This window comes from Petromyzon marinus, chromosome 23, assembly GCF_048934315.1.
Source record: "Petromyzon marinus isolate PM22_M1 ecotype Great Lakes invasive population chromosome 23, UKy_Petmar_22M1.pri1.0, whole genome shotgun sequence".
NCBI lineage: Eukaryota > Metazoa > Chordata > Hyperoartia > Petromyzontiformes > Petromyzontidae > Petromyzon > Petromyzon marinus.
The window spans coordinates 2,335,888-2,407,976 of record NC_133689.1 but is presented as its reverse complement, the minus strand read 5'-3'; the positions used below and the strand labels follow the sequence as shown (position 1 = coordinate 2,407,976).

The window sequence follows — 72,089 nt, the reverse complement described above, 5'->3', positions numbered from 1 at the left end:
GGCTCGCGAATTCATTGCACACGGAGCCGTGGCCACGTACGGCCGTTACCGCTATGAAACAACCCACGGACGGTATTCAGTGCGTGTCGCTGCAAGCATCGTGGCCACACTTATCGGGTGCTAGCGGGGGCGATATATTTTCCATCTCCGAACGACGCGTGTCTAATTTTAGCGGCCTCGCTTAGTCGCTCCCGTGGCCGCGGCGTGCGTGTGAACGCGTGGGCTACCCCGCCAAAGGTGTTTTTGAGTTCCTCCTCCAATGGACCCTCGGCAAGGGAAAGCTTTCTCTCGCCCTCGTACGCATTCTTGCGTGTGGCTGAAAAATAGGTCCGGTTCTGCCGTGCATTGTGTGCAGCATGGGAACGGACGGAGCGGGGTTTTTTTTGCCTAAAGAGGTGTCGATTGCAAGCGCTCCACGCGCGTGAAACAAAATAAAAACACGATTCGGATCCTTTTCTCCGAGTTCGGGCGGGTGCAACGGGTTCTGGCATTGCGCTGTGCGTGGCGTGTGCCTCGTGTGTGTGTGTGTCTCTGTGTGTGTCTCTGTGTGTCTCTGTGTGTGTCTCTGTGTGTGTGTCTGTGTGTGTGTGTGTCTCTGTGTGTGTCTCTGTGTGTGTCTCTGTGTGTGTCTGTCTCTGTGTGTCTGTCTCTGTGTGTGTGGGGAGCGGTAGTGTAGTGGTTAGCGCGCTGCGCTACGAACCTGGCGACCCGGGTTCGATTCCCGCTCACGGCCAACACCAGTGACGATTATCTAAACTGGTCCTGGGCCTCCCCTAGGTAGACTCGGCCTCAAATGAGTACCTGGTGCGGTGTGTTAACATCGCCACTGGGGAGACAAAGGCGGTCGGGCGTGGTGCTGGCCACCCACCCCTCGTGTACCGTTCCGGCCTTCATAGGTGCTCGCGAAGAGCACTTGCCTCACTCGGCTGTCGCAGGACACACGGGGGACCGTTGTTTTCGTGGTCTCCGTTGTTCCTGGCGCTCGTTGTCCGAATGTCTCCCGGCCCTCTGGTCGCTGCTCCGTCTCATCCCAGGACGCCTTTTTACCCGAGCCTCGAGCTCCGTCTTGTGGCGGCTCGTAACGAGATTTCCCAACGGAGTTCAGTGTATGTTTATAGGGGTTTCCCCTTTCCCGGCAACAAAACAGTTGTGTTAAGATGTTAAAACACCGAACTGAAACCTTGGCAAGGAATCACGTCTGCATTAACCACATATACTTGCGGTGAACATGCAAAAAACATACATGTTCTGACAGAATGTGCATTGTCTTTTTGTTTGTTTGCATGTTCACCACATGTATAAGTGGTTAATGCAGACATGATTCCTTGCAAAGGTTTCAGTTTGGTGTTTTAACATTTTAACACAACTGTTTTATTGCCCTAAAGGGGAAACCCCTATTATCATAATTTAATACTGGCAAAGGAGGTCTCAATCATCATGATTCACTCACACTGAATCATGATGATTTAGTGTGAGTGTGGGAGGGGTGGTGTAGCGGTTAGCGCGCTGCGCTACGAACCTGGCGACCCCAGTTCGATTCCCACCCACGGCCAACAACAGTGACGCTTATCTGAACCGGGCCTCCCCTAGGTCAACTCAGCCTCAAATTAGTACTGGTTGCGATGTGTAAACATCCCCATTGTGAAGACAAAGGCGGACAAGCGTGGTGCTGGTCACCCACCCCCTCGTGTACCGTTCCGGCCTTCATAGGTGCTCGCTAACAGCACTTGCCCCTACAGTCTGTTAAGGCTACACGGGGGATCTTTGTCTTTGTGTAAGCGATATTGTGGCAGTTAGCGCACTGCGCCATGAACCCTACGACCCGAGTTCGATTCCCGTGACAATGATTCCCGGTGACAATGATGTGAACCGGACCTGGGCCTCCCCTTAGATGAGTTCCTGATTTGCTGGTGTGCAATTAGCCGGCACCTCCGATTGGCACGGGTAGCTACGTACTGTGCGAAAGAAGTTCAACATTCATTATGTGCTGTCGTTGAGTGTTATCGGCACACATCTGAATTACAATCCTTAATGGGTGCTCGCAAACAGCACTCGACCGTAAGCGCAACACATTCTGCAATAACACTCCCTGAAAATGAGATATATACGAACTTACATATTAAATATATACGGTAATGAGTCGCTCCTAGCTTCGTGCGTTTTCGCTGAACGCGGGACTTTTCAGGAACGCATCTGCCGCAGTAAACGAGGAACTACTGTACTGTTACAGTATATACAGTGGGCGACGTTTCGGGCAATGACCCTTCTTTCATCGCGTATGTTTGTCAATGGCTCTACGGAGGTGGCGGGCGGGGAGAGGCGGGGAGGAGGGAGATATTTGTCTTATATTTGATATTTGGGAATGTAGGGGCATCTGTAGAAAAAGAGCTTCATAGCTCATCGAATTCCTCCTACGGCCTAATTAAAGATTCCTGATGCTGACAAATAAATACTGGGGTTACGAGAGCGGTAGATGCGACTACTATGCAAAGTGGTCCCCAGGGTACGGCGAATGTGGGCGACTGCCCCGGGCCCGGCGCTTGGGGGGGGGGGGGCACAGCTGTGTGATTTGCTCCGGGACCCCTATGGACGGCACTGCTACGAGGCGAGGTGCGACAGGCAGGGGCGACGCCCCTCCTCGCCACCACCGTTCGCCAGGCATGTGGGCAGACCAGTTGTAATCCCCACGCTACGACTCGCCACAGCCACCAGGAGCGGCAGACGAGCATATCGTACAGCACGCACCCTGCCTCCCGCCACCCGTCAAGCCGTCAGCGGCGGATCCGAGTAGGGTGGGAGCGAGGCTGGAGGGAGGTGGCGATGGGGGCGACAGCTGCCTGCATACTTCACACTTGAGAACCATAAAAAATGAGCTTTTATATTGAGCAGAAAACGAGCAACGCGCACGTCCATTGGACGTGACCGTCTGTCACCACCCACTCCCCCTTACCTCCCTCCGCACGTGACGTCTAGCCAGCCAGCCAAAACTTTTATAAAGTACAATATTAAACTACATGTGTATATCTTTTTTTGCGATTAAGGTAGTGCTCCGTTAACAAAACAAATATTGACATTCGAATCTATTGTGCGTGACGATTTAGATTATTTGGAACGATTCAATCATTATTATCTGCCGTGAATTGATTATTCGTGATGATTCCATTGTTGCCTGGTCCCTATTGTTGTCCTCACGACCAGACCGCATTGAACGCGTCCGGTGTTTGTAAATCTCTCAAGCCAAGCGAGGTGGGGGGGCCTGCTAACCGTTTTCAGAACCGGTTACCGATACTTGGATGTGTGCCAGGCGGTGTGTAGTAAACATCGCCCACTGGGGAAACAAAGGCGGCCGGGCGTGGTGTTGGCCACCCACCCCCCTCGTGTTACGTGGCGGGGTGCATAGGTGTGCCCGTTAACAGCGCTTGCTCCGACATTCCGTCTGTCGATACAGGAGCTCTTCTTCCGTGTGTGTGACGGCTTTGTCACTCTGTGGGGTGTGTCTGTGGCTGGGAATTTTGAGCGACAATAACCAGCCAACGCCACCTCGCCTGCCAAGATGATCTCACTGATGGGACCCTGTCCAGATCTTGCAAGGATCTACGCGAACCTCTCGCTCACCTTTATAGCCGGCGGTGGCTGCTGTTGTTGCTGTTGTTCTTCTTCTTGTCTGTGTGTGTGTGTGCAGTTGTGTCAGTGTGTGTGTGTCTTTGTAGCGGAGCGGCGGCGCAGTGGTTAGCGGCGCGAGGTCTATTCTCGCTCACAGCCAACATCAGTGACAAATATCTGAACCGGCAATGAGCCTTCCTTTGATCCACCCAGCCTTAAATTAGTTCCACCTGGTGTTGTGTGTAAACATTAGCATTGGAGGAGACAAAGGCGGCCGGGTGTGGTGCCGGTCACCCACCCCCTCGTGTGCCATGCCGGCTTTCTTAGGTGCTGCTACTCGCTCACAGCACTTGCCCCAGCAGTCTGTTGAGGCCATGGGGGGGATCTTTAATCTTCGTGAAGCATTTCTGGGGCCTCCCCTAGGTTGACAGCCTCAAACGAGTACCTGGTGCGACGTGTAAGTATCGCCCACTGGGGAGACAAAGGCGGCCGGGTGTGGTGCTTGCCACCCACCCCGTCGTGTGTGGCGTTCCGGCACCCATTTGGGTGCTCGCTAACAGCACTTGCCCCCCACCCGCCCGTCTGTTGAAGGCTATACGGGGGTACTTTGTCTGTGTGCTGCGTCAAGTTCACCTCTTTGCCCGCGATTCCGCTGTCTTTGTGACGCTGGGTGGGGTTGGTGGCGATGAGAGAGCGGTCGTAGCGGATTCCTTGACGGAGAGGCGCGGTCGCAAACAGCACCGCGTTGTGCGCCAACTCCATGTGCCACCACCACCATCATCAGCCACGGTCCACTCCACTGCTGGATGAAGGCCTCCGCCAAGCCGCCGCTACCTCTCACGTTGCGGCAATGTGGGAACCCACCGAGAACCAACGCATGAATTGATTGCATCGCTCCGTCTCCTCCTCGGTGGCGGTGGTGGTGGGGGGGTCCTCTCGGAAGCGTTTTACACTCCCTGCCTGCTGCCGCTCCGCTGTTCTGAACCGTCGGACATGAGTCCCGTGGAGCCGTGACGCGACCCGCCCATACCAACTTTTCCGAATACAGTTAGATATACACACAGAATATATACATGTATACACAGAATATATACAGTATGTATACACAGAATACATACAGTATGTATACACAGACTACATACGGTATGTATACACACAGAATACATACGGTATGTATACACACAGACTACATACGGTATGTATACACACAGACCACATACAGTATGTATACACACAGAATACATATAGTATGTATACACAGAATACATACGGTATGTATACACAAAATACATACGGTATGTATACACAGAATACATACGGTATGTATACACACAGAATACATACGGTATGTATACACACAGAATACATACGGTATGTATACACAGAATACATACGGTATGTATACACACAGAATACATACAGTATGTATACACACAATACATACAGTATGTATACACACAGAATACATACGGTATGTATACACACAGAATACATACGGTATGTATACACACAGAATACATACGGTATGTATACACACAGAATACATACAGGTATGTATACACACAGAATACGTACAGGTATGTATACACAGAATACATACAGTATGTATACACAGAATACATACAGTATGTATACACACAGAATACATACAGTATGTATACACACAGAATACATACAGTATGTATACACAGAATACATACAGTATGTATACACACAGAATACATACAGTATGTATAAACAGAATACATACAGTATGTATACACACAGAATACATACAGTATGTATACACAGAATACATACAGTATGTACACACAATACATACAGTATGTATACACACAGAATACATACAGTATGTATACACACAGAATACATACAGGTATGTATACACACAGAATACGTACAGTATGTATACACACAGAATACATACAGTATGTATACACACAGAATACATACAGGTATGTATACACACATAATACGTACAGTATGTATACACAGAATACATACAGTATGTATACACAATACATACGGTATGTATACACACAGAATACATACGGTATGTATACACACAGAATACATACAGGTATGTATACACACATAATACATACGGTATGTATACACATAATACATACGGTATGTATACACACAGAATACATACAGTATGTATACATACAGACTACATACAGTACGTATACATACAGACTACATACGGTATGTATACACACAGAATACATACGGTATGTATACACACAGAATACATACAGTATGTATACTACACACAGAATACATACAGTATGTATACACACAGAAAACATACAGTATGTATACACACAGAATACATACAGTATGTATACACACAGAATACATACGGTATGTATACACACAGAATACATATAGTATGTATAACACAGAATACATACGGTATGTATACACAGAATACATAAGGTATGTATACACACAGAATACATACGGTATGTATACACACAGAATACATACGGTATGTATACACACAGAATACATACAGTATGTATACACACAGAATACATACAGTATGTATACACACAGAATACATACGGTATGTATACACAGAATACATATAGTATGTATAACACAGAATACATACGGTATGTATACACACAGAATACATACAGTATGTATACACACAATACATACAGTATGTATACACACAGAATACATACGGTATGTATACACACAGAATACATACGGTATGTATACACACAGAATACATATAGTATGTACAACACAGAATACATATAGTATGTATACACACAGAATACATACGGTATGTATACACACAGAATACATACGGTATGTATACACACAGAATACATACAGTATGTATACACACAGAATACATACAGTATGTATACACACAGAATACATACGGTATGTATACACACATAATACATACGGTATGTATAACACAGAATACATATAGTATGTATAACACAGAATACATACAGTATGTATACACACATAATACATACGGTATGTATACACACAGAATACATATAGTATGTATAACATAGAATACATACAGTATGTATACACACAGAATACATACGGTATGTATACACACAGAATACATATAGTATGTATAACACAGAATACATATAGTATGTATACACACAGAATACGTTCAGCTCTATGTGACCTGGCGCTCTGTATGCGGCCAACCGACCTCGACCCAAAAAGTCGCTCCAGGAATTAATTATCTAGAAACGTAATTTGTTTAATGTGAGGATTATTTAAACAGAAATTAATATGCAAAGAAAAAAGCGTAGTGCTCAATTAATTGGGGGTCACAAGACATCTGGACCACCCTGTACATGCCGCTATACGGTCAAGTCAGGACGTGGGACAACATTGTGTATGTACTGTGTGTGTGTACTGTGTGTGTACTGTGTGTGTGTGTACTGTGTGTGTGTGTGTGTACTGTGTGTGTACTGTGCTGCGTGTACTGTGTGTAGTGTGTGTGTGTACTGTGTGTACTGTGTGTGTACTGTGTGTGTGTGTACTATGTGTGTGTACTGTGCTGTGTGTGTACTGTGTGTGTACTGTACTGTGAGTGTACTGTGTGTGTACTGTGTGTGTGTACTGTGCTGTGTGTACTGTGCTGTGTGTGTACTGTGCTTGTACTGTGTGTACTGTGTACTGTGTGTGTACTGTGTGTGTACTGTGTGTGTGTACTTTGCTGTGTGCACTGTACTTTGTGTACTGTGTGTGTATTGTGTGTGCACTATGTATACTGTGTGCAGTGTACCGTGTGTGTACTGTGTGTGAGTGTACTGTATGTGTGTGTACTGTGTGTGTACTGTGTGTCTGTACTGTGTCTGTACTGTGTGTCTGTACTGTGTTTGTACTGTGTGTGTACTGTGTGCAGTGTACCGTGTGTGTGTACTGTGTGTGAGTCTACTGTATGTGTGTGTACTGTATGTGTACTGTGTGTCTGTACTGTGTCTGTACTGTGTATCTGTACTGTCTGTACTGTGTGTGTACTGTGTGTCTGTACTGTGTGTGAGTGTACTGTATGTGTGTGTACTGTATGTGTACTGTGTGTCTGTACTGTGTGTGTACTGTGTGTATACTGTGCTGTGTGTAGTGTGTGTGTACTGTGTGTGTACTGTGTGTGCACTGTGCTGTGTGTACTGTGTGTCTACTGTGTGTATGTACTGTGCTGTGTGTACTGTGCTGTGTGTACTGTGTATGCACTGTGCTGTGTGTACTGTGCTGTGTGTACTGTGTATGTGTGTACTGTGTATGTGTGTACTGTGTGTGTACTGTGTGTGTGTACTGTGTATGTACTGTGCTGTGTGTACTGTGCTGTGTGTACTGTGATGTGTGTACTGTGATGTGTGTACTGTGCTGTGTGTGTACTGTGTGTGTACTGTGCTGTGTGTACTGTGATGTGTGTACTGTGATGTGTGTAATGTGCTGTGTGTGTACTGTGTGTGTACTGTGATGTGTGTACTGTGATGTGTGTACTGTGATGTGTGTACAGTGCTGTGTGTGTACTGTGCTGTGTGTACTGTGTGTGTGTACTGTGCTGTGTGTACTGTGCTGTGTGTACTGTGTGTGTACTGTGATGTGTGTACTGTGATGTGTGTACTGTGCTGTGTGTGTACTGTGTGTGCACTGTGCTGTATGTACTGTGTCTGGTAAAACAACCCTCTACCTCCTCGTGGTGCCGTGGGGGAAGGGCCAATTCCGATTGGCCTTTCACCTCAGGGCGTCTGTGACCACCACAGCGGCTAAATGGGGGCTCTGGATGGGTGCGAGGGGCTGGTAACCCCTCCACCTTCAATAAATTACCACTAAACCACGACTGAAATATCTAACTAATAAGCTTGTGCCGGAGGCTCCGGGGGGACAGGCGTCTATGACGTCTCATGGCCAAACCCCATTTGGCGGAGTCAGGAGATTGAATCTTTACCCTCGGGGCTTCTTCAGAAACAACGATAAGCCACTAAAGGCTGCCACTCCTCTGTCGGGAGCTGGATCGGTACCGCCAGGATCTCTGTGGCATTCAGGAGGTCCGGTGGACCGGCTCTGGCTCCTGCCACCATGAGGGGTGGACAGTCCTCTACTCAGGGCAGGAGACTGCCAAACAAGAGGGTGTTGCTCTGCTTCTGAAAAAAAGAATGAAGGGGCATGGGAGCGTGGCGGTGAGGTGTGGGAAGCTGTAAGCCCCAGGCTACTTTGGGCTCGCCTTCCCATCAACCGGAGGTGAGGGGTGGTGGTCGTGGTTACTTATGCTCCCACCAAAGACGAACATCCGTGGAGGGATGCAGGCAAGGCCGATGAGTCAGATGCCTTCTATGACCTGTCACAGGTGCTGGCTAAAGTGGCCCCTTGGGATAGAGTCATCTTGTTGGGTCACTTCAATGCCCGAGTTGGTCATGATGCTGGCACCTGGTCTGGAGTGATTGGAGGGCATGGGCCAGATCAGTTCAATAACAACGGTAGGAGGCTGCTAGATTTTTGTGCAGCCCATGGGCTTGTAATTACCAACACGTTGTTCCGGCATCGGCACATCCACACAACATCATGGATGCTTGCCGGGTCCACGCAAGAACATCTGCTGGACTACATAGTGACGGACCAGTGGATGCGAGCCCATGTCCTTGACACCAGGACCTACCGTGGAGCTGATCTGCCCTCTGACCATCGACTAGTCATCTGTAAGATGCGCCTGCCATTCTTCCACTCCGGTGGTAGGTGTACACCCAGGACCCCATTCCAACCTAAAGTGGTCTGGTCTCAGTTATCTGACGAAAGTTGCAAGCGAGAATTTCATCATCGCTTGCGGCTGGGGTTGGCATCATCCCCCACTCCTCCGGATGTCGAGGGGAAATGGGCGAGGTTTAGGACTGTGACTCATGCAGCTGCAATGGCTGCTTTGGGTACGCGGTCCAGACCTCGCCAGAGACCCTGACTGACACAGGAGGTGTTCAGGATGGTTGAGAAAAAGCGACAGGCCCACTGTAATCGTCTACAGCATCCCACGTTAGAGAATGAGGAGGCTTACCGCAGCCTTCACTCAGAGGTTCGGAGAGCCGTGAGGCGTTGCAGGTGGTCGCAGGTTGCTGAGGAGATAGAGTCTGCCTCGGTGGCCTGCGATCACAATCCCTATTTAAATCCATCAAAATAGTAAGCGGCAGTGCCACACCTATTTCCATCATTAGGCGAAAAATGGTGATCCAATTTCTGACCCCCAGGAACAGGTTTGCAGATTTGCTGAGCATTTCTGTGAGATCCTGGGAGAGGGGAAATCTCTCAGCCAGGAAAACAACGTGGCACAAAGTGGGGATGACCCTGCTGTGACTGCAGTGCCTCAAATATTGGAAGAAGTCACCCCCTGTGAGTGGCTGGCTGAGGTGCCATCTTTTGAGGAAGTACTCAAGGCGATCCCGAGTCTGAGACCAGGAAAGGCACCGGGCAGAGATGATCTCCCAAGCGAAATGCTGAGGGAGGGTGGCGTTTGTGCACAGACTGCCCTACATGACATCATAACAACAGTCTGGACCACTGGACAGGTTCCGCAGGGTTGGAAAGAAGGGGGACCGCACAGACTCTAACAACTACAGGGGCATCTCACTCCTCAGTGTGCCGGGAAAGGTTCTGGCAAGGATTATTCAACATCGCCTTCCTAGGCATGCTGAGGAGAGGCTTGCAGAGCCCCAATGCGGTTTCAGGAACGGGCGGTCCTGCATAGATACCATATTTTCTGTCCGTCTGCTACAGCAGATGTTTATGGAATTCCAACAAGACCTACATCTCTGCTTTATCGACCTGGTCAAGGCCTATGATACCATCAGTAGGCCTGGGCTTTGGATTGTTCTTCATGCTTTCGGAGTCCCTGACCCTCTGCTCATGATTATTAAGGACCTTCATGATGGTGAGCGGGCCCGGGTAAAACTATGTGGCCGGGAGTCAGAGCCAATCCCTGTACACCTTGGGGTGCGACAGGGATGTACTCTGGCTCCCACATTATTTAACATCTATTTTGACCACATAGTTCGTGAAGCCTTCAATAGCTGTACCGGAGGAATTTCCATTTGGTACAGATATAATGGGAGGCTGATCGATGCCCGGGTGTGGTCAAGGAATGGCTCCCTATTGGGAAACCACGTTATGTATGCCGATGATTTGGTAATTACTGCTCATTCAGAGGAGGAGTTGGAGACGCTGCTGCTGAGACTGGAGCGTGCCACTAAGAGATGTGGCCTTATCATCAGCCCCACCAAAACTAAGCACCTGCCTGGGTATTTTGTACCATTGGAAACTCCACCCCCACAACTCCAAATTGGTGATAGGGCAGTTCTGGAGAGAGTGGAGAGTTTCCCATACCTTGGCAGTGTGCTCATGACCGGCTCCGGTTTAACAGCAGAGGTCTCACTCCGAATCAGTCGATCGGCATTATCATTTTATCGGTTGCGTCACGCTGTGTTGAAGCTATCTGGTCTATCACTCCGCACGAAGCTTCAGGTCTTCTCGGCCACGGTCATTCCCTCCCTTCTCTACGCTTGCGAAACTTGGACACATCTAATGGTACATCTTCGCCGGTTAGAAACATTTAGGCTGGCCTGCCCACGATCCATCCTGGGTTTAACCAGGCTGGATTGTGTGAGGAGCTCACAAATCCTTGAAAGATCTGGGCAAAGTCCCATCGGTGAGCTCCTCCGGCAGGCAAGGCTGCGTTGGCTGGGTCATGTAGCCCACATGCCCAGCCACCGCATGCCGAAACAGCTTTTGTTCGGCCGGATCGAGGGGGCTAAACGGGCGTGGCACGGGCTAGAAAAGAGATTTAGTAATGTGGTACAGGAGGACGTGGAGCTGAGTGGACTTGCCGATGACTGGTACCAGCGGTGTCACGATCGGCCTCTGTGGAGGAGGCTCGTGAAGGACGCTACTGGGCAGTTGGAGGCAGTCGCCCTCCAACAACAACGGAGGGTGGAGGAGCGACGCTCACAACAACGAGCGGAGCGCCGGGTGGCTAAAGCACAGCAAGTTGGCACAGTAGGGGGTACAGGTGGTGCATCAGCCAGTCGTCTCAGTCAGTCGACCTGTGGCATTTGGGTCTGTCCCGTGACCTCCTGCCAGCGGGCGTTCGACACTTCACGTGGCCTCAAGGTGCACATAGCCTGGCACAGCGTCGTGGTGACGTCACCGCCACTTAGTGGCGAATGGCGGTTGTTGTTGTGTACTGTTTGTGTACTGTGCTGTGTGTACTGTGTGCGTACCGTGTGTGTGCTCATTCTCACTATGGAGTATTGAATGACAAGTCTTTCTCAAAGCACATTTGTATCGGAAGTGAGTGAGCGAATGGATGAGTTGCAGAGCGAATGAATTTTCCGCGTATAAAAAGCACGTGTGTCTTCAAGTCTTTGTTGCCAATACAACCGCATTACGCGATCAGCTGCTGTGTGTTTTCACAACAAAGGCCTTGCCCGGTTCTGCAGCAATGGAGAACCGGTTCTTTCTCATTGCGTTGCAAACATTTAGCCTCTCGAATTTGCAAAGTCCCTTTGGCAAGGGTCTATAAATACCCCCCCCCCCCCCCGCCTCAGGCCCACCCGCTGGTTACCAAATGAAGGCAGAGGCGAGGCGTGAATTTCAGCATTTTCGCTGTGGAGGGGTTCGATGCGGGACTGGTAGCCCCGTGAACAAGCGGTGCAAATTCCACAATCGCGTGGCGGGAACCAGTCTGACCGCAGGGCGATCTGCTGGTGGGGTTTCCACGCTACAGAGGAACAGGTCTTCTCGACCTTGTGGTATTGACCTGACCCGCCCCTACTGGACATCTGTAGAAAAATAAAGAGCTTCATAGCTCATCGGATTCCTCCAGGATAAGGAAATATTCTGATATGATTCTGATTTTTGATGAAGGGGGAGGGGGGCGAAAGAATCAAGAGGAAGAAGCAAGGGTTATTGCCTGAAACGTCGCCTATTATATATTTATATATATATTTTAAGGTCACACAATATGGTTTTAAGAACGTGTCGAGCTGTCTGTAAATTGTGATCAATGTAGCGAACGAGTGGGAGGTGTAGGGAGCGTTCGTGGGCCGCAAGTCCTGAGAGAGGGGGGGGGGGGGTCGTCGTCACTTCGGGTCGCGGTTCTGCCGTGGGAGGTCACGCGCGGGTCACTCGGCCAGCAGTGAACTCACTCCACGCCTTCGCCAATAACACCGCGGCCTGACAAGGGGACGTGCTATGGAGAAGGGTCGCTGCCTGAAACGTCGCCTGTTTTATTTATATATCCAATTAAGCCGGGAGGGGGGTTAAAGCCCCCCCCCCCCTGTAAAATGAGGTGGTGAGGTTGGGGCACTCACAGACACACCACAACGAGGAGCCCATTGAAGTATTGGATGTTCTTATAGCTACACTATATTTATTCATCCTAACAATAATAATGATGTTCAGTTTTATATAATCGCGTAGTCGTCCGTGCACATCGCATCTTAACAATCGTCGAGGAACCACGCCGGTGGTGAGCCACGTGCTACCAACAGTTGCCCAAGCTCCGCCGTCCTTTATGTGTGTTAAGATGTTTACCAGACAATTAATGAGTGTTCATCACACGCTGCGCGGGAGGAAACCGCGAGCACAGAGCAAACCCACGCGTGCGAGCGAGGGCACAACACTCGATCCCACACAGAAGGTGGACACACGGACGTGAGTCGACACTTTTCTGTATGTAGGGTTGAACTTATTTCGCGCCATACGTAGCCAACCGTGCTGATCGGAGGTGCGATTTGCTGGACTTGCAATCTGCTGACGGGCAAGGGCACGGTGTGGCTCCTACTCGAAGCCCACAGAGGATTCGGCACCGCTCGTGTGATCCACCGACCCTCGCCGCCTCCCCGGTGGAGGATCACAGGCCGCATGCGTAGTCTGTCGAACCACGTGGCCATCCCCACGGGCCCAGCCGCCTTTGTTTACCCGCTGCCAACAGTTTGCACACCGCACTGGGTACCAGTATATATATATTTTAATGCCGAGTCGACCGAGGGTTGGCTCAGAACAGATTCAGATATTTGCCACCGATACCAATCGATGTTGGCCCTGAACGGGTATTGAACCCAAGATTCTGGCTTCGTCGCCCAGTGCGCTAACCATTTTGCCACCACTCCCCTATACACAAAGATCCCTTTCTGGCAATAAAACAGTTAAATTTAGATTTTAAGCTTTCGTGGCTGCAGTAATTCATATTCTTAGCTCTTTCGGTAAAGTCACGTTGAAGGGAAACAATAAAATAATAAAATAAATATAAAAAATAAAAATACTCACGACGTTTCGACCAACGTTGGTTTTCAAACCTGATGATGACCGTTTGTGTTATGGTCGAAACGTCGTGAGACTTTTTATTGTTTTATATATTTTATTATTTTATTGTTTCCCTTTAACGTGACTTTACCGAAAGAGCTAAGATTATAATAAAACAGTTGTGTTAAGATGTTAAAACACCAAACCGATTTTTTTTTTCAAAGAATCATGTCCGGAGTAACCACATATACTTGTGGTGAACATGCAAAAAAAACATGCTGTGGTCGTGTATGATGAAACATTGTCTTTGAAACTGATTGGTCCACACTAGAGACGGCTTTCTTTAAAGCCTAGCCTCAAACGGTATCAGACCAGAGGACGCCAAAAGGCGAACAGCACAAAGACAATGCCACTATCAGGACATTGAGGTCTCGGTGGTTGAGCAGCTACATCACGGGACCTCCCTTGCCCGTATCGAAATATAAGAATTGGTTTTACCCTTTCTGGCAATCAAACAGTTGTGTTAAGATGCCAAAACAATGCTTATACTAGCAGAGCGTGTTTTGTCCTTGCATGTTCACCACGAGTATACGTGCTTAATGGGGGCAAGATTCCTCGCAGAAGGTTTAAGTTTGGTGTTTGAACATCTTAACGCAACCGTTTAATTGTCAGAAAGGGTAAAACCTTATATACTTATATTGTGATACTGGCAAGGGAGGTCCCATAAGCCACCATCATTATCATTGTCAACAATTGATGTCGCGCGCAAGCCTCTTTTGTTGTTGCAGTGTCACTCCACTGCTGGTTGACGGCGCTCTCGAAGTGTCACGCAGGTCGCGGGCGGTTGTTTGGCCACGCTGGTCCAGTGCGGGTTGAAACGAACGGACGCGGGAGCATAGATGTGCAATACAACAAATGGATATTCGTTACACTTGCCCTCTGCTAGTTCAGCACGTAGCCCAGTAGCGAGTGCGCACCCTCCCATTGTGTAATACGTGCACGGCGATCCATTTATAGATATCCCACGAGAGTGATATGGAGATTATAAGAGAACTCTCAGCATAACTTCAAAGCCTCTCTCACTCCGTGTCTGCACGACGCCCCAATGACATCGCTTAATAACTCTCTGCGCTGTAAGAGATGGAGCCAACGCTTTCACCGCAACGTTGAGTCAGCTGTTGGGAATACAGATATTGGTGACGGTTCTTTAGAAATCAGCGGGGCGTCTTTAAACGGATCGCCCAGTACTTTTGTAATGCGACGATGGCGTGTGTTATGCCGTCCGAAAATTACGTGTTTTTGTTCTCTGTCTCTCACTGCTAAGGTTTATTGTTAGCTTAGTTCGGGGGGTTGAACCCCCCCACCTCCCATATCCCTGCACCACCGATTACGACAACAAAGGACGCACACCTGTTACCTTGCGTGGTGACCCAGAGCGGCGAGACCGGTCCGACCAGAGCCACCGGTTCTGTGCGCCGGTTACGCAGCCGACCCGGTGCCGGTTGAGTTGTTCGCTGTGCAGTTGGTGGACTTCTTATTGGTGGTGGACTTCTTGTTGGTGGACTTCTTGTTGGTGGACTTCTTGGTGGTGGACTTCTTGTTGGTGGGCTTCTTGGTGGTCGAATTCTTGTTGGTGGACTTCTTGGTGGTGGACTTCTTGTTGGTGGACTTCTTGGTGGTCGAATTCTTGTTGGTGGACTTCTTGTTGGTGGACATCTTGTTGATGGGCTCTTTGGTGGTCGACTTCTTGTTGGTGGACTTCTTGTTGGTGGACTTCTTGTTGATGGACTTCTTGTTGGTGGACTTCTTGGTGGTGGACTTCTTGGTGGTCGAATTCTTGTTGGTGGACTTCTTGTTGGTGGACTTCTTGTTGGTGGACTTCTTGTTGGTGGACATCTTGATGGTGGACTTCTTATTGGTGGACTTCTTGTTGGTGGACTTCTTGGTGGTCGAATTCTTGTTGGTGGACTTCTTGTTGAAGCAATCCACCGCTGGGTGAGGGTCTACCCAGGTAGTTTTGACCATACTTCACCATGTTGGTTGCTAAGTGCGGGTTGGTGAAGCGTGGGGTGCACCCGGGACTCGTTCCGGATGTCACTCGCCACGGGCGCAAGCCGCGGCAGGGAGTCAAACCCAGGCCGTTGAAATTCGTCACCATTTGCGCCGCTCCATCTCTTGCCTCGGTACATGGAGTTCCAACTCATGATGATGATCATCATCATGATGATGATGATAATTGTGGTATACTAATCGTGCCATTTTATAATTATCTACGAAAGCCGCTCCGAGTCTCCAGACTCGTTGTCAGGACGGTCCAGCTGCATCGGGATGTTTGGCGGATTTCCATTCGTGAAGAGTTTGGCTTCATGTTCGGAAGAATCCCGAGGCAACCCACCTCGCACACGAAAGGGGTTAACACTCAAAAGCCCCACACAGATAGATTCAAGAACCCATCGCTGTACTACCACCTCGCAGATCTGTAGTCATAGGACACGTGGTATTCTCATGTAGTCTCCCAGTACTAAGCAGGCTTAATATTGCTGAGCTTCCCACATGTGACGCGGGGGGTGGTGGGGTTACGGGCAAAGCCGTCCCTAGGGACACGGAGAATCGGGGCGACTGCCCCGGGCCCCGTGGTTGGGGGGGGGGCGCTTCGACGTCACGGTGTCAGATGTAATACTTCAGGGGGCCCACACGGCGTGAATTTCCCCAGACCCCCCACCCCACTCCCCCGATGGCTGGCCCTGGGTACAGGGGGGATCGGCGGATTCACGCATCGCGCCCTCTCGCCGCAGCCCCGCACGGAGAAGGGAACCCGACGGCTCAAGGGCAGAGAGAGGTGACGAAAGACCCCGGGGGAGCCGAGCACGCGGCGGGTGGCGATGGAGAGGAGGAGACGGCAGACAACCACGCGCTGGGCGGGGGCAGAGGAACAGCAGCCAGACAAACGTAGCCCAACCCAGGGCCATCGATATCGCAAGCGGTCTTCATAGCAAGGCCCGCGGGTCACTGGGGGCCCCTGGTGGCCTTTAGTGTGGCCTTTAGTGCGGCCCCTGACGTACGCCTCCGCCCCCCCCCCCCGACATTACACAAAATAATATGATCACCCCCCCCCCCCCCATCATCATAATCGTCGTGCTGATGACAAACCCCCAAGTGTTTCAAATCTGTTGCGGCCCTCACAACTGATGATGCCTTATCGGCGAAAGTGGCCCCTCTATATATAAAAACATTCGTAAAGAACGCGGCTCTATAGCCAAGTAGCCACGAGGTCTAGGAATGAAAATGAGCGGAGGCGCGCGACGACCCTGGCGAACCCGAGTTCGATTCTCACTCACGACCAATGAGAGCTGGCGAATATCTGAACCGGTCCCGGGCCTCGCCTAGGTCGGCTCAGCCTTATACAAGTACCTGGTGCGGTTTGTAAAATCGTCAGCACTGGGGAGATAAGGGTGATCGGGCGTGGTGTTGCCCCAACAGTCGATACGGGAGGTCTTTGTGTTGTGTATACATTAAAGTGGTTGAGAAAATCGAACAAGGTCTCAATGGTAGTGGCAATAAAGAGATCGTGTTAACAATGAAAGCCGAACCTGTCTGTGCAGTTTCTCGTTCGCCCTGAACTCAGGGCTCCCCCAGAGAACCGGTCGGACCAGAATATCGGCCTCTTCAAAGTCCAGGGGGAGCCGGCCGGGGGGAGTTGAGTGGATTGTGGTGGTGGTGGTGCTGGTCCAGAGGTTGCTTACACTGAACCAACGATACTTCTGGTATTGTGAACTCCCGTGGGGTCTGCTCATCGACGGGAAGCATAAATAAACGCGAAGCAGATTCATGAACGAGACATTTGTTTCCTGATTTATTTTCAGGCGAATGATTGTTTTTGTGGGTGGGCGGTGGATCGGTTTTGAGTTTTCTGGGTCTCATCAGCAGGATCCAGGCCCAGTTCATCAAACGCTACTGGCTTGGCAGACGTTCCTGACAAGAGCGCTCTGCCTTCACGAGGGTGCCCTGTTCGGTGCAGAATGGAAGGCTCGATATGAAAAAAAACACTCAGGGAGTGAACTCAATAACATTGACGACAGCAAGAGACAGACGCTGTTCCTGCTGCTGATGGCACTGCTACTGCTGCTGATGTTACTACTGCTGCTGCTGCTGCTGCTAATGCTGCTGGTGTTACTACTGCTGCTGCCACTGCTGCTAATGCTGCTGGTGTTACTACTGCTGCTGCTACTGCTGCTGATGTTACTCTTGCTGCTGCCACTGCTGCTGCTGTCCCTGCTGTTACTGCTGTTACTGCTGCTAATGCTGTTATTATGACTGGTATTACTAGTGCTGCTACTCCTGTTGCTGCTGTTCCTGCTGCTACCGTTCCCGCTACTGCTGCGACTGCTTCTGCTGTTCCTGCAGTTGCTGTTTTACTGCTGCTGCTACTGCTGATGTTACTACTGCTGCTGTTACTGCTGCTGCTGTGTCTGAGATGTCAGCCCTTTTCCGAAAGACGGCGCTGTTCGTGCGGGTGCACAGGATTGCTCGTGTTGCTGCGATATGGCCGATACTGCATCTACAATGTGCGATAATCGTGTCGCCAGGATTGCTAAATATCGCTCGCTTCTCTCTTGGGGTTTGCAAGCACCGCATCTCTCTACCGTACACACATAGTTCTGAAAGATTAAAGGCAATAGTTCAAGTTAAAACTAGTTCGCTAAGTACTCGCAAAACAACGCCGGTTTTCCTGCCCCGTCGGATCGTAAAGTAGAACGACTGGAGCCGTAACTGAGGGTTCGTGCTTTATAAGTCGGAGCGCTGCAGATTGTAGCGTTGCGGTGGCGAGAAAAACTCGCGCCCGGCTCATCGTGTTGAACCAACTGCAAGTGAATGACTTTATTTTCAGTTAATCTTTAATCCGTACCGCAAGTTACGGCCACGCACGACAGCAAATGCCAGCGACAGACAACGTCGAGTGCGATTACAGAGTTACGGGACTCCGATGTCGCGATCGTCGTCAGCTGTCGTTGACAGCTGATGTCGCGGAAAACCAAAACAAACGAATACTGCAGACGAAGCAAAACGAGCTGATTGGGACCGAGGGACGGGAGAGAAGGGGCGTGAAATGTAGTTCTACGAACTCTTCTTCCGCGGCAAAGTCTGTGACTAACAAAAAAAACAGATTCAACACGGTCGTCAATAGCACTGTCTTGAATGAAAAACAAACATTTATAATGGGCGACGTTTCGGTCAATGGCCCTTATTCATAGCACATGTATTTGTTGTCATGTCAATGCCTCAATGTTATGGACGAGATTGTTGATTTATGTTCCTTATCGGTGCTTTTGACGCCACTTTCAATGCCGTCGCAGCAGCAGCAGCAGCATCGTCAATCTGAGCTGTTTAACTCTCTGACACGAGGTGGCGACCTCGGCCAATCGATACCTCTTAGACCCCGAAGATGGAATTTGTAAACTTCGTGAGAAACCACATTTAAGTTGATCGGTGTGGGGTTTCTTTTTTTACTTTCATGCAGTCACTGGTGACCAGGCTGAGACCACCACCATCATCACCTCGCGACGCCTGAGAGCGCGGTTTAACCACAACTCAGACGATGTCGCCCTGTGGGTCTCCGCGTGATTCCATGATCGCTATGCAAGTCTGAAAGCACGGCGAAGCTGCAGCCCTGCAATTTCTCGCTCACGCCACTGCTGACAGAAGGGGTCCGTCCACAAATGACGTCACGCACCTAGGGGTGGGGGGGGGGTCAGACATTTGTGACGTGTGACGAGGGGGGGGAGGTTGAGAAATGTGACGTCACATAAAAATGCGCAACTTTAAATAAATATAGACAACACGTTCTACTTAATTAAATATACTTTTTAATAAATGTTTTCTCCTACAACATCAGAGTGCAGCGGCACATTAAATACGCACTACAATGACAATAGTTTAAAGCGATTTGAAGCATGTTTGATATATTTTTTTTGGGGTGGGGGCAGAGCTTTGTGACATTATATTTGAGGGGCGGTCTGACTTTTGTGACGCCGTGTGACGATTGGGGGGGGAGGTCAAAAATCGTCCAAAATCGCGTGACGTCATTTATGGACGGCCCATAAGGGGCCTTCAGTTTAACACGTAGGCTTTCGCGACCAATATTATTCATAATGAAGGTTTTTGGGTTAGATCGCGTTATTTATAAATGTGTTGTAGCCCTCCACTACCCGACACGGCCAATCAGCAAAAAAGTGTCACGTTGACAAAAGACAAATATTCTTAGTTTTTTCGGTAAAGTCACGTTGAAGAGAAACAACAAAATAACAAAATATATATAAAACAATAAAAATTCTCACGACGTTTCGACCATAACTCAAACGGTGAGAATTTTTATTGTTTTATATATATTTTGTTATTTTGTTGTTTCTCTTCAACGTGACTTTACCGAAAAAACTAAGAATATGAATTACTGCAGTCACGAAAGCTTTAAATCAAAAGACAAATAGTTCACTACTTTAGCCCACCGGTGTGTTGAAGAGTGAATCCACAACATTTACAGTTTGAGTACGACGTTTCGCTAGTAATTACATCCAGCATAATTGGGGAATTTGTCATAATGGTAAAGCCCTCACTTGCTCCCGGTCTTAAATAGAGCAGCAGGGTGACGTCATCATTTAACTCATTTCAGGTGCAGTGATTTGAGGCGGAGGGGGGGTATTGTAATTATATAATTGATTGGTAATCAGTCAATGGTTATGATTAGTAATGAGTTGTAGATTAGTAATTAGTTGTAATGTGTGTTATTGTCATTATATGCTACGTTAGTAATCCGTTAATTAGTATGTGTTTCCCCTATAAGGAATTGTAATATGTATTATTTAATAATACGCTTCCAAGCCGCACTAAGCCTGTAGCTGTCAGAGCGATTAAAGTTATTTCTATTCCTCTCAATTTCAATGGATTATCTAATTAGTCTTTGCCAGTAATAATTAGTTTTACACAACACTTCAACGTTATCAAAATCAATTGAGTGTCCTTGTTGACAAGCATGTTCTGCCACTGCCGACAGTTGTGTTTGAGATAATTTAATATTTCTTTGATGTTAATTTAGTCTTATGCTGATGTTACGTCCCGTCTGTCCAATATAGCATCTGCCACATAAACAATTAATCCGATATACACCTTCTGTTGATAATTTAGGTAATGCGTCTTTAGTGCAAGATGCTAGTTTTTGAATTTTGTGTACTGTACCAAATCTTACTGTAATGTTATGCTTTTGCAAAACACGGGCTAATTTGTCAGTTACTTCTGAGATACATGGAATTTTTTTATTGTTTTAACAATCGTATCGCTTTTAGCAGTATTGCTTTGCGATCGTGATTTGGCATTCAGTGCTCTGTTAATTTGAGCATTATTGTAGCCATTCTGTCGTAGTGCTTCTTTAACGTGTTTGATCTCTCTCACTAGACTTCACCATCTGACACTGTTTTAGCCCGATGTATGAGCGTCTTGATAAGAGATGATTTCTGAGCTGGATGATGATGCGAATCTGCATTCAGATAGTCATCAGTGTGCGTTTGCTTTCTGTAAACGCTGTGTGCATTCAGATAGGCATCAGTGTGCGTTTGCTTTCTGTAAACGCTGTGTGTTATTTTACCGTTTAGGCCATGTCCAAGCAAAATATCTAGGAACAGGAGTGTGTTATTCACCTCCATTTCCTTCGCTCGTGGTGGGGGGGGGGGGACTCTTGACAGCCCCTGCCGAGGATGCGTTGGTCTACTCTTCCACAATGGCCAGACGATGTGGGAGTACCCACGCGTTACCCCGCCACACGTGACCAACTGCGACGAACCCATTGACTTCACAGGCTGGCTAGGTACGGTGCGAAATAAGTTCAACATAAATACATGGGGAGGGGGTTAAGAAGATTGCTCCACTGTTGCAACAGCCGCGCTCGGAGATTGAACCGGCGGCCTGGGGGACTTGTAAAGTCTTCGTGAATCTAAACAGCTGTGGGGGCGTATATGTCAGACATTAGCCATTGGGCTGAGCTTCCAAACTTAACCGCGGGCAGGCTGAAAACCCGGATTCGAACCCAGGTTCGAACCCAGGTTCGCACGGGTGCCCGGCAGAGCGGCCTCTCCGACTTCTGGAGCAACTCGGCCTCAGCAAAAAATCTGAGAATGTCCGTGGAATCCAATCGCAATTCGCCCCGTGGGTGGCGATGACGCGCGGAGTCCCACCGTTGCGTTAATTCGTCCGCTGGTATTTGACTCAAACTGTTACGTAAAGTCAGTGGGGGCTGGGCAGGACGCGCCGTGGGCTCGCGAGGGGCGGTCGGCGATGGTGAGGAATGAGAACGGAATGACAGCTAAAGAATGGAACGCGTCCTTAGAGTGGAGGGAACGATGCACAGGAGCTTGTTGGATTTTCACAACGCCGAGGGATCGTGAGAAATTGCGATAGGGTCGGCTCGTGAATTGCCTTCGTCCAGCAGTAGATTAATCGCGGCTGATGATTACGGAATCTTAAATTGTAATGTTTTATTCTTCAAAGGGGCGTTGATTTGTTACGATGCGAGTTCCCCGTTCCTGCTGCCGTTTTCTCTGCCCCCGCAGTCACTCCACCAAACCACCAATCACGCCTTCTTGTAATCCAAGATTGATTGAATCGCACGGTTTAGGGCTGGGCTAATTAGGGGCGTACATCATCGTCTGGTCGGTTCAATGAGCGGGGCCCTCCCTCCCACCCCCCCCCCCCGTTATAGCTCCGTCGCGGTGGCGAAATTCCAAACGCAGCGCGTGCCACCCGCCCTCCACTACCGGACGAGACTGCCCTGTTACATTCTCATCGCTCGCGGATTGCCGAGACTCACAAACGAACAGCAGCAGCACAAGCGGCGTAGATTTGGCGGCTTAGCGGCGAACAACGGGCGCCATAAATAGCCGCGTGCCTTGTTTAAGCAAAGGGGGGGGAGGGGGGGGCGAGGGTAAATTTTACGTTGAGACGGAGCGATGAATTTAACAAGCTCGCAGCATGGGATGTACCGCGCTCCATTCGCGAGGAAGATGGAGACGGATTAGGGGGTAGGGGTGTGGGAGGCGCTCGTCCATCTATCAGTGGATTGATCATGGCTGATAATGAGTTCACTCCTTGCGTGTTTATTTTACACCTCGTCGGAGCCGCGTTGTGTGCGGTGACATCATCATCATCGACTTCGTCGTCGGTGGGGAGAGGTGGCGCAGTGGTTAGCGCACTGTGACCCGAGTTCAATTCCCGCTCGCCACCACAAAGCTGCGGGCGAATATTTTTGTAACCGGCGCTGGGCATCGCCTAGGTCGACTCGGCCTTAAATGAGTATCTGGGGCAGTGTGCACATCAGCACTGGGGAGACAAAGGCGGACGGGCGTGGTGTTGGTCACCCAACCCCATCACGTGCCGTGCCGGCCTTTACAGCTGCTCGCTAGCAGCACTTGCCCCAAGCTACACAGCGGATCTTTGTATATATTATTATTATGATCAAAACCTCATCATCATTAAAAACCCACGAGCATCATCCAATTACAAAAAAATGTCATCATGAGCAGCTTCTCTCTGGCCACCGCTAATATCTTTGGGCGTAATCATTGTCCCGTCACATCGTCATCCGCAATCATCATTACTCACAGATTACCGGAACCTGTATCGCTGTCGTCAGCCAATTCATGGAAATCATCGACCAACTGACACAGCCATCGTCATTACTCGCCAATTACTACAATCACCACCATTATTCATCTTCAGTCACAACCAGACAAAGATCCCCCGTATAGCCTTGCCGTAGTGTTGGGGCAAGTGCTGTGAGCGAGCACCTATGAAGGCCGGCACGGCACACGAGGGGGTGGGTGGTCAGCACCACGCCCGGCTGCCTTTGTTTCCCCAGTGGCGATGTTTACACACCGCACCAGGTACTCATTTGAGGCTGAGTCGACCTAGGGGAGTCCCAGGAACGATTCAGATCTTAGTCACTGGGTGTTGGCCGCGAGCGGGAATCGAACTCGGGTCGCCGGGTTCGTAGCGCAGCGTAGCGCTAACCGCTGCACCACCGCTCCCCATAGTCACCACCACCACCATTCGCTCACCTCCACCACCTATCTCCACCGCCGTCTTTATCTCTCTTTCCTCAGAGCCGCCGCGCGGCTGCGGTATCTCTGCGCGTGCCGCGCCTCACGTTGAGCACCAATGCGTGGTGAAGTATGGCCAAACAACCCGGGGGACGGGGGATGGGGCTTCATCCAGCAGTAGATCGAGAAAGGGCCTGACGGCACACACACAGAGGCGGCACGGCCCTTTCCCTCTGTCAGAAAGAGCGCGACGAGGTGAGGGGTGGTCGCTGTGGTTACGTCTGGGGTGGTAGGGGCATGGTGAGGTGTGGTGAGGTGAAGTGTGGTGAGGTGTGGTGAGGTGAGGTGTGGCGTGGTGAGGTGTGGTGAGGTGTGGTGTGGTGAGGTGAGGTGTTGTGGGGTGAGGTGTGGTGAGGTGTGATGAGGTGTGGTGAGGGGTGGTGAGGTGTGGTGAGGTGTGGTGAGGTGAGGTGTGGTGAGGTGTGGTGAGGTGTGGTGAGGTGAGGTGTGGTGAGGTGTGGTGTGGTGTGGTGAGGTGAGGTGTGGTGAGGTGTGGTGAGGTGAGGTGTGGTGAGGTGAGGTGTGGTGAGGTGAGGTGAGGCGTGGTGAGGTGTTGTGTGGTGAGGCGTGGTGTGGTGAGGTGAGGTGTGGTGAGGTGAGGTGTGGTGAGGTGTGGTGAGGTGTTGTGTGGTGAGGCGTGGTGTGGTGAGGTGTCGTGAGGTGTGGTGAGGTGAGGTGAGGCGTGGTGAGGTGTTGTGTGGTGAGGCGTGGTGTGGTGAGGTGTGGTGAGGTGTTGTGTGGTGAGGCGTAGTGTGGTGAGGTGAGGCGTGGTGAGGTGTGGTAAGGTGAGGTGAGGTGAGGTGTGGTGAGGTGAGGTGTGGTGAGGTGTGGTGAGGTGTGGTGAGGTGAGGCGTGGTGTGGTGAGGTGTGGTGAGGTGTGGTGTGGTGAGGTGAGGTGTTGTGTGGTGAGGTGTTGTGGGGTGAGGCGTGGTGAGGTGAGGTGTGGTGAGGTGTGGTGAGGTGTGGTGAGGTGAGGCGTGGTGTGGTGAGGTGTGGTGAGGTGAGGTGTGGTGTGGTGAGGTGAGGTGTTGTGTGGTGAGGTGTTGTGGGGTGAGGCGTGGTGAGGTGTTGTGTGGTGAGGTGTTGTGTGGTAAGGCGTGGTGAGGCGTGGTGTGGTGAGGCGTGGTGTGGTGAGGTGTTGTGTGGTGATGCGTGGTGAGGTGAGGTGTGGTGAGGTGTGGTGTGGTGAGGTGAGGTGTGGTGAGGTGTGGTGTGGTGAGGTGTGGTGAGGCGTGGTGAGGTGTTGTGTGGTGAGGCGTGGTGAGGCGTGGTGTGGTGAGGCGTGGTGTGGTGAGGTGTTGTGTGGTGAGGCGTGGTGAGGTGTGGTGAGGTGTTGTGTGGTGAGGTGTTGTGTGGTGAGGCGTGGTGAGGCGTGGTGAGGCGTGGTGTGGTGAGGCGTGGTGAGGCGTGGTGTGGTGAGGTGTGGTGAGGTGTGGTGAGGTGAGGTGTGGTGAGGTGTGGTGAGGTGTGGTGTGGTGAGGTGTGGTGAGGCGTGGTGAGGTGTGGTGAGGTGTGTGTCTGCCCCGTGAAATATTTTATTGCTCGCTCGTGCCGCTCATTATCCGCGCTGCACAATTAAACCGGGCCGGTCAATAACTCGTTAAAGAACCCCCCCACCCCCCACCCCCCACCCCACCTCCCCCCCACCTCCCGCTCCCCCCCCCACTTTTTAATTATTGTGACGGGAGTGCGTGATGAGGATGCCTGTGCAGGCGCGTGCTGCTCGTGTCGGACGTAGCCTCGCTCTGCGAGTCTCGAGTATTGAGCACCGTACACCCAGGGTCGTAACGGTGCCCTCGGGCTGGCTCCGTGCCCCTTGCTGTGGCTCTGTGATCCTCAGCCTGGCTCTGTGATCCTCAGCCTGGCTCTGTGATCCTCAGCCTGGCTCTGTGATCCTCAGCCCGGCTCTGTGATCCTCAGCCCGGCTCTGTGATCCTCAGCCAGGCTCTGTGATCCTCAGCCCGGCTCTGTGATCCTCAGCCTGGCTCTGTGATCCTCAGCCTGGCTCTGTGATCCTCAGCCTGGCTCTGTGATCATCAGCCCGGCTCTGTGATCCTCAGTCCGGCTCTGTGATCCTCAGCCAGGCTCTGTGATCCTCAGCCCGGCTCTGTGATCCTCAGCCTGGCTCTGTGATCCTCAGTCTGGGTCTCTGATCCTTTGTCTGGGTCTTTGATTCTCAGTCTGGGTCTCTGAGCCTCAGGCTGACTCTATGACCCTGAGCGTGGCTCTGTCATCCCCAGTCTGGGTCTCTGATCCTCAGTCTGGCTCTGATCCTTCGTCTAGTTCTGTGATCCTCAGTCTGGCTCTGTGACCTTTAGTCTGGCTCTGTGATCCTTTGTCTGGGTCTCTGATCCTCAGTCTGGGTCTATGATTCTCAGTCTAGGTCTCTGATCCTCAGTTTGGATCTCTGATCCTCAGTCTGGGTCTCTGATCCTTCGTCTGGCATGTTTTCTAAAACTCGTCTCACAGCCACTGCACAACAACGGAACCAACCAGATTCTCTCGTACACCACAATTGCACCACCGACTCATTAGATCTCGGATTCCACAACAACAACAATCGCCATTCGCCACCAAGTGGCGGTGACGTCACCACGGCGCTTGTGCCAGGCCAGGTGCACATTGAGGCCACATGAAGGCTCGCTGCTGACAGGAGTGCCATGGGTTGATCGACCGAGATAACTGGGAGATGATGCACTAGCTGTGCTCCCCGCTGTGCCACGTCTCACTCACACTTTTCTGGACACGCCTCCCCAGCACGCCACTTACCGTAACCGCATAGATATATAATATATAATATCCCGTTTATAGTGTTTCTCGTTCTATCGGAAGAAGTTAATATTTTTGTAATGAAACATTCTAAAAAATATATTAATACTTTTTGTAATTAAACATTCAAACAAATCCATAGTTTTGTAATGAAACAAACTAACTTTTAATCCGATTGTTAATCATTTGTATTCGCACAACCATAATAATGATAATGTTAATTACTCGTAACATATAGTCATTATCCACCAATTACCAGAATAATCCTCATCCACCAATCACCACAATCACCACAATCATCATCATCGTCGACTTTATTTGTTTAACCAGGGTGAGAACTCAAGAGACCAGGAGAGAGTTGAATTTGCGACAGCGACCTGGATCACCAAAATGACAATCAAAACAACTCCTACAGTGGCAGCAACGAAGCAAACAGAAACGGCATCGTCCACAAGCTCTCACGATCGTCAGCTCCGTCTTCCACCAATTGCCACCACCATCATTCTCACAATTAGCCCAATCATCATCATGATCAATATCATCCAACCCTCAATCTCACAATCACCATCAGCGATTAAATTGTCCACCAATTACCAGAACGTGTCGACTGCCCACCCTTCTCAGTCTGCTTCGAAATGAAAGGTAAGGAGGGGGGGGGAGGGAGCCGCTCAGCTCCCTCCCACCCCCGCCCCTGCACTCAGCGTCCCCCACCTCCCCCCCCCATCCCCTCCCCTCCCCTCCCTCCCCTCCCTCCCCTCCCCTCCCTCCCCTCCCCTCCTTCTCTCCCGTCCCCCTCCCTCCCACAGGCTCAGCCCTTGAGTCTCAATCAAAGAGAAGCTCCCGTAAATATTTAACAGAGTTTTCGTAGACACGCAGCACGTGGCCACGAGTGCTGATACGCCCGAATCAATTGTCAGGACTCCACCGCCCCCCGTTCTACGAAACATTTACCACCACCGCGGCAGCGGCGGCGATGCAACGCATCATCATCATCCTCGGTCGTGCTTGCGTCGAAGGCAGAACAACGAAATAGTCGCGCAAAATGTGACTCGAAATAATTACAGCGATGCTCGGTTATCCTCCCGCGTTGGGCATTGCGGAGTTCCACAAAGATCATCGGGGGACATTTGGAGGTCATCAGCTAATCACGACAGGAATCATAGTTTAGGAAAGGTTTCTCTACCATCGACAATGTGGTAGGACCACCATCATCATCATCTTCATCATCATCATCGGTCTTCCATCAATTACCACCACTATCATCCAAACCGATCGGCACAATCATCATTATTATCATCAGACACCAAACATCACCTCCCCTCCATCATCATCCACTTTATATGGTGATACTGCACAGGTAACAATAACAACACTCTACATTCGTCAACTGTGGCCTATGAAGAAAAGGTATATCCTAGGCGACGTTTCAGGCAATGGTAGATGAACCTTTCATATACAGATCTCACTCATTCTATGCGGGTTCGGTTTGTGCGATTTTGCGTATATGTGGCGAACCTATTTCGACCCAAAATTCTCTATATGCGGTTTGAATTCACTCCTACGTGGCTACGCGGTCGGACGTGGGATAACAGTGCGTGTTTGTTGTGTGTGCGTGGTGTACTGTGTGCGCTACTCGGCAGGCAGCTGTCTTTGTGCGCCCGCTTTTTTTTGGAACGCATCTACCGTATGAAGAGATGGAACTGTAATCGTTAGAGTTGCTACATAACGAGACAGAGGGAGATGGTGATGGCTTTGGGAAGCTTTCATTCAGCAGTGGATAGATCACGGCTGATGGATGCTGATGCAGATTATGATGATGACATCTGATGCCCATCACGTAGCCTTGCCGCAGCCTGTATGGAATAGAGCGTTGCACCCTCGCACGAGTGGGTTTACTCCCACGTGTATAACAAACATACATTTGGCTGAAATCATCTTAAAATAAAATCCCAATGCAGCGGCCGCAGGACCCTCCTGAACAAAAAAGTCTCACGACTAGGCGTTGCTTTCGTGGATAAATAAATAATTATCATAATTACGAGCGTCTGAGATCCGGATGAACCAATTAGGCGCCCATAAACCACTTTCGGCCACGATGACCATGAGCAGCATCGCCAGCAAATAGTTGGTGGCTCACAAATTTAGGGGAATTTACGCCCCTCGGTTTACGCAGCTGGCGGGCCGAGCTGCAGCTCTGTTTAGTCGGCTATCGAGTGAGCAATTTAGCAGTCACCTATTACCGCTGCCCCGAGACTAATTAAGCGGGCAGCGCTAATTGCGCGTTCCTTATCGCCAGTCGATGCGTTGGTGAGCGGCGGTGGGGGTGGGTGGTTCGGGAGAGGGGTGGGGGGATCTGAGCTGTGATCGAGTCGCTAAACGAGGTCAATTGTTTCGACACAAACCCAACAGGAACCCCGCCGCCACCGCGGCCGCCTCCACGCCGCGTTAATTACGCGGCCACCATTCGTGCGGCGGGATTAGCGCATTCGCTTTTCACGCGATGGGGGTAGAGGCGGAGAGGGTTGGTGGGGGGGTTGGTGAGTGGGGGGGGGGAAAGTGAGATCAGGGATGGAATCATGAGCTTTGTGTAGGGCGTAGGGGTCGGCAAACCGGCAGTGCCGGATGAAGCTAGTGCGGGGCCTTTAGCATATGTTATAAAGGGGCCCTGAAAAAAACACACACTTAAATATTAAAACACATACATTTTTAACTTGCATAGTAAAGTAATTGTATTTTTTCATTTGCTATACAGATAGATAATACGACAAATCGCAAACCTTTAAACACCCAGTCGTTCATAAATGTTGAAGGCGGTATAGTACTATAGTAATAGAGCAAGTGCAAAATCACTGAACCGGAATTGATAGCTTGAACGCGTTTAGCGCCGGGCCCTTGGAAGTGTGGGGCCCGTGTAGCTGCTCGTGTAGCTGCTCGTGTAGCTGCTCGTGCTACTGGGATAATCCCGTACTGGGCAAACCTGCGACTCCACAGTCGCGTGCGACTCGTTAAGAAACCAATTGGTGACGTTCATCAATGAAGGGACCACCGTCTCCTATTCACCCACAGTGCACTGCGGCTCTTGCATTATTGAGGAGTTTTTATTTTATTTTTGGTTTGCCGACCCCTGGATTAGGGGGTGTTGGTGGTGCTCGCTAACAGTACTTGCCCCAACAGCCTGTTCAGGCTTAAAATGATAATCTTTACATCGTCGAAGTTGTTTTTAGGGTTCAATCGCGTAAATATAAACGCGTCGTTTTGCCGGTAAATTGCAACAACCAGCCTCATCAGGCGCTGTTGTTCTCAAATAGAAGAGAGATACATGTGACGTCGTCACTTGTCAGCCTCATCAGACGCGAAGACCAAAGAGCGGGGGTCGAGGGGGGGGGTCAATGTGTTCACATGAATCACGATGGGGATATATCTTTGTCTTTGGGGGTGGTGCTACTGGTGCGGTGGTGTAGCGGTTACCGCTGCGCTACGAACCTGGCCACCCGGGGTTCGATTCCCGCTCACGGTGACGATTATCTGAACCGGTCCTGGGCCTCCCCTAGGTCGACTCGGCCTCAAATTAGTACCTCGTGCCGTGTATAGTAAACATCGCCACTAGGGAGACAAAGGCGGCCGCGCTTGGTGCTGGCCACCCACCCGCTGGCCTTCATAGGTGCTCGCTAACAGCAATTGCCTCAACAGTCTGTTCAGGCTACATGGGGGGTTTTTGTCGTCATTACTTGTGCGATCTGAAAGCACCCCCACAACACACACGCACCCGTCACTCACCCCTGGGATCGTATGAACGTGGGCTGCACTCTAAGGTGCTGTAGCTCAGGGCAGCAGACTATGAGCCCGCCTGAGAGAAGGAGACATCTATCCGTCTTGAGAATTGTAGAAACGAGATGCTGATCACGCCGTGATCTATTCTGCCGGTATATCTGGGCCACTAAAGCCACAGCATCGCTGTGTGTATCACCACCAATTATGGCCCGGAGTTCCAATTGTTTTATTCGGTTTAAGGCTATATTTGTATATTTTGTTTGGCTCTGTCACATTCGCGTAGGGAAATCTCATTTAAAACCCGCGGCTGAAATAACCAACGGTGAATGCAGCCGTGGGGAGTTTGCCATCATCGGGTATGGGTGGTGGTAAGGCGGGCAAGGGAAACAAACTGAAGCTACTATCAAGGAGGCAAAACTATAACAGCACCGCCCCCACTTCACCCCTAATCACCCACCACGAACCAACACGGCACGCGTTGTGTTGTAATGTAGTAATAATAATGATGTAATGTAGTCATAATAATAATAATGTAATGTAGTAATAATAATAATGATGTAATGTAGGAGTAATAATGTCATGTAGTAATAATAATAATGTAATGTAGTAATAATAATGATGTAATGTAGTAATAATAATGTAATGTAGTAATAAAAGTAATGTAAAGTAGTAATAATAATGATGTAATGTAGGAGTAATAATGTAATGTAGTAATAATAATACTGATGTAATGTAGTAATAATAATAATGATGTAATGTAGTAATAATAATGATGTAATGTAGTAATAATAATGATGTAATGTAGTAATAATAGTGATGTACTGTAGTAATAATGCTAATGATTTAATGTAGTAATAATAATAACAGCCGGGATGTACTGTTCTCTACTGCTGGATGAAAGCTTCCCCCCCACCGCGGCGTCGATCGCGAGGATCAACTTGACCATACTTCACCACGATTGAGCACCGCGCTAAGCACTCTTCATGTGCGGTCGCGATAGACGACCTTGGGATTGTGAACACTATTTTGAGACGAGGCTCAAAAGAAAGCTGTCTCTGGTGTGGACCAATTAGAAAGACAATGCATATATAATCAGAGTACGTTTTTTGTTTGCATTCTGATGACAGGACAGTCTGGGTGACCCCGAGAGGGCACGTTACCGGACGAGGTGGCAAGGGGGCCCCAAAAGGAGGGGAGAGGGACACGTGATGTAGGGGCCAGAGTCTTCGGGAAGGATCTGGAAAGGGGCGTGGCCGAGGGAGGAGCCCGGCCACGCCGCGGCCCGTAAAGGCCGCGTCCCGAGCCCCGATCGGGGCTGTTCTCTGGAACCAACCCTCGGTGCTACGTCTCTCCGATCTTTTGTCTTCGCTCGGCATCGTGGGTCAGTCAGAATGTTACTGATTGACCCGGTTATGTAGTTACCCAGTTGGGGTCGAGTTAACTTGTATACGTTTAAGTGGTAGCCCTGTTGGGGCCGTGTAATAAACGTGTTGCCTCCAAGTTCAAGTGTGTGCCTCCGTGAATAACACTACAGCAGTGTAGTGATAGTGTAGTGTTCAAGAATACGGGATGAACCGTATGGGTTGACGCGGTGTGCTCATGGGAGCAACATTCACTCGGCTGTGACCACAATGAGAGGAGACACACAGCGATTAGGCGTCACATTCTCGTCGGCATGGCCGCGATTGTCGATGCGACTAGCGGATGGTGAATTCAGAGAGTGAGAGAAAACAACCCCGGCTCCCAGGTCTAGAGAGAACACGGGAGGGAATGAGGGGGACAAGCGTCGAACAAAGTGGAAACGGAGCGACGATTAAACGATGGTAGAGGCCCTCATTGTGGTGATGGAGGTGATGCAATGGTGGTGCATCTGTCAGTCATGGTGATGATGTTGGTGATGATGTTGATGGTGGTAGTGGTGGTTGACAATGGTGGTAATGGTGATATTGATGAAGATCGTGGTGATGATTATGTTGATAATTGTGTTAGTCATGATGGTGATTATGGTCGGTTGATGATGTTGATGGTGGTGATGATGTTCATGATGGGGGTCAAGGTAATGATGGTGGTAACGGTGGTGATGCTTATGAAGATGGTGGTGGTTATTATGTTGATGGTGTTGTTCGTCATCATGGTGATTATGTTCGCGTGATGATGTTGACGAAAGTGGTGGTGGTGATAGTGGTGATAGTGGTGATGATGATGATGATGTGCATTATGGTGCTAATGGTGATTATGATTATGTTACAATATGGGACCTCTCTTGCCAGTTTCAAAATATAACAATGGATTTTACCCTTTCTGGCAATAAAGCAGTTGTGTTAAGATCAAGGCCGTAGCCATGGAGTCAACATTGGGGGGGGGACCAAATCTTTCACTAACACATAAGATGGACTTTTTATTTATTATTTACAATAATGTCTAAGAGTGTATTGTATTACATTGCTCTGTTTTTTTTTACCTTTTCTTGTTTTATTGTATGTAATGGCAGAGATTAGGGATTAATAAAGTACAACCATAACCACAATAATATAAACAGAAATCTATTTTATAGCAATATATTGGGGGGGGGGGACATTTTGAGCTTATTTGGATGTGACCCCCCCAATATATTATAATTACGGCCATGGTTAAGCTGGTAAAACACCAAACAGAATCCTTTTTCAAGGAATCCTGTCTGCATTAGCCACACGTACTTGTGGTGAACATGCAAACAAAAAAAAGCATGCTCTGTGATAATATATGATGCATTATCTTTGAAACAGATTGGTCCACACCAGAGACAGATGATTATGTTGTTGATGATGACGATGTTCATCACGATGGTGGTGATGATGATGATTGCGATGACGATGTTCATCACGATGGTGGTGGTGATGATTGCGATGACGATGTTCATCACGATGGTGGTGATGATGATGATTGCGATGACGATGAGCTTATGCCGCTGAGCCAGCCACACGCAACGCTGTCGCGTTCACAATGGATGTCTGCTCTTCTGGATATCGACGGCGAGCAGCAATATCCGGGAAGATCCCTGCAGGGCCCGGAGAGGGGAAGAAATCTCGTATCGATTATCACCGCGACGGGGGCTCCACGCGTAAAGCTTGTGGCCTCCGCTGCTGCTAACTCCTCGACGCACCGCGGACACGGAATGCATGGATTGGGTGTCCGTACGTGCGTGCATTGTGGTGTGTAAGTGCACCTAGCCTGGCACAATATTATACAAATCATTTTGAGGTGGTGCTGCGTTGGCAGTGATAAACAAGACACAGGCTGTATGGATGGATGGACGTGCGTGTCATACTATGTGTGGGGAGCGGTAGTGTAGTGGTTAGTACGTGGCGCTGCGAACCCGGCGAGACAAAGGCGGCCGGGCGTGGCGCTGGCCACCCACCCCCTCGTGTACCGTGCCGGATTTCATAGGTTTTCGTGAACAGAACTTGCCCCTACAGTCGGGTAAGGCTATACGGGGGGTCTTTGTTTTGTGTTGGGACAAGTGGGGTGCGGTAGTGTAAGTGGTCGGCGCGCTGCGCTACGAACCCGGCCACCCGAGTTCTATTCCCACTCACCGCCACCACCAGTGACGATTAACTGAACCGGTCCTGGGCCTCCCGTAGGTCGACTCAGACACTTTCATAGAAAAACACTCTTACAGAGACACAAGCAGACAAAACAGGCACACACGTGAACACATCGTGTACTTGCACAAAACAAAGATCCCCCGTATAGCCTTAACATATCGTTGGGGCAAGTGCTGTTAGCGAGCACCTATGAAGGCCGGTCCAGTACATGAGCGGGTGGGTGGCCAGCACCACGCTCGGCCGCTATTGTCTCCCTGGTGGCGATGTTTACACACCGCACTAGATACCAATTTTGAGGCTGAGTCGACCTAGAGGAGGCCCAGGACCGGTTCAGGACCGGTTCAGATAATATAATCGGGAATCGAACTGGGGTCGCCGTGTTCGTCGCGCAGCGCGCTAACCGCTACACTACCGCTCCCCCCCTTGTCTCTCCGGACACAAACACAGACGCACCAGACAGACAGACAGAAGCATTTAGACACACACACACATCTGAGCTCTTCATCTGGTCACGTGACCGTACATCCAGCTCCTCTTGGTGCGTGTGTGTGGGCACGGTCCCATCGGTGAGCTCCTCCGGCAGGCAAGGCTGCGTTGGCTGGGTCATGTAGCCCGCATGCCCAGCCGCCGCATGCCGAAACAGCTTTTGTTCGGCCGGATTGAGGGGGCTAAGCGGGCGCGGCACGGGCTAGAGAAGAGATGGAGTGATGTGGTACAGGAGGACGTGGAGCTGAGTGGACTTGCCGATGACTGGTACCAGCGGTGTCAAGATCGGCCTCTGGAGGAGGCTCGTGAAGGATGCTACTGGGCAGTTGGAGGTAGTCGCCCTCCAACAACAACGGAGGGCGGAGGAGCGACGCTCACAACAGCGAGTGGAGCGCCGGGTGGCTAAAGCACAGCAGGTTGGCATAGTAGGGGGCACAGGTGGTGCATCAGCCAGTCATCTCAGTCATCTCAGTCAGTCGACCCGTGGCACCTGGGTCTGCCCCGTGACCTCCTGCCAGCGGGCGTTCGACACTTCACGTGGCCTCAGGGTGCACATAGCCTGGCACAAGCGTCGTGGTGACGTCACCGCCACTTAGTGGCGAATGGCGGGTGTTGTTGTGTGTGTGTGTCTTAGTGTGTGTGTGCGTGTGTGTGTCCGGCAAAACAACCCCCTACCTCCTCGCGGTGCCGGACGGGCAACTCTGTCGTGGACAGCGCTGTGGGGGGAGATCCAATTTTGATTGGCTCCTCCCCTCATGGCATATGTATCCACCACAGGGGCTAAACGGGGGCTCTGGACGGGTGCGAGGGGCTGGTAACCCCTCCACCTTCAATTAATTACCACGAAACTACGAATTAAACTTAAATATGTAACAACTAAGCTTGTGCCGGAGGCCCCGGGGGGCCAGGCGTCTATGACGTCTCCTGGCCAAACCCCAATTGGCGGAGCCAGGAGATTGAATACCTACCCTCGGGGCTACTCCAGAAACAACGAAAAGCCACTACGGTTGGCCACGTGGAATGTTCGAACGCTCACTGCAGAGGAGAGGCTGCCACTCCTCTGTCGGGAGCTGGACCGGTACCGCCTGGATCTATGCGGCATTCAGGAGGTCCGGTGGACCGGCTCTGGCTCCTGCCACCATGAGGGGTGGACAGTCCTCTACTCGGGGCAGCAGACTGCCAAACAACAGGGTGTGGGTCTTCTTTTGAACAAAAGAATGAAGGGGGCGTGGGAGCGTGGCGGTGAGGTGTGGGAAGCTGTAAGCCCCAGGCTACTTTGGGCTCGCCTTCCCATCAACAGGAGGCGAGGAATGGTGGTCGTGGTTACTTATGCCCCCACCGAAGATGAACATCCGTGGAGGGATGCAGGCAAAGCCGATGAGTCAGATGCCTTCTATGACCTCCTGTCACAGGTGCTGGCTAAAGTGGCACCTCGGGATAGAGTCATCATGTTGGGTGACTTCAATGCCCGAGTTGGTCATGATACTGGCACCTGGCCTGGAGTGATTGGAGGGCATGGGCCAGATCAGCTCAATAACAACGGTAGGAGGCTGCTAGATTTTTGTGCAGCCCATGGGCTTGTAATTACCAACACGCTGTTCCGGCATCGGCGCATCCACACAACATCATGGATGCATGCCGGGTCCAAGCAAGAACATCTGCTGGACTACATAGTGACGGACCAGCGAATGCGAGCCCATGTCCTTGACACCAGGACCTACCGTGGAGCTGATCTGCCCTCTGACCATCGACTAGTCATCTGTAAGATGCGCCTGCCATTCTTCCACTCCGGTGGTGGGTGTACACCCAGGACCCCATTCCAACCTAAAGTGGCCTGGTCTCAGTTATCTGATGAAAGTTGCAAGCGAGAATTTCATCATCGCTTGCGGCTGGGATTGGCATCGTCCCCGACTCCTCCTGATGTCGAGGGTAAATGGGCGAGGTTTAGGACTGTGACTCATGCAGCTGCAATGGCTGCTTTGGGTACGCGGTCCAGACCTCCCCAGACACCCTGGATGACAGAGGAGTTGTTCACGATGGTTGAGAAAAAGCGACAGGCCCACTGTCATCGGCTACAGAGTCCCACGTCAGAGAATGAGGAGGCTTACCGCAGCCTTCGCTCGGAGGTTCGGAGAGCCGTGAGGCGCTGCAAGGATGGGTGGTGGTCGCGGGTTGCTGAGGAGATGGAGTCTGCCTCAGTGGCTCGTGATCACAAATCTCTATTTAACTCCATCAAAAAAGTAACCTGCAGCGCCACACCTATTACCATCATTAGGGGAAAAAACGGCGATCCAATTTCCGACCCCCAGGAACAGGTTCGCAGATTTGCTGAGCATTTCTGTGAGGTCCTGGGGGAGGGAAAATCCCTCAGCCAGGAAAACATCGTGGCACAAAGTGAGGATGACCCTGCTGAGGCTGCGGTGCCTCAAATATTGGATGAAGTCACCCCCTGTGAGTGGCTGGCTGAGGTGCCATCTGCTGAGGAAGTATTGAAGGCGATTCGGAGTCTGAGACCAGGAAAGGCAGCGGGCAGAGATGATCTTCCAAGCGAAATGCTGAGGGAGGGTGGCGTTTGTGCACAGACTGCCCTATATGACATCATAACAACAGTCTGGACCACTGGACGGGTTCCGCAGGATTGGAAGGATGCCCTGATGGTCCCCCTTTTTAAGAAGGGGGACCGCACAGACTGTAACAACTACAGGGGCATCTCACTCCTCAGTGTGCCGGGAAAGGTCCTGGCAAGGATTATTCAGCATCGCCTTGCCAGGCACGCTGAGGAGAGGCTTGCGGAGCCCCAATGCGGTTTCAGGAAAGGGCGGTCCTGCACAGATGCCATATTTTCTGTCCGTCTGCTACAGCAGAGGTGTAGGGAATTCCAACAAGACCTACATCTCTGCTTTATTGACCTGGTCAAGGCCTATGATACCATCAGTAGGCCTGGGCTCTGGGTCGTTCTTCGTGCTTTTGGAGTACCTGACCCTCTGCTCACGATCATTAAGGACCTTCATGATGGTGAGCGGGCCCGGGTAAAACTACGTGGCCGGGAGTCTGAGCCATTCCCTGTACACCTTGGGGTGCAACAGGGATGTCCTCTGGCTCCCACATTATTTAACATCTATTTTGACCACGTAGTTCGTGAAGCCTTCAATAGCTGTACCGGGGGAATCTCCATATGGTACAGATATAATGGGAGGCTAATCGATGCCCGGGTGCGGTCAAGGGATGGCTCCCTATTGCTCAACCACGTTATGTATGCTGATGACTTGGTAATAGCTGCTCAGTCAGAGGAGGAGTTGGAGACGCTGCTGCTGAGACTGGAGCGTGCCACTAAGAGGTGGGGCCTTACCATCAGCCCCACCAAAACCAAGCACCTGCCTGGGTATTTTGTACCATAGGACACTCCACCCCCACAACTCCCAATCGGTGATGGGGCAGTTGTGGAGAGAGTGGAGAGTTTCCCATACCTGGGCAGTGTGCTTATGACTGGCACCAGTTTAACAGCAGAGGTCTCACTCCGAATCAGTCGAGCGGCAATATCTTTTCATCGGTTGCGTAACGCTGTGTGGAAGCTACCTGGTCTGTCGCTCCGCACTAAGCTTCAGGTCTTCTCGGCCACGGTCATTCCCTCCCTTCTCTACGCTTGCGAAACGTGGACCCCCCTAATGGAACATCTTCGCCGGTTAGAAACATTTAGGCTGGCCTGCCTACGATCCATCCTGGGTTTAACCAGACTGGATTGTGTGAGGAGCTCACAAATCCTTGAAAGATCTGGGCAGGGTCCCATCGGTGAGCTCCTCCGGCAGGCAAAGCTGCGATGGCTGGGTCATGTAGCCCGCATGCCCAGCCACCTCATGCCGAAACAGCTTTTGTTTGGCCGGATTGAGGGGGCTAAGCGGGCGCGGCACGGGCTAGAGAAGAGATGGAGTGATGTGGTACAGGAGGACGTGGAGCTGAGTGGACTTGCCGATGACTGGTACCAGCGGTGTCAAGATCGGCCTCTGTGGAGGAGGCTCGTGAAGGATGCTACTGGGCAGTTGGAGGCAGTCGCCCTCCAACAACAACGGAGGGCGGAGGAGCGACGCTCACAACAGCGAGCGGAGCGCCGGGTGGCTAAAGCACAGCAGGTTGGCACAGTAGGGGGCACAGGTGGTGCATCAGCCAGTCATCTCAGTCAGTCGACCCGTGGCACCTGGGTCTGCCCCGTGACCTCCTGCCAGCGGGCGTTCGACACTTCACGTGGCCTCAGGGTGCACATAGCCTGGCACAAGCGTCGTGGTGACGTCACCGCCACTTAGTGGCGAATGGCGGTTGTTGTTGTTGTGTGCGTGTGTGTGGGTGTGTATGGGTGTGTGTGTGGGTGTGTATGGGTGTGTGTGTGTATGGGTGTGTGGGTGTGTATGGGTGTGTGTGTGGGGGTGTGTGTGTGCGTGTGTATGTGTGGGTGTGTGTGTGGGTGTGTATGGGTGTGTGTGTGGGGGTGTGTGTGTGCGTGTGTGTGTGTGTGGGTGTGTATGGGTGTTTGTGTGGGGGTGTGTGTGGGTGTGTATGGGTGTGTGTGTGTGGGTGGGTGTGGGGTGTGATGGGGAGCGGTAGTGTAGCGGTTAGCGCGTAGCGCTATGACCCTAGCGACAGAGTTTGATTCCCGCTCACGACCAAAATCAGTGGCGATTATTTCAGCCGGTCCTGGGCCTCCCCTAGGTCGACTCAACCTCAAATGAGTACCTGGTGCGGTGTTTAAAAACATCGCCACTGGAGAGACAAAGGCGGCCGGGCGTGGCGCTGGCCACCCACCCCCTCGTGTACCGTTCCGGCCTTCATAGGTGCTCGCTAACAGCACTTGCCCCTACAGTCTGTGCAGGCTACACGGGGGATCTTTGGGGGGGGTGTATGGGGAGGGGGGATGGGATAAGAAGTGTGGTGGTGGTGATGGTGGGTGTCAGGATATTCTGCTGAATCGGCACACTGGGAGCAGGTGACCACGGCACAAATCGAGTCCTGGATTCCGTTCACGACTTCCATCACGCCCCCCCCCCCAGTCTCCCTCCCCCACTCCTGTAGCCCCCCCCAGTCTCCCTCCCCCACTCCTGTAGCCCCCTCCCAGTCTCCCTCCCCCCTCCTGTAGCCCCCCCCAGTCTCCCTCCCACACTCCTGTAGCCCCCCCCAGTCTCCCTCCCCCACTCCTGTAGCCCCCCCCCAGTCTCCCTCCCCCACTCCTGTAGCCCCCCCCAGTCTCCCTCCCCCACTCCTGTAGCCCCCCCCCAGTCTCCCTCCCCCACTCCTGTAGCCCCCCCCCCAGTCTCCCTCCCCCACTCCTGTAGCCCCCCCCAGTCTCCCTCCCCCACTCCTGTAGCCCCCCCCCCAGTCTCCCTCCCCCACTCCTGTAGCCCCCCCCCCCAGTCTCCCTCCCCCACTCCTGTAGCCCCCCCCCCCCAGTCTCCCTCCCCCACTCCTGTAGCCCCCCCCCCCCCAGTCTCCCGATGCGGCTCCTGGGCACTCTACCCCCCCCCCCCCAATTACGCGTTGATCGATATAATGATTGATCAGGCTGATTGATTGGCTGACTGATGCTCGTTTTCACGGTGTATCGCCAAGGACAGAGCACGGGCGACGCATAGACAAAGATCCCCGCATGGACTTCCACAGGCGGGCGGGCCAAGTGTGCGTGTATGTTGAACTTCTTTCGCACCGTACGTAGCCAACCGCGCCAGCAGAAGGTTCCAAAATGCTGCCGGCGGGCTCATATGGAGGCCGCACCAGGTGCTCATGCAAGGCTGAGTCGACCGAGCGGGAATCCAACTCGGGCTAGTCGCGCAGTGCGCTTTTACCACTGCACTCCAAGTGCTGTCAGCGAGCACCTGTGCAGGCCGGCACGGCGCACGAGGGTTGCCTGTGGCCAGCACCACCCCCGGCCGCCTTTGTCTCCCGAAGTGGCGATGACATTTGAGGCTAGGGGAGGACTAAAGGACTGGTTCAGGAAGATATCCGTGGCTGATGTTGACCGCGGCGAGCGGGAATCGAACTCGGGTCGCCTGCGTTCGTAGCGCAGCGCCCTAACCGCTGCACCACCGCTCCCCCTACACAGGACACCGCCCCCCACGCCTCCCCGCGACACACAAAAGTGCCGAGTCGGCGTCTCTGGAGTCGACGAGGCATCAGCAGCAGCAGCTGCTGATGCTGATGCCACTGATGTTAGCCGTGACCGGGAATCGAATTCAGGCGGCCCCGGTTGGAGTGCATTGCGATAACCACAGCGTCCACCGCTCGAGACGTGATTGATGTTTTCCGATGAGCTGTACTCGTATAGCACCAGGGATTTAACATTTTGATTTAAAGCTCGTCGTGAGAATGTTATTGTTTTATATTTTTATTATTTTATTGTTTCCCTTCTACGTGACTTTACCGAAAGAACCAAGAATATGAACACCAGGGATTTCGTCAATTCCATTCCTCGGGACGCACGAACAGAGTTATTTATCCGTGATGTGGAGAGAGCGAATTCTCAACGTCACCTGGGCCGTGTTTAGCAATCATCAGGCTCATGTAGCGCGGAGGTGCGGGTGTGGACTATGAGATGAGGATAAGGTGGCGCAGTTAGTGGGGGTCACGGTGGTGTGAGAGTGGATTGGTTTGAGACTCACATTTAAACACACACACACGCACAAATATCCCCCGTATAGCTTCACAGACTGTTGAAGCAAGTGCTGTTTGCGAGCACCTATGAAGGCCAGAACGGCACACGAGGGGGTGGGTGTTCAGAACCACGTCCGACCGCCTTTGTCTCCCTAGTGGCGATGCTTACACACCGCGCACTAGGTACTCATTTGAGGCTGAGTCGACCTAGAAGGAGGCTCAGGACCGGTTCAGATAATCGTCACCGATCTTGGCCGTGAGTGGGATTCGAACTCTGGTCGCCGGGTTTGTAGCGCAGCGCGCTAACCACTACACCACCGCTCCCCACGTTTAACACACACACACAAAACAACAAACAAAGATCCCCCATTTAGCCTGTAACAGACTGTAGGGGCAAGTGCTGTTAGCGAGCACCTATGAAGGCCGGAACGGTACACGAGGGGGTGGGTGGCCAGCACCACGCCCGACCGCCTTTGTCTCCCTAGTGGCGATGTTTACACACCGCACCAGGTACTCATTTGAGGCTGAGTCGACCTAGGGGAGGCCCGGGACCGGTTCAGATAATCGTCACTGGTGTTGGCCGTGAGCGGGAATCGAACCCGGGTCGCCAGGTTCATAGCGCAGCGCGCTAACCGCTACACTATCGCTCCCCACGTTTAACACACACACACAGACACACGCACAGACACACATACAGACACACACAGACACACGCACAGACACACACACAGACACACACAGAGACGACCACAAAAAAGAGACGGGAAAGAGTTAAGTAATTTTTGTCAACACAATAAACGTAATTTAATTTAAAATCTCACAATAATAGGGCTCGGATCCCTCAGCACACCGCGAGCTCGTGGGTAGTTACATGGGTACTGTAGTTACATGGGTACTGTAGTTACATGGGTACTGTAGTTACATGGGTAGTTACATGGGTACTGTAGTTACATGGGTACTGTAGTTACATGGGTACTTACATGGGTACTTACATGGGTACTGTAGTTACATGGGTACTGTAGTTACATGGGTACTGTAGTTACATGGGTAGTTACATGGGTAGTTACATGGGTACTGTAGTTACATGGGTACTGTAGTTACATGGGTAGTTACATGGGTACTGTAGTTACATGGGCACTGAAGTTACATGGGTACTGTAGTTACATGGGTACTGTAGTTACATGGGTACTGAAGTTACATGGGTAGTTACATGGGTACTGAAGTTACATGGGTACTGTAGTTACATGGGTACTGAAGTTACATGGGTAGTTACATGGGTACTGTAGTTACATGGGTACTGTAGTTACATGGGTAGTTACATGGGTACTGTAGTTACATGGGTACTGTAGTTACATGGGTACTGAAGTTACATGGGTACTGTAGTTACATGGGTACTGTAGTTACATGGGCACTGAAGTTACATGGGTACTGTAGTTACATGGGTAGTTACATGGGTACTGTAGTTACATGGGTACTGTAGTTACATGGGTACTGAAGTTACATGGGTACTGTAGTTACATGGGTACTGTAGTTACATGGGTACTGTAGTTACATGGGTACTGTAGTTACATGGGCACTGTAGTTACATGGGTACTGAAGTTACATGGGTAGTTACATGGGTACTGTAGTTACATGGGTACTGAAGTTACATGGGTACTGTAGTTACATGGGTACTGAAGTTACATGGGTAGTTACATGGGTACTGTAGTTACATGGGTACTGTAGTTACATGGGTAGTTACATGGGTACTGTAGTTACATGGGTACTGTAGTTACATGGGTACTGAAGTTACATGGGTACTGTAGTTACATGGGTACTGTAGTTACATGGGCACTGAAGTTACATGGGTACTGTAGTTACATGGGTAGTTACATGGGTACTGTAGTTACATGGGTACTGTAGTTACATGGGTACTGAAGTTACATGGGTACTGTAGTTACATGGGTACTGTAGTTACATGGGCACTGAAGTTACATGGGTACTGTAGTTACATGGGTACTGTAGTTACATGGGTACTGTAGTTAGATGGGTACTGAAGTTACATGGGTACTGTAGTTACATGGGAAGTTACATGGGTACTGTAGTTACATGGGTAGTTACATGGGTACTGTAGTTACATGGGTACTGTAGTTACATGGGTACTGAAGTTACATGGGTACTGTAGTTACATGGGTACTGTAGTTACATGGGTACTGTAGTTACATGGGCACTGAAGTTACATGGGTACTGTAGTTACATGGGTAGTTACATGGGTACTGTAGTTACATGGGTACTGTAGTTACATGGGTACTGAAGTTACATGGGTACTGTAGTTACATGGGCACTGTAGTTACATGGGAAGTTACATGGGTACTGTAGTTACATGGGTAGTTACGCGGGGAGTTCTATTCTATTCTCCCGCACGATGTCAGCAGTGATCTGGTTCAGGCGCACGATGCCAATGTCGAGGCGTGTTGTTGCTGGCCACGACGAGAGGGCTTCAGCAGACAGAGAGAGTTCGTGTCGTGTCGCTGTTCCTCCTCCTCCGTTGAAGGAGCGCAGGCCCACAGTGGTTCACTCTACGGTCTGCAGTTTGGATTACATGGCCACAGTCGCACTACTGTGGCTCGCCTTTAATGTATCTCACTCGCTATGAATGTATCTGTCTACGTGTCTTTGGGTTTACTTTTGGTCATATTTGAGTCTACGGGTCTCCATGCGAGACTTTGGGTCTTCAGTGGCCTAGAGTGTGCAGGGGGTGCAGAATCTCAGCCTGCACACTCGATAGCCACGCCACTTGACTGAACCCAGGAGGAGCCTTCGTCTGGCTGGGCGAGGCACAGTGATGCACAATGAACACAGTGATGCACAATGAACACAGTGGCGACGCGTGGCTCGTATGGACAGGACACCCCCCGTCCCCTGTCAAAATCGATCCCTTTAATTGCTTGGCACCTGCCCCCCCCCTGCCCCCCTCTCTCCGGTCCGTTGGCTCATAGCGCAATGGGCACAATGCCTCAGAGCGCTTTACATGAAGTGTGTTCAGTATGGAGACAGCGGGTTGTAACAAAACAAACAAAACCCCCCCACAACTGGTGAGTTTTAAGACGCGATTAAAAAAGTGTTACAGACTCCCGATTCCCGAATGGACCGAGGAAGGGAGTTCCACAATCCTGGCTGCACGAATCTCTCCCATAGATCGACAGCACGGCGTGGCCTATGGAATCATAATGAGTGGTTGAGAGCAATCGGCAGATCTACGTTGTCGCAGTGGAATATCAAACTTAAGGATATCGGTGATGAGATATTTAGGCGCCAACCCATTCAAGGCCCTACGCGTGAGACGTCGAATCGTAACGTCGACGCTTTACTTTACATGGAGCCAGTGCAGGGAGGAAAGAATCGGAGGGATATGGCCACATGGTTTAAAGATCTGGTTGAAACTCGGGCAGCTGAGTTTTGAATATGCATAGACTCCTCGACTTACGAACGAGTTAGTTTCGATTTGTTCGCAAGTCCAGCTTCACTCCTTTCGTTTCCAAACGCGTTCTACGGCGTGTACACTAAACACGGGGAATGGCTTTACGAGTTGTATAATCTCCTGTAGATGTAGATGCCACTGGTTCTTCATGTTTCGCAGATGTAGATGCCACCACCGCCATCTATTGCGCGGTGGTTAAACTTACGACTCTCGGTCCGAACGGGCAACTGGACATACGGAACAGGTTTGTTCGTATCTCTGAAAGTTCGTAGGTCGAACGTTCGTAAATAGTGGAGTCCCTGTATCGTAAACTTTTTAAAACGCTTATAGAATCGCCAGCAAGTGATAGCCACGCGGTTGCTGTGAACGGTACTCAGCGTGGCCGATCAGGTGGCGTCATTAGCGGCCACAGGTACGGTGCAAAAGAAGTTCAACATACATACATACCAACCCACTGAGTGCTGTTCCCTCTCCGTATTAATAGGCGCTCATGAGCAGCACTCGTCCCGGTAGTCAATACGGTGCAGTGAGTATTCATTTGCTTTGTTAACAAAAATAACAAGTAACAACAATAATACAATTCATGTACCCAGGAAAGTCAAACCGAGTCTCAAGACCCTTTGCAGAAGGGTAGTGCTAATTCTTGGTAATGTTTGGCCGTTTCATTTGAATAGTTCAGAGTGTTTTGTCGGTGTAAACAATTACCCGCGAGTTTGATTTCGACACCAAGAAGACTCGTTGCTTCGTGCGTTTTCTTCATCCGCCGTGCAGACGTCATCCTCGTCGTCGTCATCGTCGTCGTCATCATCACCGTCGTCGTCATCATCGTCGTCGTCATCATCGTCGTCATCATCATCGTCATCATCATCATCATCGTCGTCGTCGTCGTCATCATCGTCGTCGTCATCATCACCGTCGTCATCGTCATCATCGTCGTCATCATTATCGTCGCCGTCGACACCACCGCCACGTGCACAACACAAACGAGTGAATCCGCGATCAAGCGCTGAGCACCATCGATAAAACACCGCGTTCGACCAAAACATTCCGCTGATCAGCGCTCACCCGCTCGACGTCTTCCCCACCTTACCAGTCTACCTCCCCTTGAAGTTACAAACTCGTTACACGCCGCACGCGCGCCTGACGACTGCTAAACGCATTCGCGCGCAGTCGCACCTCGCGTGCCGTGACGATTAAACACTTAGACGGTTCACTCGGCGTGGTCGTTAACCCGCATCATGACATCAGCAGGCCCCATGCCCAACATCAACAATGATGATGACACCCATCGTGGCGCGACGTGGCCTGGCGTGGCGTGGCGTGGTATATAATGCGTAGCTCAAGCTGGTTGAAGGGGACCAAATCCGTTGGTTAGTTGATCTGGTTCCATTTTACCAGCTCCAGCAAAGCATCGATCCGGTTCCTGGGCCATTCGTTCCGCTCGACCTTCATCCGCTGTGACGATGACCTCTTGACCCCCGCGTTCGCGCCAGTACCAGCATCGCGATCGCACGCTCCTGACTTTCGACCAACTACAAACTCAGCGCGTTTGTCAATAGCTCCGCACGCTGCCTTAAAAGGAAATATATATCACATACGTCGTTTCGGACAAACACTTCTTCATGGCCAAGAGGCCAGAGATATATGGTGTGTTTGTGTGAGATTGTATGCATGTGTATAAGAGTTAGCGTGTGTGTTTGTACGTGTGTATGTCTTTGTGTATGTGAGAGTGTGCCTGTGCTTAAATGCAAGTGTGCACGTGTATACGCGTGTGTGTGTGTGGTAACGTGTGTGTGTTAGTATGTGTGTACGCGTTCATATGCGCGTTTATGTAAGTAATTATACACATCTGCCACGTAATGAGTAGCAATTTGCCGAGAATATACAATTAACTTATATCGCGTCATGCTCAGTAATAGGCACAGTGCGTGATCACACCCGACCGAGTTTCCATTGCACTCAATAACGAATCGGCCAAACGTCCCAATGTAGCAGGACCCTCCCGCAAACGAATCTTGAGACTCAGTTCTGACGATCCTTCGTAGATAAAATGCATTAATCAGCGTAACAACTCAACAGGTCCCTCAACATCACCGTGCCCGATAAGTGAAGCAAACCTCGTAGGTGACCTTCCAGGCAATAGCCCTATCTGCATGTGTGTTGAACTTTTTTCGCACCGTACGTAGCCAACCGTGCTAATCGGAGATGTCTGATAGATAATAAAATGAATTTGCATATTCAGCACATTTCAATGATAATATAATCATTGTTATCATCATCATCCAGCTTCAGCCAACGATGATGATGATTGATTCCAGACACAGGTGATGCCGATGCAGGACTGATGTCAGCCGTCGCTGGGACTCGAGTCCAGTCCTCCAGGTTCAGTGACGATTCATGACGATGATGCAGTCGATGATGCAGTCGATGATGACAATGATGACGATGATGCAGTCGATGATGATGACGATGATGATGATGATGACGATGATGATGACGACGACGCAGTCGATGACGACAATTCAGTCTCAACCACACATCGCCCAACAACCACACGTCACAAACACACTCCATAACACCAAAGACAAAGATTCCCCTCCTCCCCTATAGCCTTAACAGACTGTTGGGGCAAGTGCTGTTAGCGAGCACCTATAAAGGCCGGCACAGCACCACGCCCGGCCGCCTTTATCTCCCCAGTGACGATGTTTACACACCACACCAGGTACTAATTTGAGGCTGAGTCGACCTCGGGGAGGCCCAGGACCGGTTCAGAAAATCGTCACTGCTGTTGGCCGTGAGCGGGAATCGAACTCTGGTCGCCGGATTCATAGCGCAGCGTAGCGCCAACCACTACACTACCACTTCCCACCATCACCACCAACAGAAACACCAACCACCACTCTACCCCTATACCCAGCACCCACCACACTCCACAACCTCACACACCTACTTTACACTCACTCACCTACTCACTCACTCTCCCTTCACTCACTCTCCCTTCACTCACTCACCCACTCACTCACTCACTCGCCCACTCACCCTTCACTCACTCACCTACTCACTCGACCTTCACTCACTGTCCCTTCAATCACTCATCCACTCACTCACTCACTCGCCCACTCACCCTTCACTCTCTCACCTACTCACTCACCCTTCACTCACTCATCCACTCACTCGCCCACTCACCCTTCACTCACTCACCTACTCACTCACCCTTCACTCACTCTCCCTTCACTCACTCGCCCACTCACCCTTCACTCACTCACCTACTCACTCACCCTTCACTCACTCTCCCTTCACTCTCTTATCCACTCACTCACCCACTCACATATTCACTCACACTCTTTACTCACTCACTGAGCCACCTTCACTCACCCATTCACTCACCACCAACTTACCTCACCCTATATACTCACCCATTCCTCTCTCGTTGCCTGGAGCATCGCTGCGCCGAGAGGACTCTGAGGTCTGGGGCAGGGGTGAGAGGGGCTGGTGGGGGTGGAGGGTGCGGGCATGGGGGTCTAGGGTGGGGGGCCAGACAAGACAGTTTCACACAATGTTAGCATTGCGAAATATTCACCACCACTACAACATTCACTCATCCAGTCGGCGACTCGTCCCACATTTACTCACCCACCCCACCCACCTACCCCACTCACCTACCCACTCACCTACCCCACTCACCTACTACCCCTGCCACTATACCTCCTCCACTCCACTCTCCACGATTGTCCCGTCTCCGTGAGTGTCGCAATGACAAGTTGAGGTTTCGTCAAGCCCGGGTCAAACTGGTACCCAACATCGATACACACTCCCCGATACTAACATCGATACACCCCGATACCAACATCGATACACACACCCCGATACCAACATCGATACACACACCCCGATACCAACATCGATACACACTCCCTGAGGAAGTTACGTCAATGCTCATGTGCTATGTGAAGAAGGCTCATTGCCCGAAACGTTGCCTATTATAGAACGATTTGTGTGCTAAGGCCCCCACAGTGTTATTGACGAATGTGTTTCTCTCCCGTTGTTGCGTGTGCTGATGCACCACTGCAGCAGCAGCATCGCCAAACAATATTACTTCTGTTATGATGGACATGCTACTCTACAATCGTCACCTCCGCCATCATCATCGTCGGTGAACCAAGTAATTCCCCCCCCCCCGTGGAGTGAGACGCTCCAGCCGATAGAAGGTGGACGCGGCCCCCCTGCCCGTCGCACCCTCATTGATACACCCCGCGTCACCGATCGCGATATCGAGTCTCGATCGGAAGTGGCCAGGCTCACGCTCTCACCGTCCATCATCATCCCGGCAACCCGCGACGTCGCCAGTGACCTCGCGGGTTCGTGCGAGCGTCACGCGGTTCGAGACGGCTCGGTGGGGCTGACGCTACGGGGGGGCTGGGGGGGGGGCGTCGTGGTTTAAAAGCCCCGCCCCCCTCCCCCCGGGGGTGCAGGGTGGCTGTGACAATGATTGTTGCTGAGTGTGGATGGGGGGGGGGATCTCGAGAAGCTTTTAATAACAACGGCAATGTTATCGGCGGGCAGCACCCCCGGTGAAAGCCGACGCGACGCACGAGAGAGAGAGAGAGCACGGAGTGGCCAGCGCCACGCCCCGTTGCCGCCTTTGTCTCCCCACTGGCGATGTTTAAGGCCGAGTCGACCTAGGGGAGGCCCAGGACCGACGTAGCCGTGACTCTGAATCGAACTCGGGTCGCCGGGTCCGTAGCGCAGCGCGCTAACCGCGACACTACCACTCCCCAAAAAGACAAAGATCCCCCGTATAACCTAGACAGATTTTTGGGGCAAGTGGTGTTAGCGAGCGGCACCTATGAAGACCGGCATGGCCGAGTGGACCTAGGGGAGGCTCAGGACTGGTTCAGATTGATCGCTCATCCCACCGATGTCGCCGTGACTGGGAATCGAACTTGGGTCGGTGGGTCTGCAACACAGCGCACTAACCACGACACTACCGCTCCCCACGCATGTGCACACACACACACACGCGCGAGCGTGCCGTGTGAATTAGCTGCCTGTGACTGCGTCTTGTGAAATAATAACCCAGGCGCAGTCCCCGATAATCAACGCCAGAGGCGGCTGGACACACGGCAGTGCAGTACAACACGGCGTGAGCTTGTATTTCGTATGGATGCGAGCGCCACCTCTAGACGCTGTATACAATGAGCATATCGATTTTAGATCGAGGTAATCAACAGTCACATGTTTCTATGTGAGTCTATGGGTCTCTGTGTAGGTCTGTGGGTCTCTGTGTGGCTATATCGGTCTCCATCTAAGTCTATGGGTCTGGGACTCTACGTGGGATTATGGCGTTTTATGCGAGTCGAGCGACTTTATCGGTGTCTTCAAAACTTAACTCATGCGGCAGCGCAATTGAAGCGTAGTTTTTAGCAAAACATATAATTATCTCATTCAGAACCCCTTGACTCGTGGCTCTAGAAGGCAGCGGAGAGCGAGCAGGAGGATTATCGTCGTGCAAGTTTACATCGTGAAGGCTGTGAAGCTGTACCCAAGAGTTCACTGCCACGTCCGGGTTTGGCACCTCTGTGACAGTGGCACCATGTTGGCTGCTCGCTGTGACCTTGGATTCACTCCCCAGAAAGATCAGACCTTGTCTCCCCACCCACACAGTCCTCCACACACCCAGCCACCCCTCCACACACCAACCAACCCACTTACCCACTTACCCACCCATCCAATCACCCACCCACTTATCTACTGACCCATCCACTTATACACTCACCCACCCCCTCACCCATTCATTCAACCAATCATTCAAGCTATCACCCACCAATCCGCCAACTAACCTACCCACACACTCACCCACCCACCTAGTCACTCACCAACACACTCACGCGACCACCCACCTATCAACTGATTGACCAATGCCCCCACTCAGCCACACATCCACCAACTCACACACCCACTCATCCACCAACTCGCTCACCCACCCACTCATCCACCAACTCGCTCACCCACCCACTCGCCCACCCACTCACGGACCCAACCAACCAACCACCCACCCATACCGCCAAATGGCTTCTTAAAGAAACAGCATTAACCTTTCATTGAATATCAATGAAATCCCTAACTCGAGTCATCGCCCCGGGGAGCCTTCGTTTGCAAGTTCTACGCCCGCTGGAGCGGGGGACGCTGTGGCCAAATTGGTTTGCGACGCCCTGGCAGACAACGGGGAAATATTGCATCGGTTTGCTGACTGTGTCACTCCCCTTGCAGGCATGGGCTTCTCCGGGGATTCGCAGTGATGGGAGATGCCCGAAGATTAATCAATTAGGAGCTTAGTCGTCTGCCTGTGTGCGCGCGCGTGTGTGTGTCTGTGTGTGTCTGTGTGTGTGTGTCTTGGGGAAGCAGTAGTGTAGCGGTTAGCGTGCTGCGCTATGAACCCGGCGACCCGGGTTCGATTCCCGCTAACGGCCAACACCGGTAACGATTATCTGAACCGGTCCTGGGCCTCCCCTAGGTCGACTCAGCCTCAAATGAGTACCTGGTGCTGTGTGTAAACATCTCCACTGGGGAGATAAAGGCGGTCGGGCGTGGTGCTGGCCACCCACCCCCTCGTGTACCGTTCCGGCCATCATAGGTGCTCGCTAACCGCACTTGCCATTACAGTCTGTTAAGGCTATATGGGGGATATTTGTCTTTGTCTTGGGGAGCGGTCACGTAGCGGTTAGCGTGCCGCGTTAGGAAACCGGCGACCCCGAGTTCAATTCCCGCTCACGGCCAGCACCGGTGACGATTATCGGAACTGATCCTGGGCTTCACTTAGGTCGACTCAGCCTCGCATTGACCAGAATGGCGAAGTATGGTTAATTTCCATGACCAGCAAAAAGCTGTAAATTATATTTCACATTAATGGGACGTGGCTTTGCCCACATGAGGAATACTAGAACGTGAATCGACGTATTTTAAACGATCCAATGCCCGATTAAACGGGAATCGACCGATTGCTGACGATACAAAGCGCGATCCATGCTTGATCCATGCTCGAACACATAGGCACCATGTATTCAACATATCATAGCCATGGCTGATTAATGTTACCCTGTTACAGCGCGCCGTCGCTAACACGAGCGCGGGTCGAGTCCGCAGCAGAATCGCAGCAGGGGGGCTTGCTTGGAGACCCCTCCCCCGCCCCCCATTTTCACGTCGGCCCCCTCCCCAATGTGTTCCTCATTGGCGCGTGACCACGAACACAGCGAACGCCGCCGTCGAGAGACAAAGTGGGCGTCGTTAATTCGACACCGGCTACCATCAGTGGAGCTAAATGGCTAAATAAAGGGCGAGACAGCGATGCGATGAGATATTCGGCATCGGGCTACTAATTTGAGGCTAAATCGACCTAGGGCAGGCCCAGACTCAGGTCGGATGTTTGCCACTGATTATGTTGGTCATGAGGCAGCCTGAACAGACTGTCGGGGCAAGTGCTGTGAGCGAGCACCTCCTCTGTGAGGGCCGGCACGGCACACGAAGGGGGTGGGTGGCCAGCACCACGCACGCACCGGCACAGAACTCACCAGAGTTTGTTGGGAAGCTGATAGAGTGTGGTGGTGGTGGGGCGCGGTTGTGTCCCGTCTGAAAACCTACCCTGTTCATTGGGAAATACAAAAACGTGATCACATTAATACACAGAGAGCCGTCCAGGGCAAGCCACGTGCGTGTGTGTCTGTGGTGTGCTCGCTAACAGCACTTGCCCCAACAGTCTGTTCAGGCTACACGGGGGATCTTTGTCTTTGTGCGCGCACAAGTGTCAAGGGTATCGTAGTCTGCGGACAATGTCACTGATTTATGTTTCGACAACACAACGCGACCGAATCCTTATATCCGCATACACGTACTATATCAGCTCGCATACACGTGGCGTGTTTGTTGTTGTTGTTATTTGTTAGGTACAACGCTCAGAAGTTGTTAAGCGATAACCGCCAACCTTTGTCAAAATTGGCTACCGGTTCATAAATGTTACGAGCCGGAATTCGTTTCCGAGTGGAATGTTCGAAATGGAAGAGCGTGGCCGATTTGGCACGCGCAGGCATACAAACGGCACGGCGGGCAAAGTCACGGCGTGGTACATTCATTGCTCTCGTTCCTCAGTGAGGATTCTCTCCCCACTGCTGGCCGAAGGGGTCTACACTCGAGAGAGCTCGATGGTTTTTGGCCTACTCTTCCACGCTGATCAGACATCTTGGAAGCGGTGGGGAGTTCCCACACTTTATCACACTGCGCCAACTCCCCCCCCCCCCCAAACACATACAGTATAACAAAGACAAAGATCCCCCGTATAGATTTAACATACTGTTGGGGCAAGTGCTGTTAGCGAGCACCTATGAAGGCCGGCACGGCACACGAGGGCGTGGTTGGCCAGCGCCTTTGTCTCCCCGGTGGCGATGTTTAGACACCGCACCAGGTACTCATTTGAGGCTGAGTCGACCTCGGGGACGCCCAGGTCCGGTTCGGATAATCGTCACTGGTGTAGGCCCTGAGCAGGAATCGAATTCGGCTCGCAGGGGGTTGAAGCGCAGTGTGCAGCGTTGCGCTACAACCCCTGCGCTACAACCGCTGCACTACCGCTCCCCAAGGATAACAACAACTGCCATTCGCCACTAAGTAGCGGTGACGTGACACCACGACGCTTGTGCCAGGCTATGTGCACGTTGAAGCCACGTGAAGTGTCGAGCGCCCGCCGACAGGAGGTCACGGGGCAGACCCAGGTGCCACGGGTCGACTGACTGAGATGACTGGCCGATGCACCATCTCCCCGATGCACCATCTCCCCGATGCACCACCTCCCCGATGCACCACCTACCCGATGCACCATCTCCCCGATGCACCACCTCCCCAAGCACACACACACACACAGACGCGCGGGCGCGCGGGGGAGGGTGGGCGACGCGACACACGGAACCGCACGCTTACACACGCGCTATGGGCATGATGTTGGAATTATCCCAAGCGCTTATGACACCCGACTCTGCGCAAATAAACACGCGTTCGGGCGCTCGCTGGTTCCCCCTCTGGCTTTGGTTAAACGTTAATATCGCCCGAGTTAGCGACTGCGCCTCTCGCCTGCGCTCCGCATGCACGGGTGGGTGGCTCCACGAGTCCCCCAAGCCAGCACAAAGGACGACTGTAAGAGTTCATTCTCTCCGCGCCGTCCATAAATAATGCCCTGCCATTATACAAGGAATGGTCGGGCGGGGGGGGGACACGGTAGCGGCGGCGCGCCCGCGGTTTAAACTAAAACTAAACTATTTTATTTTTCGATTTAAAGCTTTCGTGACTGCAGGGATTCATCTTCATTCTACGTGACTTTACCCAAAGAACACAGAAGATAAACTATTTTATTTTTACTCGGCGATGCCCACTGAGCTAAACTACGGCTCTTTTTTTAGAAGCGACCTGGCTAGCACAAATTATACCTCAACGAAGTGGGGTCTCATCAGGTACAAATTTAAAGCAGCCGAATACCCGAGACGCACGTTTCTTAAATGTGGAGGTGAAAACCGGAGGAACCGGAGAAAAATCCACGCGGCCACGGCGCGAGAGACACGCAAACTTCAAATATACAGCAGCAGGCATCGTGATGATGATGAGAGAGAGACACGCAAACTTCAAATATACAGCAGCAGGCATCGTCAGGATCGGCATCGAACCCACGACCTCCCGTATACCCGGCGAGGTAGTTAACATCTCCTAGCCACCGACAAGGGACGGCCACATTGGAGCTGGAGCGACGATCAAACGACGGCTGAGGCCCTCGTCGCGGCGATGGAGGTGGTGCGATGGTGGTGCATCTGCCAATCATGTCAGTGGTCATGGTGACGATGTTCATGTTGAAGCGACCTGGCCACAAATCATAGCTCAACGAAGTGGCTTATCACGCGGAATTGTATAGCAGCGTCGCAGAGGTTCGAATCGAGCTGGCCTCCCTGGTGAATGCTGTGGTGTCTGTGGTGTTCGCCGTCAAGATTCTGCTCCTGCTGCGCGCCGTCTGCGTCGCTTGGAGTGGGCCCCAATGGCCCCCTTCCCGTGACGCTCATTCGCAAGAGGTCAGAGGCCTTCGTGTGTGGCCAAATTTTGGGCAAATTTGAAAAATGACACCGCAAATTACTCAATTGGGATTATATGTAAGTATGCATAAGATACATATTTGCACCCCCACCCCCCTCCTGCGACTGCGAAAACTTGGCAAGACCCTCCTGAACAGAATCAGAATATGAATTTATACCGGAGAACTCCGATGAGATATACATCTTTTTATCACAGATGTCCAGTAAGGGTGGGTACAGGAGTCACGTGACTCAGTGAGGCTTTCATGGATGAACAAGCTTGATGATGATAATAATAATTAATACATTGCGTGATGATGGGTATATATTTTATCTCACACAGATGCTGAGCACAGAACCCCAAGACCCAAAACGTCAAGCGGCCAGCAACAAACAGCATCGTCACCAGCGTGTTACACATTCCGCCATTTAAGCAAGGCTATTATTGTAAGTGCTGGGGAAAAGAGATGATGATGATGATGATGGGAAGGTATTATTGATGGTGATGCTGACGCTGAGGATATCAGATTGTGCCTATGATGATGATCATGATGATAAGGGTGAGGGTGATGCTGCTGCTGATGATTTTGAGTATGATGATGTCGCTGCTGATGATTGTCATGCATCTGATGACGATGATCGTCAGGTTTATAACTGTGTTGATTCTGCTGCTGATGGTGATGATTATGATTATGCTGCTTGCACTGTTGACCATGATAAAAAACAAGATAATGCTGTTGCTGATTATGATGATGCCGACAGTGATAATTTCCACCAAGTTCATTCAAGATGACCTTTAATCCCAACTCTTATCTGGCTATCATTCCGCGATACCCCCACCCACCCACTCACCCCCACTCACCCCCACTCACCCCCCACTCACCCCATTTACTCACCCCCCCCCCACTCATTCCCCCACTAGGCCCGTGCTCGGCACGGTTGGCTATGTACGGCGCGAAAAAGTTCAACATACATACTTGCACCCATCACGCATCACACACACCCTAATCAATGAACTCACACATTCAGCCACCCACGCTTCCCAATTCACCCCACTGTACCACCCACTCACCCTTTCTCACCGCCCACACTCACCCCCACACCGCCATCTATTCACCCCTTCCTGCACCACGCAGACTCAGCAGAGAACCCGCCTATTCTGACACCCCCACCCCCCGTCTCACCCCACATTCACCCCACACCACCACCACCACTCACCCCCCTCGTCTCTCATTGCACCATCGTTCATCTATCTCCGCGTGTCGCAAGAGACACGGGCTGGGCAGAGCGCATGGCGTGAAGGGGGCGACTCGCACAGCACACACAGAGACACACACATTCACACACAGAGAGACACACACAGAGACACACACACTCTCACACAGAGACACACACACCGAGACACACACACAGAGACACACACTCACACACAGAGACACACACTCTCACACACCGAGACACACACAGGCACACACTCTCACACAGAGACATACACTCACACACCGAGACACACACACCGAGAAACACACACAGAGACAAACACTCACACCTAGAGACACACACTCACACACAGAGACACATACTCACAGAAAGACACACTCACACAGACACGCATTCAGAGACACACATTCACACGGAGACACACACAGAGACACACTCACGCACAGAGACACACTCATACATAGACAAAAATTTTTTCCCATATAACAGACTGTTGAGGCAAGTGCTGTGAACGAGCACCTATGAAGATTGGAACGGCACACGAGGGGGTGGGTGGCCAGCACCACTCCCGACCGGCTTTGTTTCCCCAGTGGCGATGTTTACACACTGCACCAGGTACTCATGAGGTTGAATCGACCTGGGCGTGGAGGCCCAGGACCGATTCAGATAATCGTCGCTGGTATTGGCCGTGAGCAGAAATCGAAGTCGCTTCGCTGGGTTCCTAATGCAGAGCGCTAACCGCTACACTATTGCGTCTCACTCACACCGGCACGCAAACACACACAACAGACATACGCAGAGACAGAGGGACGTGTTATACCCGTGCTAGATATGCGTCACCGCCACCTGAGGTCAGAGTCACCTGGGAACGCGATATGGTTGAGAGACACCTCGGGTCAGAGTGAAATGAGAACATCCGTCAGAGCGAGGTCACCACGACTCCGTGTGGCCGAGGAAAAGGGGTCTGGCAGACCCCCTGTTTAGGGGTGACGGGCACGTAGGGTCACGTGTGTCAGAGCGACGCCGGGTCGCGGGTGACTTTGTAACACGGGGCAGAGAGTCGGTGGGGGGTCAACAGTAACCGAGGTCACAAGTCAAGAGTTTCCTGGGGTCACGGGGGTCAGAGTAACCTTGGGTCAGAGATCCCCAAGGATTCCTCGTCTGCTTCCTCATACCACGGCTCTGACTCTCCGAGTCTTCCGCGGGCCTCACGCCAGCGCTGCTAGACGGCACGCGCCAGCCGCTGGACATTTCCTCGCATTACGTAGCACGGAGCGGGAATTCAACGAAACGGGTTTGCTCGGTGAGAAGGGTGACGCATGTTCCCCGTGCCTGTGTCTGTCTGTGAGTCTCGACGCTTGCTCCGACGAGTCCAGTCCATCGCCAACGCGCTCCGATCGCGCACAGACTGAAGAGGCTCTTTGGGAATATGGGCAGCACGGGTGTGAGTCTGTCGGAGAGCCGACTCGCACTCCACGATGGATCTCAAACAACTCCGGGGCCCTCTCGAGCCGGAGATCCCCAAACTGTGCGTGGGGCTACAAGCGAACCGTCTGTCAGAGCTCGCAAGCTCAGCAAGTTTTTTTGAGCCTGGATGGTAGAGCTTGCATGGGCGACTGGCACGGATTCGCAGTTGTACTTCTCTATCTGTCATCTGTCTATCTGTCTGTCTATGCGTCAATCTTTCTGTCTATGTGTCTATGTGTCTCTCTGTCTATGTGTCTATGTGTCTCTCTGTCTATGTGTCTATGTGTCTCTCTGTCTATGTGTCTATCTGTCTATGTGTCTCTCTGTCTCTCTGTCTATGTGTCTCTCTGTCTATGTGTCTCTCTGTCTATGTGTCTCTCTGTCTATGTGTCTATGTGTCTCTCTATGTGTCTATGTGTCTCTCTGTCTATGTGTCTATGTGTCTCTCTGTCTATGTGTCAATTTGTCTATGTGTCTCTCTGTCTATGTGTCTCTCTGTCTATGTGTCTATGTGTCTCTCTATGTGTCTATGTGTCTCTCTGTCTGTGTCTATGTGTCTCTCTGTCTATGTGTCTATGTGTCTCTCTGTCTATGTGTCTCTCTATCTATGTGTCTATGTGTCTCTCTGTCTATGTGTCTATGTGCACTCTACAGCTGTCTGTCATTCCCATTGCTGAATGGAGGCCCCCACTGCCCGCCCCTCCCAGCGCCTCGACGGGCGTGGGTGGGTTATTTGACCATACTTCACCACGCTGGTCAGAGCGTTTTCGTGAAGGTGGGCACCGCACGCGTGGTGGGGTGGTTGGGGGTGGACATAGAAGTGCGCTACAACAATGGACCGTGCCGCACTGCCCTCTGCTGTATGCATGCACATTGAACTTCTTTCGCGCCGTACGTGGCCAACCGCACTAATCGGAGGTGCGGGGGAAGGACAACAAACTAAAAGACAAACGGCAGTTCTGAAGAAACGAGTTTTGAATCTCGATTTAAAAGTGCACAGCTCCCTCCGTCTCTGTTGGATGGTTCGCCAAAAGCCGTTGCTAGGATGAGCGGGAGGTTTATGGTCCCTCGTGTCTCGGTCATTCCTCTGTGGTCTCATTCACCCCAACGGCAACCACACGGGAGTCATAGAACCTGCACCCCCCCGCCCGCCCACCTCATCATGAGCCATGGTTTATCCACTGCTGGATGAACGTCGGGCCCAAGCTGCCACCGCCTCTCATCACGGTCACGTAATTGTATAATAATGATAATAACAGCAGTACCTGCATACTCCAAGCTCCTGAGCTCATTTCATCCCTCCATCTCCTCGATGTACGTCTCTTGGACGTGTTCCCCCCCCCCCTCCCCCCCCCCCTCTCTCCCACCCCGCCCCCTCCCCACATCTCTCCCCCATCTTCACCACAGGCGCGGTTTCTTCTCTTCTTCGCGATGGCAGTGAAGGGCGAGCGACGATTCTGCCCCGGAGCCAAACATACATACTTCTTTACATTCCATAGCAGCGAGCTCTCATATGGGCATATAAAGAAGTACGTGAACTTGACTGGGCCAAGAGTTGCGCGCCATCTGGTGACCTCCGTCCATCCCCTCGCAAGGCGATTGAGTCTGCGAGACGCTGCACACCAGGGGCTGGGGAGACACTGTGTTGCGTCTTGATGGAGGGACGAATTCGGCGTTTACTAAACGTCTTGAGCACACTCTATGGGAGGCTCAACCGGGACACGTGGTGAGTTGTCAGTGCATCCTTCCCCTGCCTCCTCTACCTTCCAATCCCATCTACTCCCTCCCATCCCCTCTCCTTCCCCTTCCCTCCATCCCCCCTCCCTCCATCCCCCTCCCTCCATCCCCCCTCCTCCCTCCATCCCCCCTCCCTCCATCCCCCCTCCCTCCATCCCCCCTCCATCCCCCCTCCCTCCATCCCCCCTCCTCCCTCCATCCTTCCACCTGTGTGGGTTTCCTCCAGGTGCTCCTCCCACTCGCTAATTGGCCGATAGCAATCTTAATCGTAGAGGACCGCAGAGCTAGGGGAAATTGTGGCTGCTGCTGCCTTCCCGTTCCTCGTCTGTGGTTCCTCCTCCTCCTCCTGACGCTTCTGAGTCGCGTCCCCCCCCCTCTCTCTCCATCTCCCTCTACGACAGCGAGCGAATCCCGCGCGGCACCAGCGGCGGCGCGTTACGAATCTAAATGTATTGTTATATATATTGCTGTTGTTGGTAATGCCAAAATATCGCGTGAATTCGTGAGAGGGTTGAGGTTGGGGGGGGGGGGGGCTGTCGAGGGAAACGCGTTGATGTGTGTCAGCACGTGGTTCACATAACCACGGCTTCTGCCTTCGTCTGGCCCGCGAGGCCCCCGCTCGTTCGGCCACGCGCCGAAGAGCAACGCGAGCTCTGAGCGGCTTAGTCTCTGAGCTCACGCAACCACGAGAGGTCAGAATGAGTGTGGTGGTGGGGTTGGTGGATTTGAGTGAGTGTGGTGGTGGGGTGGGTGGATTTGAGCGAGTGCGGTGATGGGGTGGGTGGATTTGAGTGAGTGTGGTGGTGGGGTGGGTGGATTTGAGTGAGTGTGGTGGTGGGGTGGGTGGATTTGAGTGAGTGTGGTGGTGGGGTGGGTGGATTTGAGTGAGTGTGGTGGTGGGGTGGGTGGATTTGAGTGAGTGTGGTGGTGACGGTGTGATGGAAATAGTAATGTGTAGCCCGTTGTCAATCCACTGCTAGATTAAGGCCTCTCTGCACGGTCGCTCGTGGGAGATGTTTGACCATACTTCACCACGCTGGTCAACGCGGGTTGCTAATATGGGGGCGAGGGGGGTAGGTGAGTGAACGAGTGAGCGTATAGATGGGTGGGTGAGTGGAGTGGGTGAGTTATGGATGGGTAGGGCAGGTTTGAGTGTGTGGGTGAGTGAGTGAGAGGGTGAATCAATGGGTGTGTGCGTGAGCGACTAAGTCGATGGGTTGTGTGAGTGAGTGTATGTATGTGTCAATGTGTGTGTATTTGTGAGTATGTGAGAGTGTGTGTGTATTTGTGAGTATGTGAGAGTGTGTGTGTATTTGTGAGTATGTGAGAGTGTGTGTGTATTTGTGAGTATGTGAGAGTGTGTGTGTATTTGTGAGTATGTGTGTATTTGTGAGTGTCTATGTGTGTGTATATGTATGCACTTGCCCCTAAAGTCTGTTAAGGCTATAAGGGGGATCTTTTTCAATGTGTGTGTATTTGTGTTTGTGAGTATTTTTGAGTATATGTGTGTGTATGTGTGAGTGTGTGAGTGTGTGTGTATTTGTGAGTGTGTGAGTGTGTATGTGTGTGCATTTGTCTTTGTGTATTTGTGAGTATGTGAGAGAGTGTGTGTATTTGCGAGTATGTGTTAGTGTGTATTTGTGAGTATTTGAGAGTGTGTGTATTTCTGAGTGTCTATATGTGTGTATTTGTGAGTGTGTATGTGCGTGTATTTATGAGTGTGTATTTGTGAGTGTCTGTGTGAGTATGTGAGTGTCTATGTGTGTGTGTATATTTGTGAGTGTCTATGTGTGTGTGTATTTATGAGTGTCTATGTGTGTGTGTATTTGTGAGTATGTGAGTATGTGTGTATTTGTGAGTATGTGAGAGTGTGTGTGTATTTGTGAGTATGTGAGTGTGTGTATATTTAGAGGTATGTGAGAGTGTGTGTGTATTTGTGAGTATGTGAAAGTGTGTTTGTATTTGTGAGTATGTGTGTATTTGTGAGTGTCTATGTGTGTGTATTTGTGAGTGTCTATGTGTGTGTGTGTATTTGTGAGTATGTGAGAGTGTGTGTGTATTTGTGAGTATGTGAGAGTGTGTGTGCATTTGTGAGTGGGGAGGGGTTGTTTGCGCACTGCGCTGCGATGGAGTTCAATTCCTGACCATCTACAGCATCGCTGGCACGCGCTATCTGAACCTGTACTGGGTCGCCTCTAGGTCTACACAACCTTAAATTGGCGTAGCTGCTGACTACCCCACCCCATCGAGTGCCGTGTTAGCCTTAATAGGTGATCGCTAACAGCACTTGGCCCATTAGTCTGCCCAGCCTTTCGGGAGGGTCTTAGTCTTTGTATATGTGTGCATGTGTTTGCATGTCTATAATAATTAATAATTTACAGCCCTGCCAGTCCAAAATTAGATGAAGGCCTCCCCGCACGTCATGTTAGTCATGGGGGGGGGGGGGGGGTTTGACCATACTTCACCACGTTGGTAAGTTGCGAGTTGGTGAACGGGAGGGGCCTTACCGCTGATATGTGAGCTGTGGTCAGAAATAGAACTCAGAACGTCGGGGGTTCATGGCGCAGTGTGCTAACCAACGTACCACCGCTCCCCGTGTGCACATACCTGAGTGTGTACGTGTGTGTATCTATACCATCTGTTTGTCCGACACGTTATATCACGCAGGATAAGCAATCCTGTCTCAAAAACGTATCGAGTATACGTAACTATGTAACACGATTTTTGTCTTCTTGGGGTCTTTCGGTAAAGTCACGGAGATAGGTTCAAATTAATAACAAATAAAATAAACAAAAACTACGACGTTTCGATCACAACACAAGCGATCGTCACCTGATCATTTGAACCTATCTACGTGACTTTACCGAAAGACCCAAAGATTATGAATTCCTGCAGTCTTGAAAGCTTTAATTCAAGATTTAACGATGTTTGTTCCTGGGTAGTAAGTGTTATTTTCTAATAGCTTACACCTAAAAAGTATAGAAAATGGCTATTTTTTTCACACAAACTTTGCTTTGTGACCAGGACTTTATGTAAAGGAATGACACAAAGCACACCACGTTTTCTTATTGAAAATAGGTAAATTTCAAAATATCACTGTCCTTGTCACAAATGCAAAGTTTGTGGGGAATAATATCCATTTTCTGTACTTTTGAGGCATAAGCAATTAGAAAATAACACTTACTACCCAGGAACAAAAAAAATGCGTTACCCATTGTAATCATTCAAATATTATATTGAAAAACAACATTAAAACTCGTATTCAAATATCTAAGTATATTACACGCTCACCGAGGACTTTGTGTGCATCTTCAAGGCTAAACGATAAATATCTTGGGGAGGGGAGAGTTTGTGTGGGGGGTAGAGATAATCAACCATCGTGAAGGGTTGAGGTGCCAGGTGCTCCAGATTACTCGAGATGGATAACTGTCACATCGGGATACCGTGAGAGATTGGAAGCGTTCATCTAGCAGTGGATAGATCATGCTTGATGATGACGAAGCGTTGAGATACATCTACGAAGAGTAAAGTGGTGTGCCCACTGCCCACGTGATTTCGGAAGTCAACTTATTTTGCAGAATCCTGCATTGCAGACATTTTTTGGCGACAAATTTAGCCAAGAGGCTTGGGTGGGTACCACCCGGGGGTGGAAAAAAGCTTCTGGTGTCCCCCATGGGCAGCATCACCCATGGGCAGCATCACCCATGGGCAGTGTCACCCAGGGGCAGTGTCACCCATGGGCCGTGTCCCTCATGGGCAGTGTCACCCATGGGCAGTGTCACTCAGGGGCAGTGTCACCCAGGAGCAGTGTCACCCAGGGGCAGTGTCACCCATGGGCAGTGTCCCCCATGGGCAGTGTCACCCATGGGCAGTGTCACTCATGGGCTGTGTCACTCAGGGGCAGTGTCACCCATGGGCAGTGTCACTCAGGGGTAGGAAACCTCATGTTCCGTTTGCTGTATAGATACTCTTGATAATTGTCATATTCATATCAGTTAAATTTGTTTTCACAAAATGATAGGTACCGCCAATGACCTCTATCTTATACACAGCAATCACCGTGACCTTGCTATCATATATAGTTGTAATTTCCTGATATAATTCTTGCAGAATATCATTTATCGCATTTGCCACCCTCGGTGATACCTGTACGCATGTGTTACCGTATTATTAGGACTATAATACGTTCTGGAAAGTAAGACGCATCCCCAAACGTGTGCCCGGTGTCAATAAAATTCTTCAAATCCGGTCACATACAAAGACGAAGATCCCCTGTATAGCCTTAGCAGACTGTTGTGGCAAGTGCTTTTAGCGAGCACCTTTGAAGGCCGGCACGGCACACGAGGGGGTGGGTGGCCAGCACTACGCCAGGCCGCCTTTGTCTCCCAAGTGACGATATTTACACACCGCACCAGGTACTCATTTGCGGCTGAGCGGACCTAGAGGAGGCCCACAACCGGTTTAGATAATCGTCATTGGTGTTGGCGCGTGATCGGGAATCTAACTATCGTCGCCGGCTTCGTAGCAAAGCGCCATAACCGCTACACTACCGCTCCCCTACACACACACAGACACGGCTACCGGATTATAGGACGCACCCTTCAAATATTTTTGCTTTATATCACGAGGGAAGGAGAGTGGGGGACAGCGACGTGCGTTTCATAATCGTGAGAATACGGTAATTGTATTCCGGGCGGAGACGTGCGCATTTTGAGTGCGAGTGGGGTAGCGGAGTGTGTAGGGGAGAAGTGTTGGGAAGAACACGCAGATTAAATTAATTCATGTATGTGTAGATATTAATTAACTTTAAAGATTTATAGCCACAGGCAACACAACCACATTATTATAACATCCAAATTGGATCGTCATGGTTAGTTGTAACTTGCACTTTCAATCAGAGAAAGTTGAATAATTCGCAAATTATTATCACGAACGGACAGAGTTTTTCCCCCCACTAACTTCTGCAGGTACAGTATTAGATATATCTATACATATGAAATCTCATTAGGGAATGAGATAATTGATTTTATCTCACAACGTTGGTGAACCGCTCCAATATTCATCATGACATCGTTTACGACCCTTTGTCAATCACAGCGGGCGAACGCTGCTGTGATTGAACGCGCTCCACCACAACCACAGGTCGCATTGTTACTCATTCTCTTTCGCTTTTTGTTTAACGATTATTTCAACGTCGACTCGATAATATTCATCCCCGGCCACCCTTTTGATTCCAGGCAAGGTCACGACACGTGTTTGGCACCGCGGCACCTAACACACGCTGTGACTTTTATGAACCGCTTTGAATAAAATGTGAAAATTGGTCACGTGGGTGTATTTTTTTCCCCTCCCGTCTCTCTTTGTTGGTAGACGATGCGATGTGGGGTCTGCCAGCTGGGGGTTTGAGAGAGAGATGAAGGAAGCACTCATGGTGAGTGCTGGCTAAACATCGATAGAGTTTATACACAGACTCAAAAAGAGACTAAAGACAATTTCAGCGGCGGAGGTATTACGATGGGTAGCAGGTCATACAATGTCAAAATCTACTGCCGGATTGACCTCCCCACACGCCGTGTCGATAATTGTCAGGTTTGTTTGACCATACTTCACCACGCTGGTCAATGCGGCTTGGTGAAGAGGAGGACAGGTCGTCTCAGGATCGGTTGAGATATCGCTCACCACTGATGTTAGCCGTGGCCGGGTATTGAACTAAGGAATTCGGGTTGTTAGCGCGATGCACTAACCACTGCGCCACCGCTCTACAACATAATACACGTGTACACATTCACTAAGGTGTGCATTTATTAACAATGAGACGGGTGTAAATTAAGCCTCGGGTGACACGTGTAAGATACAATCGTCTAAAGTTACGCAAATATCAGACGGGAGCTCAGCCTTATAAACATTTAAATCACACGAGAGCGAACCAGGTTAGCCTGGTGTAGAATCGCGATCCACTTTGAGCGAGCCTCAAGGGGGTGGCATCTCTCAGGGGGGGCCACACCCTGCTGATGAAAGTCACACAACCAAAACCTTTCCATTCAGTGTCTGCATTTAAAAAAATGTTTCACGCAACATTCTGCTGGACACGTTTGGTTCAGTCGGCTCGAGAGTTAATGTCGTGGAGATTTCCATTTCTTCGTCAATTTGCCGCTGATGGCGTGGGGGGGGGGTGTGGGGAGGAGGAAGGGTGGGGTGGTGGTGGTGGGGGGGGAAGGCTCTCACACAGCAGTGGATTGACCAAGGTGCTTGCGTACACACGCATCATACTTTGTGTCTGCTTGACGATGACACTCCGACCCTTTTGGCTGTTCACTGCAACGACGACGTTAAGTCTGGGGCATGGGGAACAGTTTTGGCTGCGCGTCGGTTCGGCAAGTCGGGACGAGCTTCGTGGTGGGGGGGGAGGGGTGTTGTGCTTGTACCTCGGGTTTGGCAGCGCGTGAAGGGTTGGCCGCGGGGTGGTCGCTTCTTCAAGGCCACTGCGGAGTCGAGCCGCCGGCGAGCTGCTGTCTGCCCGGTTCGCGTCCCGGGTTTGGTATCCGCATCGCCGCAGCCGTCGCGGCCGCCGCTTGCGTGGGGGTCACAGTTGTGGGGGTCTTCATCAGCAGCAGCGGAGGCAGCGGCATCTTCGAACGTGGAACTTCTTCTTCTTCGTGGAGGGGCGATGCGGCTGTGCCTGGAGGCTCAGCCCAACAGCGGCCAAGTGTTCGGCTCCGTCACTTTGCTTTGCACGCGTGAGTGTGTGAGAGAGCGCGCGCGCGCGCGTGCGTGCGTGCGAGTGTGCTTCGGACGCTCTCTGGGTTTCACTGTGAAAGCCGCAGTCCGTTTAAACACGTTAAATTGCCTCTTGCACGCACCCTCCCCTCCCACCCACCCCCTCCACCCCCATCCAAACCTCACCAATCCCACCACCGACTCCTCCCCGCACACACGCGCGCCTCGCACCCGTGGCTCACTCGCCCCCACCTCCCTACCACCACGCCACTCAACCCTGCTGCCCCCCCCCCTCTCCTCACTACACCCACCTCGTGCTCACCCGTGATGCTGACCGAGGGTATTGCAGGCTACACTCGACAGCAGGCCCACTCACAAAGACAAAGATCCCCAGTATAGCCTTAACAGATTCTTGGGGCAAGTGCTGTAAGCAAGTATAAAGGCCTGCAAAGGCACACGAGGGGGTGGGTGGTCAGTTCCACGCCCGGCCGCCTTTGTCTCATCCATCACGATGTTTACACACCGCGCCGTTTACTTATTTCAGGCTGAGTTTACCTAGTGGAGGCCCGCAACCGGTTCAGATAATCGTCACCGCTGTTGGCCGTGAGTTCGAAACGAACTCGGGTCGCCGGGTTCATAGGGGCAGCGCGCTAATCGCTACACTACTTCTCCCCACTACAAAGATCCCCCGTATAGCCTTTGACATATTGTTGGAGCAAGTGCCGTTAGCGACCACCAAATGAATGCTGGCACCACGCACGCACACACACAATCGCACACACGCACAATTACACGCACGCGCACACTCAGCCAAATCCAGGAGTGGTGGAGTGTCGCTCAAAATATCGGGCCCGTAAATACTCCACCTGCTCTCGCCACTCCGGGAGCGGCACAGCAGATCCGCGGCGTCCACCTCATCGCCTCTCCATAAATTGCATTTTATTAATTATTTTATAAAAATCTGCACGCGTAGTGTCTTTTCATGTCACCCTCTTAATTTATTTATTTTCTGTAACTGTGTGTGTGTGTGTTTTTTCAATTGTTATTTATAGATCATTTCATCCCCTCCCCTGCTGTCCGCCACTTGCGACGTCTCTCCCGTGGCGCGTGCAACTTTATTCTCACTCTTCACGGTCGTGTTCAAGTCAAGGGTTTGTGCTTCGCGGGCCCATCCATGTCCTGCGTGATCGCGGTTCAATCTCTCGCAAAAAAAAAAGAAGAGAGAGAGAGTCGCTCGCGTCTCTCTCGGTACCGGGGCATCTCCTTTGCCAACCGCGTTCTGTTGTTGCTGTTGTTGTTGTCGTAATGCGGCATGTGCGCGACACGCAGGCCGCTACCCACTTCACGCGCGTTCAACGTTCGAGGTCCGTCTTACTTTCTGGAGCGACTTATAATCAGGCCAATAGGTCGTCGTCGTCGTCATTAAAATGTCTGTTTGAGATACTGCCTCTTCTCTCTCTCTCTACAGTTCTGTAACGGGTTCTGTCTCGCTCCATCTCCTCTCGCGGCTACCCTCTGTGTAGAGAGGCGTCCTCACTTCTAAACTTATCCCCCCCCCCCCTAGCCCCCGTGCGCATCGCAAACAGCTGCCCCTGGCTGTCCGTCTGTCCCACTCACCCCCTGCTGAGGCGGCACATCTCTTCGGCTTCGGTTTCACGGCATTCGAAACCACACGCATGCCCTTTGAGCACTGCTCCGAATAGTGGTCGCGGTGGTGATGGTGGTTGGTGGTGGTGGTGCTGGTCGTGGTGGCCGTGGAGGTGATGGATGATTTTCCCATGATCTCACAGTTACATGGTACCCGTCTCTAAGCCACCTACCGTGGTGGCGGTGATGGTGGTTGGTGGTGGCAGTGGTGGTGGAAGTAATAATACTGGTGCTGGTGGTGATGATGGTGGTGGGTTTCTGCGTGGGAGAGCTGTAGCCGAGGGCATGGGGCACAGGGCGACTGAGCTCAAAACGCGAAGGACGTGGGTTCGGAATCCAAGCGCAGATTACGTGGAACCGTTGAAACCACTTCGCTTCTCGTCGTCTTCTTCAGACCGGGGCCGTGTGCGCCTCAGGCGTCTCTGGGTGTCAGCACGCCTCGACGTCAGCGCAAAATTCTGCCAAAAACACGGATAAGAGGAAGAAGAGGAACAGGAGGAGGAGGAGCAGTACTCGTCCTCTAAGTGTGAGCGCCCAGATGACGCGCACACGTTACAAGTGAACCAGGACACGTGTCCTTCCAGCCGACCCCTCCAGCACGACCCCCCCCCCCCACGGCGCGCACGTGTGTGAGTGTTAGCTTGTGTCTAGGTGTGTGTGCATGTCTAGGTCGACTCAGCCTAAAATGAGTACCTGGTGCGGTGTGTAAACATCACCACTGGGGAGACAAAGGCGGTCGGGCGTGGTGCTGGCCACCCACCCCCTCGTGTACCGTTCCGGCCTTCATAGGTGCTCGCTAACAGCACTTCCCCCTACAGTCTGTTAAGGCTATACGGGGAATCTTTATCTTTGTGCATGTCAGTGTCTGTCTATGTGTGTGTGAGTTTGAGTCTATGTATGTGTCAATGTCTTTCTTATGTATGTGTGGTAGTGTGTGAGTGGTTGTATGTGAATGGAGTAGTGTAGCGGTTAGCGCGCTGTGCTACGAACCCGGCGACCCGAGTTCCATTCCCGTTCACGGCCCAACACCGGTGACGATTATCTGAACCGGTCCTGGGCCTCCCCTAGGTCGATTCAGCCTCAAATGAGTACCTGGTGGTGTGATGTGTAAACATCGCCACTAGGAATACAAAGGCGGCTGGGAGTGGTGCTGGCTACTCTCCCCGTCCTTCACAGGTGCTCGCTAATAGCACTTGGCCCAACAGCCTGTGAAGGCTACACGGGGGATCTTCGTCTTCGTGAGTTGCGATACGCTGAACACCAAGCGCCACTAGTTGGGCTGTAATCGCGTCCGCAGATGTCGCTATAAATCCACTCGTGTTGGTCGTGCCCAGATATAGACAGAATACCTTTCCGCCGAGGTTTTCACGTTGACGCCCGGCTTTAAACAAGTACAACTAAGATCACGGGGAGTCGTGGCGCAGCGGTTAGCGCACTGGGTTCGATTCTCGGGCATGGTCAACATCATCTTCTTTGGTTCTTTCGGTAAAGTCACGTAGAATGAGAATAAAATAATAAAAGAACACGATAAAATTCTCACGACGTTTCGGCCACAACGCAAGCGGCCGTCAGTTGAGACGGATTTACCGAACCGGTTCTGGGCCGCTGCTGGATTAAATCGGCCTTCAATGAGTACCTGTTTCTATGTGTAAACATCACCACGAGGAAGACAAAGGCGGCCTGGCGTGGTACTGGAAACACTATTAATGCTACACGGGGGATCTTTGTTTTAGTTTGCCTATACAGTATATATGTGCGTGTGTATGTCTGTATATAGACTGTATATAGGGGAAGCGGTAGTGCAGTGGTTAATATACTTCGCTACGAACCCGGCGACCAGAGTTTGATTCCCAGCTACCATTGGTGATTAACGACTCAACCAGTTCTGGGATCCTCCCAAGTCTTAGATGAGCACGTGCTGCGGTGTGGGACCTCAGCATTGGGGAGACAAAGGCGGCCGGCCGTAGTGCTGACCACTCATCCACCCACCGCCTCGTGTGCCGTTCCTCGCTATAAACAGCACTTACCCGCAACATTCTGTCAAAGTCTATATGGGGGATCTTTGTCTTTGTGTATATATGTGTGTGTAACTCATCCATTCCCGCAGTCAGCAGCTTCTAGGCTGTGCCTTGTGGGTCCCAGGGCCCCGTGTATACTCGGTGCAGAATATCCATTTCTGGAGAGGTACCATAACCCTTCTTTCCCCAACAGGGTTGCCGACGTGGTACCACGCACCCACCTACCCTATACCCTATAACCCTAGCCGTGACTTTAAGGGTGGTTGAGGGAGGGGAAAAGCGTCGTGGCCAATTTTCTCCAGATTCCCCAACTTTATTTTCTTGCAGATGAGATCAACTCCTGCCTTCAGCCCGCTCAAGTCTGGCGGGGAACACAAAGAAGCCGTTTGAGCTCATGAGAAATCACAGGGCGATTAGGCCACGCGAAATGTTGCATTAACGGATGCGTGACTTTTGCCAAATGATGTATTTCATGTGAGCGAAAGAACAGCTTGCTCTTAAATTTATGCAAGTATTTAAAATGTGCGGTGTCTCTTGGAGCGTGAGCCTATTCATGTAATTGTGTCTGTGTTTGTGACTTGAATATGTGTTGCTATTAGGTTGTACTGCATGAGCATCAGAATTTATCTTAATGTTCGGAATTCTGTCCACGTGCCTAAGATTTGTCACGTTGGGTGGAGTTGTCACCGTCATCATCATCATCGACCTCATTAACATGATCATAAATCGTCACCATAATTTGATGATCATCAATCAGATTAATCGATACCATCATAATTGTCATCAAAATCGCCATCACCATCAACATAAATACTGTATATCAGTTTTATCCTCCACACCATCTACTGGACATCTGTGTAAAAGAGCTTTATAGCTCATCGGATTCCTCCAGTATAAATAAATCTTCTGATTATGATCGTCATCATCATGATCATCATCAACGAGATCAAAAATTATAATCAACACTGTCATAATCATCGACAGCAATAACAATGCTACCAGCACCACCATCCTCATCAACGACACATGATGATGATCATCACCATGATCATCATGATGATGATCATCATCGTTGATCGACTCAATCATCACCATTTACCATCACAACCACCGACAATAGCAATCATTACAATTAGTCGTACGTTATTCAGAACACAATTGCGAGCGGGCAGCATTAACCGCACGTGGTCTTCACATTGGGCGCCTGGCAGCCACGCCGCGATTGCATCGCGCGGACGCGAGAATTGCCGGAAATTAGGGGGGGGGAGAGGAGGGGGGGGGGCGATGGGGCGTAGAACGCCCCAACAACCTCTGACCCCCCCCCTCTCCCCCACCCTAACCCTAACCACGGCAGCCTATAACCACCAGACGTGCGCATGGTGGCTACCCAACCACCCAACCAAGGTGGGTGCCACGGTGGCTAGGAGATGTTAACTCCCTCGCCTGGTATACAGGAGGTCGTTCGTTTGACCCCGACGATGCCTGTATATTTGAAGTTTGCATGTTCTATCTCTCTCTCTCCCCGTGGTCGCGTGGGTTGTTCTGCGGGCGCTCCGGTTTTTTTCCCCTCCACATTTAGAAGCAACATCATCACGCTTTTAGAGAATGTGGCTGTGATACATTTCCGCACTATAAGCCACTTCGTCGAGTTATCAATTTGCGAAGGCCAGGTCGCTTCTGAAAAAGAGATATACGTATAGGTTAGTGGGCCCTACCTGATTAGTTAAAATAGCTCTATCCATCAGGCTCTCCCCCTGCCGAACTTCCGGGATCCCGCATGAGTTTCGCTTGTTGTAGAGTTTGGCGGTTTAGAATCGAGCGGCCGCCCTGAAAAATACTGCGGGGTTGTCCTCTGCTTCGCACCAAACGTTGAAGATCCGGTGAGGTCATCTGTTTGCCGGTGTCACGGTCCAAATTTGAGAGAGAGAAAAAAAATTACCCGCAACTTACCGCACCGAGTTGGAATTCACATCACTCTACCCCCTACTGCAAAAAAAACTTGGCAGGACCATCCTGAATAATGAGTCACTAGACTCGGTGAGGCCCTCCCCGGGTAAGCACACGGAATAATAAAAGTATTACACTGTAGGGCGATTTGATCACGTGCTCGCTATAAGTATTATGATACATTTTTTTATTAAAACGAGAAAGAAAAAGCATCCGTACGCGTGGATTTCGTGACGCTTCCCGTTGCCCTTCTCGATGATTAACCCCGCGCAACGGTCCAAGCCACGCGGCGAGATGACGTCACAACACCGCGTGACGTGCCACGTCGTGAGATAAAGCCGCGCGCCATTGTCAATAACCACCGTTTGGCCTTTAAAGGGGAAATATATAATAGGCGACGTTACGGGCAATGGTCCTTCTTCTTTACGCACGTGATAACGTCACCGAGCGGGGAGCTGCGTGTGCCGGAGGCGAGTGCGAGCCTCGCCCGTAATGGGGCAAAC

The 72,089-nt window shown here is 51.2% G+C and overlaps 1 long non-coding RNA gene across 1 annotated transcript; it reads right to left on the bottom strand.

Moving 5' to 3' along the window:
- Positions 1-42,051: 42,051 nt before the first annotated feature.
- On the bottom strand, positions 42,052-66,095 carry LOC116945168 (uncharacterized). The gene is made up of 3 exons (XR_004403204.2): positions 65,683-66,095; positions 52,304-52,374; positions 42,052-48,256 (listed from the first exon to the last, which is right to left on the bottom strand). It is a non-coding gene; the product is annotated as an uncharacterized LOC116945168 (long non-coding RNA).
- Between the last annotated feature and the right edge of the window lie 5,994 nt (positions 66,096-72,089).